General features: G+C 43.8%; 1 protein-coding gene and 1 pseudogene across 1 annotated transcript; both read left to right on the top strand.

The window, feature by feature from the left end:
* Nucleotides 1–4430: 4430 nt before the first annotated feature.
* LOC126071390 (acyl-CoA-binding protein-like) lies at nt 4431–8931 on the top strand (annotated as a pseudogene).
* Nucleotides 8932–13475: 4544 nt separating this feature from the next.
* TENT5C (terminal nucleotidyltransferase 5C) lies at nt 13476–41719 on the top strand. The gene is made up of 2 exons (XM_049879975.1): nt 13476–13587; nt 36407–41719. Exon 2 carries the CDS (start codon nt 36433–36435, stop codon nt 37606–37608), a length of 1176 nt encoding a protein of 391 aa, XP_049735932.1. The 5' UTR covers nt 13476–13587; nt 36407–36432; the 3' UTR covers nt 37609–41719.
* Nucleotides 41720–71345: the final 29626 nt, after the last annotated feature.

Below are 71345 nucleotides of genomic sequence, written 5' to 3'. Positions count from 1 at the left end.
GCTCTGCAGCCACACGGCCTGGGTTCACATCCTGGCTCCTGGGCTCACTAGCCGTGTAGCTTTAACAAGTGATTAAGTCTTTCTTGACTCAGTTTTTTTTTGTTGTTGTTGTTTCCATATGAAATGATAGCGACTACCTGCAGGAAATAGCCCTTTGGTACAGCTCCCAGCACATAGTGAGCACTCAATAATTGTCATTTGCTGTTATTAATAATGGAAACCCTGGTGTGCTAAGGCTGCTAACCAAAAGGTCAGCAGTTCAAATCCATCAGGTACTCACTGGAAACTCTATGGGGCAGTTCTACTCTGTCCTATTGGAATTCACTCGATGGCAATGGGTTTTTACTTTTTGCTTTTTTTTAGGTTTGGTTATTAGTAGTGGTTCAGATAACTAATGTGCTCGGCTACTAACTCAAAGGTTGGAGATTCGAGTCCACCCAGAGGTGCCTTGGAGGAAAGGCCTGGTGATCTATTTCCAAAGAACCAGCCATTGAAAACTCTACGGAGCACAGTTCTACCATGACACACATGGGTTCCCCATGAGTTGGAGTTGACTTAGTAGGAACCGGTGGTTTATTATTACTGTCGCTACCATCAACTCTGGCGACCTTTCCTTGTTTTCAATCACTATTTCTCAATAGCTTATGGCCAGCAAGAAACCGGCACAAGAAAGAGTGTGGAGAGGAGGCAAACCCAACAGAAGAGTCAGGCCAGTTTTGATCGAAAAGTCCTATACACACTCCCTCAGAGGCTCTTGTCACATCAGGGGGAGGCCAAAGACTCCAGGACGACAAAGCTAGCATGCCAAAGAACTGTTTGTTCTAGAAGCCCACAGCTTCTCATACATGTTTTAGCCAATTCAACTGTATTTTCTGATACTTAGCAACCAAGGGCATCTGATATAGTTAAACATCTGATATAGTTATTTTTTCCAATTCAAATAATGTCACAGAGAAAAGTAGGACTGTCAGGTTGACCAAACAAAGTGTCAAATCTGATGGTTTAAGGACAAGCCTGGTTTCACATCATCTTCCCTCAAGTCAACTGTCCAAATGATTGGCCCAAAGTCATCCTATCGCACTTCCCACACAGGCATTTCCTATAATGGTTTTGTTTTTTCTTTCCAAATAAAACTCACCCTCTTTGTGTTACTGCACAGTGACCAAGCAATGGAAATTTCAGCCTCAACAATTGAAGTTTCTCAAATGGCAAGGAAAACTGAGCCTGGAAGGGAAGCATGATTGTGGAGATGGCACAGGACCAAGCACCATTTTGATCTGGTGTACATGGGGTCACCATGAGCCGGAGCTGACTTAACAGCAGCAAACAACAGCGACAACAAGGGAAGCACCACACACATCACAATGATCACTGAAGCTCCAGTTCCCTGGAGCAGGTTGAAGGGCAGGGCCTACCTATTACCATGCTTTGATTCTGCATAGTGGTTGGGAGGATGGACTCTGAGATCACACTAAAAAAAAAAGATCACACTAGCTGGGTTTAAATTCCAACTCCAAAGAGCTTTTGTTTATGCGAGGCATATCTACTGATATTTATTACATTAGAAATGCAAACTGAGAAGGTAATAATACATGAGAATACACAGCACACATTGTCCATTAGTCTTGGAGTGATGTCATCATTATACATCATGTAACCTCTGGAACACTCCATCGTACGCTCACGAGAGAATGAGAATTAAAAATGCTAATAACGACTTAGTATTATTAAGGATGTAGTTTTGGTCCTGGACTCACTGTAGTAGAACAGACTCTGAAAACATAGGCTTTGGAATCCAACTGCCTGGATTCAAATTCTGGCTTCATTGCTTAGTAGTGTGTGTCCCAGAGTAAGTTACTTAAACTTCCTGTGCCTCAGTTTCTTCAGCTACAAAAAGGAGATAATCATAATGATCTACCTCACAGGGTTGTTGGGAGATTCAGTAATATAAATACCTATTAAGCACATAGAACAGAGCTGGTATATATAGTAAACATTACCTATTATTAATAAATATCAATTATTACAAGCCTACAATCCTACCTATTATTAATAAATCACTATTATTAGAATTCTGTGCCTTCCTCATGCACCTGCCCATGGAGGCTGGCATTGTCCTAGTTTCCTAGGGCTGCTGTAACAGAAATCCCACAAGTGGATGGCTTTAAGACAGAAATTTATTTTCTCACAGTTCTGGAGGATGAAAGTCCAAATCAGGGTTTAGCCAGGTGGATTCCTTCCTTGTTGGTAGCCCTAGGCTTTCCTTGGTTCCTTCTCAATCTTCACACAGCATTTGTCTTCTCCCCAGCGTGTGCGTGCGTGTGTGTGCGTGTCCATGTGTGTATGTGTATGTGTCTAATCTGTTCTTTTTTGAATAACCCAGAAGTAATTAGATTTAGAACCCATCATAATTGGGTACGTTATTAATTAATATAACAAAAAAACCCTATTTCCAAACAGAATTACATACACAGGCATAGAGGTTAAGATTCTAACACATTTTTTGGGGGGGAGATTAATCCATAACAGGTGTTGTACCCCTAAGCCCTCTATGAGGCTGTAATCCCTGGAGGTCAAGGGCTATGCCAATCTTCTTTGATTCCTCCTTGGTGTCCAGCACTGTGTCTTACATCATAAGAGGGGCCCAAGTTAGTTTACTGATTAACCTATTCTGCTTCAACTTAGCAGATAATAGAAGTCAGAGCTAGCAGCTAGGGGTCTTACCTCACTGTGTTGAGTGTAACATCATGTAGAAACAGTTCACTACCCTCATTTGTGTGGTCAAGGAGAGAGTTAACTTAAGACAGAACATTGCATATCCTAAAATTGGAACAATTTAAAACCAATTGTTGCATCCCTAAAATGCACATAGGAAGTATGCTGGACAGTCACCATTTGCCCTTCCGGCCCTCTCTCCCATCTCCCTGCTCTGCATCCCAGGAGGTTGGCTTCTATAGATTGCATCCACCTGACCTGTGGTTCGGCTCAGCCAAGGGGAGGCTCAGGCAGGAGATCAGAGGGCAAGAAGAGTAGAAGTCAGGTCTTTTCCTCTGGCTCCCTCCCTGCTGGCAGTTGATCGATGATGTCTGCCTCAACTTCTGTCCCGCAGCCCCCTCCTAGCTACAGAGAATTTCTCCAGCTTCTGGTAAGCTGCCTCTTCTGCTCCCTTCAGGCAGAGGATAGCAATGGAGGTTCCCCATGCCCTGCTAGGTTTCCTGTAACCTTGCCTACAACTCGGTAAATACTCCGTTCATTAAACTCTTCTCAATAACCCTGTTGGAGTATGCCATCTGTTTCCTTTAACTGATAGAATAGACTGTGTGTGAGTGCACACACACACATGCACACGTACACAAGACTGGAAGGATAACCACAGAAGTTTCAACAGAATCATTGCTGTGGGATTGCTTGTGTACATTTTAATTTTTTTTTTTAACAATACAACATGTAGGATTTATATAAGAAAATTGTTTAAGAAAGTTTCTCAGATTTTAAAATCCAATTGATTCTATCTACGAGGATCAGGCTCAGGGGAGACTAGAAGTCCTCAGATCCAGATCTTTTGGTGGCAGATCTGGGCCCAGACCCAGGTTGGTGGAAAGGGAACTAAAGACACTGGCCACTATCCCCTGGCTCGGATGTCATGGGGATTAATGAGATAAGCACCTCTGTAGCTTGGAATTTTTCACTTGATTGAAAAGAAAATAAGAACCCATTATCATTCCTTGGCTTTGGAAGGGCCCCTTTAACTTTCGGCTGCCCGGAATCTTGCTGCCAGCCCGACTCTGCTAGAACTACACCAGATGCAGAGTAGAAGCCAGAGAGCAAGTCCACGGGAGAGAGGAGAATAGCTCAGCCTAGTAGCCTTCACTCTCCAGTCTGCGGAGAACCATCTGGGGGTGTGGTAAAGTGCAGATTCTGATTCGGTAGGGCTGAGGTGGAGCCCAGGAACCTGCATTTTAAAGAACCCCCGCCCCCCACACACACCCACACATTGCAAGGAACAGAGGCACCTGGGCCATTGGGCTTTGGGTGCGAGTGTTGCCTCCTTTGGACTCCCATCCCTAACACCCAGCGAGCAGGGTCAGGGCTGAAGAAGGGGAGGAGGAGAGAAGGATGCGAACTGGGAGGCTGAGAGGGGAGGCCTGAACCTACCCGGGCATCACCCAGGAGGAAACCCACAACGGGACGTTGAAGCCTGCCCGGGTGATTAGTGTTCCGGAAACCGCGAGGACCCACTGGAGGCTTTGACCGATGCCGTGTTCTTTTCCATTTCTTCTCTGATTACATTGATCCTGTACTTTTGCTGATGTTGTGACAGTCTAATTATATACTTCTCTGCTGCTGAGCAAACAGTCGTCCCTCTCGGTAAATCCGCCTGTTACACAAGCGCCGGCTCTGGGACACTGTCATTATCTGCAGCCAATCCCATGACGCACCGAGGGCGGGCACAGCCGCACACCCTCCGCTCCTGGACTCTCACTGCTGGAGCTGAGGCGCTGGACATGAGCCACGCCGGAGGCCCCAGCAGTGAAGTGACTGATGCCACACAGATAGTAGGGGTTAGAGCTAGGATGGAACCTGGAACTGGGGGTGGGGTGGGGTAGGGGTGCTACTATCCAAGGCCTCTTTCTTTCTTATTTTCTTTCTTCCATCAAACATCCATTGAGTGCCTATTTCAAGAATTTTGAAGAGGAAAAGTCCCACCTGGCCACTTGCAGAGAGTAATGGTAGGGTGGTGCCAGCTGGACCGCCTCTGAGAAGCCTCTGTGGGGTCCATTTTCCTGGCCCTCAGAAACTTTCTGCATCTGTGTGCCAGAGCTTGCTGAGCTAGAAGGTGCTGACTCATGCAGACAAAGCTCACAAGAGACTGATGTCTAAGACTGGAAGGGAGTCTCCTGTTTTGGCCATCCTGCATCTGAACCTCCTTCCTCTGTTTGGAAAATCTGCTGCCTAAAGAGGTAGAGCCCACTTCCCAGTGCTGAAGCTGAAACTATTAGCCAATCTGCTTCCCAGCCTTCTTTGTGACCAGCGCTTGGGCACGTGGTCTAGGTTCTGTGGATCAGATGCTCCCATTTCAGATTTTGAATCAGAAACCAGTAATGGGAAGAAGCAGTGACACCAAGACTCTGATTATCAACAGGGGGCAACAGTGTGTGTGTGGTGGGGGGAACAGTTTACAGCCAGGTGAGGTAGCTGCGATAAGATCCACTCTCTATGTCTATGGTGACTTCACTGGGTCTTCCCTGGACCAGCTCTGCAGTGTGATTTTTAGGCCTTATTCCTGGTAGCAGAGCAAATTAGCAAGTTCTCAGCTATCCTGCTGATTCTGTGGGATCCCCAATACCTTTTTAATAAATTCCTCTTTGCTTAAATTAGCCATCTTTTTTTTTTTTTTTTTTTAAATTGCTTGAAACTGCAAAGATTGGAAGACCCTGGTGTGGATGAACACTGAGAATGACACCTGTCAGGTGAGTTAGTTGGTCCTGGCAGTTGGGGTATCGCATCCTCTTCCTTTGGGAAGCTATGAGAGAATGGCAGGAGTCTCTTCCCAAGCAGCAACGGAGCAGGCACTGTGGCAGGCTGATGAGAGAGGCATTCGGGCCTGAATGTAAGGAAGGTTCAGAGTGGGCCTAGCAGTTGGTCAAGAGGTATGAAGTGATCAATCAATGATTTGCACTTCATGGAATCCCTTTTCCCTGAAGGGAAATTTGAAAAGCTTTTATCCTTGGATAAGAAATCTGGGTCCCCAAAAGTGAAGGCAGCCACAGAAAATGCTGAAAATGTATCCTCCTCTGCTCTCATATAACTTGCTTGCTAAGCTGTCCTGATAAGTGGAGAAGAGGGTACAAGTTTGGTGAAAAGAAAAATCCTAAGGGGGCAACTACTTTCACAATCCTTTATTAGCTCATTTAATTGGCGCAGAACTCCATGAAGTAGGAAGGTTAGTTACTATAAATCATTCCCAATTTTGGATTAGGAAACTGAAGCTCAGAGAAGGTAAGCCATTTGTCCGACATTGCACTTTGTCCTGGGACAGGGAAATGAGCCCTCTGACAACTCTGCCTCCTTCCTTCAATGGTGAAGTGTTAGAAAGATGGGTAGGAAAAGAGTCTAGAGACATCTAGATCAGAGGAATGAAGTCAGCACTGCTTATCTCTGGCCTCTTCCTTTCTATGGCAGTGGCACCCTGACTCCTGCCCCTCTGGGCCCCTATTACCCCTTCAAGCTGCCCAGGTGGCCCAGCACCTCCACTGCCACGTTACACTTGACACTGCCTGCCATATCAGTCCCAACAATGCAGCCCACACCCTCCTCTTGAGCTTGCCTGCCATATCAGTCCCAACAATGCAGCCCACACCCTCCTCCCTCCCCATCAAATTTGACTAGTTCTAGGTTCCATTTGGGGAAACCCTGGTGGCGTAGTGGTTAAGCGCTATGGTGGCTAACCAAAGGGTTGGCAGTTCGAATCTGCCAGGCGCTCCTTGGAAACTCTATGGGGCAGTTCTACTCTGTCCTATAGGGTCGCTATGAGTCGGAATCGACTCAACAGCACTGGGGTGGGTGAGGTTCCATTCCCTCTGGGCCTTGCTGTAAATAAAACTTACACCTTCTTAGGGTTTTCAATGGCTGATTTTTCAGAAGTAGATTGCCAGGCCTTTCTTCCAAGTGGGTGGACTCTAAATGCCAGCTGAGCTTAACTGTATGCATCACCCAAGGACTCCTATACCTTCTTACTCCAAACCTAGCTCTCCTGCCACCAAAGGAAAGTATTCGCCTGAAGAAGACTGAGAGGAGACAGGGATTTACTGGCAAGAGTTCTAGGTGGGAATTGGAAAGCCAAGACATGACTTGGCTCCATCAGAGATTCATTAGGATGCAGACAATGCCACTATGGTGGTTTTTAAAATATATCCATGAATGATTAGATGTTCCTTTCTTTATGAGGTAGAGCTTCATTTCCTATCCTTTGAGTGTGGTCTGGACTTAGTGGCTCATTTCTAGTAAAAAGAGTAAGGTGGAAGTGATGATATGTTACTTCTGGGACTTGGCCATAAGAAGACACCAAGGCTTCCTCCTTGCCCTATCTTGGATCACTTACTCTGAGGGAAGCCAGCTGCCATATGGTAAGGTTATCAAGCATCCTTGTGGAGAGGCCCACGTGGGGAGGAACTGATGCCCCTAGCCAACAACAATGTGAGTAGCCATTTTGGAAGTAGGTCTTCAGATGACTGTAGCCATGGCTGACATCTTTACCATAACTTCATGAGACCCTGAACAAGAAGAACCCAGCTAAGCTATTCCCAGATTCTTGACCCTCAGAAACTGTGTGAATAATAATTTTTTGTTGCTTTAAGCTGCTAAGTTTTGGCAGTAATTTGTTACATAGCAATAGAGAAATTATACAATCTCATATTATTTTGGAAACCCTGGTGGTGTAGTGGTTAATAGCTATGGCTCCTAGCCAAGAGGTCAGGAGCTCAAATCCACCAGGCACCCCATGGAAACCCTATGGGGCAGTTCTACTCTGTCCTATAGGGTCGCTGTGAGTTGGAATTGACTTGACCACAGTGGGTTTTTGGTATATTTCTATTTGCCTCTCTCCTAATTATAAGATGTAGACAATAATATTAGCTTTGCAATATTAAAAGCTAAAACAAAACAAAAAAATACAACCATAAAAATACTTGAAGACCTTTGGAAAAACATTATTATAAGCCATTTTAAGACCCACCAGGATGGCCAAAATAGTTTGGACAAAAATAAAGACAGATAATAACGAATGTTACTGAGACAACTGAAACTCTCAAACACTGCTCGTGGGAATGTAAATTAGTAAAATCACTTTAGAAAAGTGTTTGGCAATATTTACTAAAGCTATGCATACTTATACCCTGTTGTCATTAGGTGCCATGGAGTTGATTTCGACTTTTAGCGACCCTATGGGACGGAGTAGAACTGCCCCGTAGGGTTTCCAAGGAGCAGCTGGTAGATTTGAACTGCCGACCTTTTGTTTAGCAGCCGAGCTCTTAACCATTTAGCTACCAGGGCTCCTCTCATACCCTAGGAAGCAGCAATTCCATTCCTGGGGAGATACTCAAAAGATATGTTCAAGAATGTTCATAGCAACAGTATTCATAATAGCCTCCAACTGGAACCAATCCACATGTCCCTTCATAATTGAATGGATAAATTGTTTTACTGATTCATTGAAATACTATTCAGTGATGAGAATGAACGATATCTTCATGCTTATGTTCATAGGCATAATGTTGAGCAGAAGAAATCCAGCACAAAATAGTTCACACCGTAGGACTCCTTTATATACATTACAAAAGGAGGCAAAACTTATCTGTGGTGCTAGCAGTCAGGATAGTAGTTACTTCTGACGGGGTAGTGACTGGAATGGGGAAGAGGGAGGCTTCTTGTGGGGGGTGGGAGGAGGACTGCCAGGTTCTCTTTTTTGATCTGTGTGGGATGACACAGGTTTGTTCAGTCTGTGAAGTCACTGAGCTTGGTGCTTGTGGTTTGTGCAGTTCTCTTTATTTATGTCACTTTTCAATAAAAACTTGAATCATTTTAAGAGATAAGATGGTCCTATCTTAAGCTGTATCTTCCTTCTCGTTGCTTCTGTGGGCTCTGTGGAATCCTTGCCACCCTGACGGCACATCTCAGGCTGAGTCTGACAGAGCCGCCAAAGATGTTGAACACCTTAAGACCAAACCAGCCGATGGTGAGATGTTGTTCATCTACAGCCGCTACAAATAAGCCACTGTGGGCGTCATACACACAGAGCAGTCTGGGATGTTGGATTTCAAAGGCAAGGCCTGGTGGGATGCCTGGAATGAGCTGAAAGGGACCACCAAGGAAGATGCTGCAAAAGATTATATAGACAAAGTAGAAGAGCTAAAGAAAAAATACAGAATATAAGAGACTGGATGTAGATTTCAGCCAAATGTTTGACCCAAACAGACGCAGCACCTTGTTTTTTCTAATACTTCAGGTGAAGTTCACTCACCAGTTAACCCAGTTCCTTGGACTGTCTGAAATATGGCTTTCACAGGTTATGAGCAGAAATGGTTACTGACTTGCGCTGTGTAGTTTTTATTTGTAGATCAATTAAAAGTGCATTTGTTACTTTGGGGAAAAAGAAAAATAAGACATTTAGAGGAAGGCATTATATAATTGTGATCTACCTTGATATAAAACAAAACAAAAACTCAAGGCTTAAACTGATAAATCAGGGGATAGTCAGACACTATACAAAAGGTTTTTCTTGCCTTCCAAAAGGATTAATGGTACATTTTCTTTGTTTTCCTGGTGTATCTAAAGTATGATTCTATTGAGACATAGAACTTTTTTAGGGTCATTGCTGAAGTGGGGCATGCCTGCACTTTTAAAAATATTTCCTACTTCTGGTCTCCCCTTCCTCAGCTCTCCTAGGTCTAAATCAGTGACTCACTCAGAATGCAAAGAAGGTCTTAAAATTTTTTGATTGGATGTGTTCCAACAGAGGCTGGAATTTGGCAAGAAAGAGGCATAATCTTGGAACGGACAGTTTTAATATCTGGCTCCATGTCCAACGGGCAGGATCTGATGACTTCCTGAGACTACTTCCAGCTCCAAGATGCAACAGTTTTATGGAGGTAGAAAGAACCAGGGCTTTGAACCAGTTTGTTCCAGTTCATTTGGGTTCAAACCCCTGCTGAGAATTTGCATTTCGAATAAGCTCCCAGGCGATGCTAATGCTTGCTGGTTAGGAACCAATTCTGAGAACTCTAGTAGAGCAGCGGTTCTCAAATTTTATTATACATAAGAATCACCTGGGGAGCTTGTTAAACTGTAGATTCTGATTCAGTATATCTGGGGTGGAAATGCAAATTCTCAGGAGGGGTCCAAACAGATTAGTAGGGGCTCGTTCTGGTTCAAACCCCTGGGAAGAATACTGTGTTTTTTATTAAAAAAATGACTGAAACAAAACTCTAAAAAAGTAATGCCCCAATAATAAAAAAACAGGCCTAAGGAAAAAATATACAAATATATGAGTAAATAATTTTTGTGATTCTTGCCCACACCTCTCCTCCCTACCAGAGAATTACCTAACAGGAAATGGAACAAAATTTCACCTAAGTGAAGGTGGAACCACACCATGCTAGATCAAAGGTAATTCTAGGTACGAATCTCTATCCTGTGTTCTCCCCTGAGGCCACAGGGCTAATGGCATCCGTGCATGAGGTACTGAAAAAGTAGACGTGGTCAGAGGGCCAAAGTAAGGTGACAATGTAATGCATTTATTTTATTATCATCATATGCCTGGGATTTTTCTGGACCATCTGGATTTTAAGTAACCAGTCACTTTGTTCTCTTAACTAAACTTTTCATTCAACAAATATTTATTCACTCCTTTAACAAAAGTACTTGCCAATAATGCTGAATTAATTGGATGTCCAGATGGGAAAAAATAAACCTTGACTCCAAACTGTACAAAAATTAATTTGAGATGAACCATAGACCTAAATGTGAAAGTTAAAACAATCAAGCTCCTAGGAGGCAGTGTAGGAGAACGTATGTATGGCCTTAAAACCCCAACCAAACCCAGTGCCCTCAAGTCAATTCCGACTCATAGTGACCCTATAGGACAGAGTAGAACTGTCCCATAGTGTTTCCAAGGAGCGCCTGGCGGATTCAAACTGCCGACCCTTTAGTTAGCAGCCGTAGCACTTCACCACTAAGCCACCAGGGTTTCCATGTATGGCCTTAGGATAGGCAAAATTTTCTTAAATGGACACAAAAAGCACTAATTATAAAAGATTAATAAATTGAACTTGTTTAAAATTAAGGATTTCTGTTCAGCATAAAGGCGGCATGAGCTGAATGAAAAGTAAACCATAGATTAGGGGAAGAAGGTATTTGTAATTGTAATACATATATTTGACAAAGGACTCATATCCAGAATATAAAAGGATCTCCCACAGATTAAGACAGATAACCCTCCAAAATGGGCAAATGACTTGAGCAAGCACCTCTCAAAAAAGGAATACCAAAATGGCCAATAACCATATGAAAAGGTGCTCAACATCATTAGTCTTCAGAGAAATGCAAATTTAAATCACAATGACACACACACTTTTCACTTTTTAAAATTAGAAGGCTGACCATACCGATACTGGCATAAATGCAGATCAACCAGAAATCGCGTATCACTGGTTGGAAGATAAATTGGTATACTATCTTGGAAACTGTTCGGCAGTATACTTAAACCTAAACGTGAATATACTCTAAACCAAAAACCAAACCCATTGCTGTCGAGTTGATTCCGGCTCACAGCGACCCTATAGAACACAGTAGAAATGCCCCACAGGGTTTCCAAGGATGATAGATCTAAACTGCTGACCTTTTGATTGGCAGCCGAGCTCTTAACCACAACACCACCAGGGGTCATAGAGAGTGTATACCCTATGATCCAGCAATTGTAATCCTGGGTATATATCCAACATAAATGAATGCTATGTCCACCAAAAGACACGTATAAGAATGTTTGTATCTTCATTCACGATAGGCAAAAACTTGAAAAAGCCCAAATATCTACCAACAGTAGAATCACTACATAAATTGTCAAATATTTATATTAGGAAATAATACATGGCAGTGAAAAAGAATAAACCACTGTTACACACAACAACATAGATGAATTTCATAGACATATGGCTGAGAGAAAGAAGACAGACACAAAAGGACACACACTGTGCTATTTCATCTATAACAAGTCCAAACACTGGTAAAATTAATCTATGACAATAGAGGTCAGATCAGTGGTTGCCCTTGTGGGATACCGAATGGGAGGGGGTATGAGGGAACTGGGAATATTCTATATCTTTATCTGGGTGCGAATTATATTTAAAAATTCTTCGTTCTGTAAACTTAAGATTTATGCACTTTCCTAAATGCTATACTTTGAAAACAAAAAGTAAAAAGTAATTAGCAGACTATATATCCTGATTTCAGGACAAACAATAGGGTCACTGTGGCTTTCCATTAATGTTCCGGGAGAACCTCCTGGGGCAGGCATATATTTGAGAATTGTTTATAGCCTGACAGACACTGAGAACCACACTTAATTCAGGCAGGGAAGGAAAGAGGGAGGGGTAAGCAAATACTTCATTTGGGAAGTAACTTTTTCCCCAGCACCCAGTAGAGGCTGGCACAAAGTAGAAGCTCAGTAATGTTTATTGATAAATAACAATAGCTATTATTTGATATAACATTTGACACACACTTTACTTCAAGCACTGCACTAATGAATAGCTTTCCATGCATTTCCTTATTTAATCCTTATATAGCCCTACATCAGTATTCCATTTTAGTCCCATTCTACAGAGAGGAGATGAAGGTTTCTGGAGGGCTAAATTATTTGCCTTATGGATAGCTGGTGCCCTGATGGCGCAGTGGTTAAGAGCTTGGCTGCTAACCAAAAGGTTGGCGATTTGAATCCACGAGACGCTCCTTGGAAACCCTTTGGGGCACTGCTACTCTGTCGTATATATATATATATATATAAAAAAGTCGTATAGGGTCACTATAAATCGGAATCCAGTCGACGGCAACTTTTTTTTTTTGGTTTTACAGATAGTTAAGAGGTGAATGGAGATCGGGATCCAGGTTAGTCTGAATTCAGAATCTGGGCTATGAAATGAATGGATGGTGTCCAATTCCCGCCTGCTTGTTACATAACTTACACGACTGAGCCTTTTGACACATCCGGAGTAGGACTGAAGCAGTCGTGGTTGCGGAGATGGGCAATGAACTCCCCGAGGCACTTAGCGTCACTAACTGCATACAGGTGGTATTTGCGGAGAGAACAAAGTGCACCAGCCTTTTCCCCAGTGAGCACCCCTTTACCTCCAGCCAATTTGCTTGAGGAACCAGAAAAGTTTCCCAAGCCCAGAAACCAGAGGTCTTTTCCGACTGCAAAGGCACACGCTGGAGGTAGGCGTGGGGGTTTCACTCCCCGTTCCTGGAGGTAGGGAGGACCAGCGTGAAAAGCCCCGGAGAAAGAGAAGAAAAACAGGCGTGCAAGGGTGCGGGAAAGATGAAGAAAAGTTTAGGGGAAAAGTTGTACGATAGGAAAGACAGAAAAGAGCGTAGTGAAAAGATTAAAAAAAGCGCGCCCTGGCAACCCCAGGTTAGGGGAAGGGCTACACAGCCCCCTCTATTGCGCCTGCGCAGTGCTACCTCGTTATACACCCCGCCCCCTGGCCCTTTTAGCCGCTGAAGATTTACTCGTCTCTCGGCAACCATTCACCAGAGGAGCCAATCAGAGGGCACCGTTCGCCCTGCCTTCGCCCGTCTGCGCCCTGCGGAAGGAGCCGGTCGGGGTTGGCCCCGCCTCGCTCCCCCGGCTGTCCCGGGAGGGCAGGCTTAGGGGCGGGGGCAGGGGCGTGGTCAGGCCGTATAAGAACGGAGGGGGCGGTGGCAGGACCGCTCACTCAGTGCCGCTGCCCCGGGGCTGTAGTGACCGCGCCGCTCCTGCCGGGGGGCTGCCCACGCCAACGTCCTGCCTCTGTCGCCTCCTCTTCCGCCGCCCAGGTGAGTCCACGGCTCCCTCCTCTACAGGTGCCAGGATGCGGCGCCCCCAGAGAGCCACGCACTCTGCCCTCGGGGGTCTGTACCCGCCGAGCTGCGCTCTAGTATTTGCCAACACTTTTGGGGGCGCTGGGGCCGGAGGAGAGGTGCAGACAGGTGCCCGGACCCGGTGCTCGGTTCCCCTCCGTCTCTCGCGGCGACTCCCTCCCTATACGCACCCCGCCCGGGTGGGCCAGGCGAGACGCTCCGAGACAGAGCTACAACTTTCCAGAGACTTCTGCTGGCGCTTGGCAAACTTCAGCGAGTTCCTGCTGCGTGCGTTTCTCGGGCTGCGCGCTGGCCGGGCTCAGGGGGGGGCGGCCGAAGAGTGCATGATGGGGCCCTTGATCTCCTTACCGGGGCCAGACGGCGCCCCCACCACGTTGTCCTTGGCTTGCCGTCCCTCGGGCCTGCCCCTGCGCTCCCGCGGGCGCGCACGCCCCCTCCCGCCCGCGGAGAGAGCGCGGATTCGAGTCCGGCGGTTTCAGGAGGCGCAGTTGGAAACGCAGCAGTCAGGGGGTTCCCACAGGACCGCTACTTGTATCAGACCCGGGAAGGGGGAGGTGCTCTTCTTAGGCTCGGTGCCAAGGCCTGGGTTTTGAAGGGGTTGGTGGAAAGCCCTAACTTTTCTTGGACTCACAGTCGACTGTGGACGCCGTAAACAGCAAAGTGACCCAAGCGGGTGGCCGTGCACTGTGCGTCTCTCGGAAACTTCTCGGGAATACGGTGTCTGTGAAACCTCGTTCCTCCCCTTTTAGGGATGAAACTTGCTTACCTTTTAGGCTAAAAGCCATGACGAGTAAGTTGACTCGGATAGCGGTGCCCGCTGGTGGCTTAGGCGCGGCGGCCCGGGAGGTGTCGCAGTCTGCAGGCAGAGGAAGGAGTGGGGTGGGAGGGGAGTCAGAGGAGGGCGAGGAACCTGTCGCGTGCAGGTTGGTACCCTGTACACCTAAACACAGAACCCTGGCAAGTGAGAAAACGAAACTGTGCTACCGCTGAGTAACGGAGGACTTCTGGATAAATGCCTGGAGAGTTTCTTTTGACAACCCGTGTAGACACATCCTCAGTGGAACTGACTGTTAGGGTTGGACCCCGCAGGAGGGGTGACCTCAGCTCCCCCCGCCCCTCCCCCCCCCGGCTTCTGTGTAGAGCCTTCCTTGTTTTAAATTGGAATCTACTTCCTTTTTAACTTTGTGTGTGTTTCATAGAGGTGTAACATGCAACTACGAAGTGCATATAATAAGTACTCTGATAAACAGAAGCCCTGGTGGTGTAGTGGTTAAATGCTACAGCTGCTAACCAAAAGATCAGCAGTTCGAAGCCACCAGGCACTCCTTGGAAACTGTGGGGCAGTTCTACTCTGTCCTATAGGGTCGCTGTGAATTGGAATCGACTCAACCACAATGGGTTTGTTTGTTTGTTTGTTTTTTGGTTTTTCCTTATGATAAAGTTTTAATGAAGGCTAGTTCTGTATGCAGTCATTTGTATTGTGACATCTTGGTTATTCGGTATTTGGTAGTAGATTAGGAGTCTGAAGCACCCACGAAATAAAGTTATGATTATTATATCCTTATAAAGTAGCCTCCTGGCTTAGCCCAGGTGCCTTCTGGGGAGGGTGGCTGTTGTTGCCTATGCTAACCTTTTAACGTGAGTAACTTGGCAAGGAAGCAAGCCAGGCAGCCCTGAAGGTGGTGTAAGTGCTTACTAAGAATTGTGCTGTCGTAAATCCCCAGCGGTATTACTGACAGAGTGAGACCAGAGACATTAGACTCTTCAATTGTGAGGGTAAGAGGTAGTCAGAGAACGCTAACTTTTCTGAAGCCTGCTGAGCTGGGTGGCAGTGGTTCTCTCCTTTGATACTCTTGTTCCTGGTTTGGAGTCAAGCTTATTTTACTTTTGTATCTAAACTTAAGTTTTAGAGTATGTATTAAATCCTGGTGGCGTAGTGGTTAAAGACCTGTAGCTGTTAACCCAAAGGTCTGCAGTTCGAATCCATCAGGCGTTCCTTGGAAACCCTATGGGGCAGTCCTGCTCTGTCCTTTAGGGTCGCTATGAATTGGAATCAACTCAACAGCAACTGATTTGTTTGTTTTTTTAATATTCTCCGTAAGGAGTTTTAGAAAGTAGACTTGTATATAATTGTTCTGGTGGTTGTGGGGGAGTCCCATAATATCAAAGTTATTTGTTTTTTTTACTGCCTCAGGGCCTCTAAATTGTTGCCAAAACCTATTGGCGTTGAGTCAATTCTGACTCATAGCGACCCTATAGGACAGAGTAGAACTGCCCCCATAGGGTCCCCAAGGCTGTAATCTTTATGAAAGCAGACTGCCACATCTTTCTCCTACAGAGTGGCTGGAAGGTTTGAAAGCCAACCTTTAGGTTGGCAGCCGAGTGCATAACCACTGCACCGCTAGGGCTTCTTTTACCAAAAACAAAGGTCCCTAATTTTATAAGTAACTTTAGTGTGTGTACATAGAGCAAACAGCGACACTCTATGTTGAGTTTCTTCCACAATGCCTGCCTTGTATCCACAGGTTAAGTTGGTGTGTAACTCTGAGGGAAAGGATTTGGCTCTTGGGCTGTTGTCAAAATGAATGTGACTTAATTGACTGAAGAAACCAGTGACTCTCCCTACTTGGTTTCTTCAGCCCTATTGTGAGTACAAGAAGCTCACAGAATCTCACCCTGTTTCAGGAGCCCTCCCCCACCCACCCCTATCTCCCTGTAGTGCCCACTGTTAGCCTGTATCCCCCAGTGTTCAAGGCCAAGCCAGATATGCACATTTTGCACTACCCATCAGAGAACAGGATTCCGGGTGCTTCTGAAAGTCCACGTAACAGCCCAGCAGTAAAGATAACTTGAAAATGGAGTACAGTGCCCTTGTTCTCACAATGTGATTAACTGGCCACATTTAACACATACTTAGAAAACTGCAATTTTTTTTTTTTTTTGACTGGTATTAGTAGTAACTTGACTTCACCTTCCATGTTTGACATGCTGAGTGCCTGGAGGCCATCACTGAAGAATGGCAACCCAGGAGCTCTGAAATAGTGAAGGGATATGTTAAACCTCTTTATGGTAAGTAGGAAACTGGAGGAGATCTGGTGTCACAAGGGCTAAGCGCTTGGCTGCTAAGCAAAAGGTTGGCAGTTTGAACCTACCAGCCTTACTGTGGGAGAAAAGGCCTGGCCATCTGCACCCGTAAAGGTTACAGCCTCGGAAACCCTATGGGACAGTTCTTCTCTGTGCTGTAGGGTCACTATGAGTCAGAATTGACTCGACTGCACAACAACAACAGAAATTGGGGAAGCCCCAAGACTAGCTTCAAGAGTTGTTGAAATTGTGTCTTTGTGTTTGGATTTCTTGGTCTCCCACCTGTCTCTGGGCTGTTTTATTATTGTATGTAGTGTGTGTGTGTGCATTTGGGGGTTGAAGTGGTACAATGCAGTCTGAAGTGTTAAGTGGAATAAAATATTACTCTGGTTAGATAAGATCCATGGCTTTTTTTGTGTATGTGTTTTTGTGAGTTAACAAGGCAATATAGAAAAAAACCCTTTCTGCCAGCTCGCTGCCTTGACTGTAGTACATTAAATTGGCATAAGCTGTTTTGTAATGAAGCAGACACTTCTGTGTTTAAAAAAAAAAAAAATCCATATGTTTGTTTAAAGCTGCTTGGGTACAGCAGTAAGTGCATATCTCTTGTGATCTTTCTGGCACATATGGCCTCTCAAGTTTTTCCCCCTTTCACTATGTGCATTATAAGGAAACTTGGATTTGAAATTTAAATGGCCTTGAAGCATTTTTTTATAGCCCAGCTCTGTAAGAAAGCCTTATAAATTGTTAAGAATTAATAGATTTTATACAGCTGGCCCCAGCAGCCTCTTCCGGAACTGCAGAACTTCTTGAAACAACAGGAAAAAACTAATATGGAGACAAAGAATTGGGTTTCACGGATGTTAAGCAGCTCTCCAGGTAGGATGTTTTTTAGCCTGAGCATTCTGGAGTCTTGGTCACTAAACTACGTAGAGTGTTTATTTCTCGGATAACAGTGATTGAGTCAGTAAGTAGTTAAGTGCTTCCTAGGCAGTAGTTGGTGCCAGGTGCAGAGGAGGCCAAGGCAGTGGTATGTGAAAAGGCCTGTGGAAGTACTCTGGATGGGGAAGAGGTGCTGGGTCAGCTTCATCATGTACTCTGCCCGTTACCTTTGATTTTGACTCATGGTGACCCTATAGGACAGAGTAGAACTGTCCCATAGGGTTTCCAAGGCTATCATCTTTATGAAAGCAGACTGGCTGGTGGGTTCAAACTGCCAACCTTTCAGTTGGCAGCTGAGCACTTAACCACTGTGGCACCAGGGCTTGTTTCATAGTATACCCTAGGCACCCCCTTTTCTCTTGTTTCTCTCAGCCACTAGCATGTGAGCCCTAGGAAGGCAGGGACCTGTGTTCATTGTTGAAACTCCAGCACCTGGAGCAGGGCCTGGCACATGGAGGTGCTCCTGTTATTTGGTTACAATGCTCTGCTGGCATCTAACTGCATTTCCTCTCAAAGAGGATTGTTGTTATTAGTTGCTGTTGAGTTGATTCTGACTTATGGCCACCCCATGTGTGCAGAGCAGAACTGCTCCATAGGGTTTTCAAGGCCTGTCTTTTGAGGCGTCTCTGGGTGGTTCGAACCACCGACCTTTTTGGCTGGTAGTCAAGTGCTTAATGATTTGTGCTACTCCAAGTGGGTGTCCTCCTGGTGGGCCAGGGCATTGGAGCTTGTTGGATCAAAAGCTCCCAGCATAAAATGCAGGGCAGTTTCTGGGCCTTACTTTTAAAGGGAGGCCTCAGGGGTAAAGGTTTGGCGCTGAGGGGCAGCTGACTGCTAATTGACCAACAGCTGAAACTCCCCAGAGGGAGCTGCAGACCTGCTCCCTTCAACTTCCCACCCTTCCGATCCTTCCATCCACTCTGACATCACCCTCTCCTGGCTCAGCCTTTCTCTATGTTCACTCAGTTGCTAATCCTGCTGATTCTTTTTTTTTTTTTAATTGTTTCCCACTGTCATCACTAACCTGCTTTAGGGCCCTATAGACAGCAACTTGATTATAGCAATAGCTGAGCAGGTCTTCCTGCTTTTGGCCAGTTCTATCTACTGTCCTGTGCATCTCAAACAGAGTACTTGGATGGTACAAATAGTTAACATGCTCAGCTGCTAACAGAAAGATCGAAGGTTCGAGTCCACCCAGAAGCTCCTTGGAAGAAAGGCCTGGTGCTCTGTGCAATTCCAAAAAATCAGCCATCGAAAACCCTGTAGGGCACAGTTCTACTCTGACACACATGGGGTTGCCAGGAGTCAGAATCAACTTGATGGAACAGCATTTCACAGGAGCTCCCTATTCCTCTACAAGCTGAGCTCCTTTTTAAGACCTGAGTCTTTTGACCTTCTCTGTATGCTCACTCGTGGCCAGTCTTCCTGACTGCCCCACCTTGCCTCACAGAATGCATACTCAAATATTTGAGCAAATGAATGCTAGTCCTTCTCATCAAACTTTAGTTTAATCCTTTTTAAGGCCTTTCCCTGAGGCTCCTGACTGATCTTACCCCGTCTGAGGACTCCCTCACCCCACAACTCTCGCCTTCAGTACTGCTTTACATTTCCGCCTTGTACCTTATTTTCTAGGTTTTTTTTAAATCTTCATTGGATGAACACAAAAAAGCCCCGTATCTGTCAGTGTATTTAACCCTCTGTAAAAACATTTTGAGAAGAACCTATCCTTGAATCTTGAACTGCCCCCACCCCCTTGTGTTAACCCTGTGCTTCTCTCAGCTTGCTCAGCGCTTGCTAGGATGAGAGAAGAGGTGTTACCCAACATCCGCCTCACCTGGCTGCCTGCCCTTTTATCCCTGAGTGCTGTTTGTCATAGCTAGAGATGGGGATTAGAACCATGCAGCTGGCCGATGGCCTTTTCTCTGGAAGTCCTGTCCTTCACATGGAGTCGCTCTGTGTGGTGGCTCCAGTAGGAAGAGCACTGATCAGACATAGAGATGAAATGGACACTAACTGAGCACCTGCCCTGTGCCTGCCCAGGGTCTTGCCCAGGGTCGCTCAGCTAGGAACTAGCACTGCCTTTTTCTCCAGTGCTCAGACCCTTTCTGGTCTTCATATGTACCTCCCCCTGCCTCTTATGCTGCCTTTAGTTATTGGGAGACTTGGGTTCTAGTCCTGGCAGAGGCTGTACCTTTTCAAGGCTTCGGATGCTGTCCAGTAGAAGTATAATGTGAGCCACCTATGTAATTTTAAGTTTTGCGTAGTCATATTGGAGCCCTGGAGGCGCAGTGGTTAAGAACTCAGCTGCTAACCAAAAGTTCGGCAGCTTGAATCCCCCGGCTGCTCCTCGGGGCAGTTCTACTCTGCCCTATAGGGTTCTGTGAGTTAGAATCAACTCAGTGGCAATAGGTTTGGGTTTTGGGTAGTAGTCATGTTAATAAGAACATAAACAGGTGAACTCATTTTAATAGTAGTTTTTCTTTAACCCACCATATAAATATTACCACCTCAACATGTAGTCAGTGTAAAAAATGTTAATGAGATCTTGCACGTCTTTTCTTTGTACTGAGTCTTTGAAATCCAGTGTACGTGTTACACTTAGCAGCACATCTCAATCTGGACTAACAGCATTTCGAGTACTCAGCGGCTACATGGCTACCATATTGGTCAACACAGGTCTAGACCATTGGAGAAAATGTTTCACTCTCAAATTCTGATTCTACACATGTGGTAGGCAAGAGTTGTTGTTGTTAGGTGCCATCCAGTCAGTTCTGACTCATAGCGACCCTATAGGACAGAGTAGAACTGCCTCATAGGATTTTCAAGAGTGGCTGGTGGATTTGAACTGCCGACAAAAAATTAGCAATCCTAAATTATGGAAGAGGGGTGTGAGCTAGAATATAAGTTCTGCAAGGGCAGGGATCTTCGTCTGTTGCTTTCTGATGTGTCACCGGCTTCTAGAACAGTGCTTGGAACATAGTAGGCACTTATTTTAATGAATGAAAGGAAATGCCGTCATGGTGGATGACTTACTGATAATCATTAACCCTGTGAGTGAGATCTGGCACCAAAACACAGGATGTTTGGTCCCTAGTCCCATGCTTATTCTTTTTGTTTTTCATCATCTCTTAGAGAATAATCATAAGGTAGTAGAATTTCAGAGAATTGTGGATGCAGACATCAGAGGCTGACAGGGGACCAGGATTCCAGCTTGCGTTTTCTCTTATCAGTGGTTTGAATGAAAATACAGAGGCCAACAGGGGACCAGGATTCCAGCTTGCATTTTCACTTATCAGTGGTTTGAATGAAAATACAAGAGGAAATAATTTCAGTAAAAGGTGCTTATGAGGTACCAAATGATGATAACACATTAATTACTTAATATGTGTTAATGATAATCATCCCAGTGGGCTGTATCCCCGGGCTCCACAGATGAAGGAATGCCAAAGAGAAGGTGGTTTGATCACCTCAGGCACAGTTCCTGCAGAAATAGATACCATCCATTCCATGGTCTTGCTCCTTCCCTTCAATCCCACCCACTTTTCTGCATGCCCCCCACCCCATTTCTATTACTGAGCATTTATAAAGTGTCAGAGAGGGACCATTGAGCTGGTGATGTTTCACTTAGGCTGCTGCCATGCTCAGTACCTGGGGGTCAAGTACCCGCTGTGTGAATGTTAACTCTGTGTGAAGGACCCAGGCAAACCTAGAACCTTGATAGAACTGGTCACATCCTTTGCGTTATTCATTAGAATCTGCACTGAGATGCAAGTGAGCCCAACCTTAGATATATTTGAATGAGAGTGTGTATGTGTATACAGTGTGATAAGTGCTGTATTTGAGCAAAAAAGTGTTGCTTGTCCCTTTCCTGATAAGGCCCAGGGATGCTGCTGGCGACTAGGCAGGAGTTTAGCTGACTGAGGTGTTCATTTTGTACAACTGACAACCGTTCACAGCTCTAAGCAGGAGAGTTAGATCCTAAAGTGGCCTGTGGAAGAAACCTTTGAGAAAAACTGGAAGCTAAAGCTCTTAAACCCTGTGGGAGGTATGAAAACTTGATCATTCTCAAACAGTACACAGTCTCCTCCTAGGAATCAATTGTATTTTTCTCAGTGTAGTCAGTCTCTAAAACAAAGATCAGCTCTGTTTGGGGATCTCTTTAAATTAGTTCAGACCAGTAACATCTCTGATTTAGAAAGAAGCATGTTCCGGGTGGGAGGGTGGGGGCAACCAGATAGCAAAAAGGATTACAGGTAGTCTTCACCTAATGATGGGGTTCTGTTCTGACAACTTCGTCGTGAAGTTGGTTCTGATGTGAATTGAATACCCTCCCCTTTTTTTCCCTTATCATTGCCTTTTAATATCAGTATATTTATAAATCTGATATTTATTTGCCTTTGGGGGTTGGAAACATTACATACAAATTTACAGATATGTTTTAATACATACATACTACGTAAAAAAATACACAAATCATAAAAATTTACTCCAACGATGAAGAAGAGTTGGATGACGTTGGGATTTTGTCAGTTGTGGTAATAGCTCCACTTGTGGAAGGTTCTGGATTATCCCTGGGATGGGGAATGGTGTTTCTAGTTAGAAAATTAGTGAGTTGTCTGTATGGTCATTTTCTTTTTTCTTCATATGTTTTGTGGCAGCATCGTAACTGCGTGCCGAATCTGCCTGTCGACTTTAGCAAGGCGATCAGCATTTGTGTCCATGTTTTCAAGCAACTGAAGCCCCTGCTTTAGTTTACAAAAAATTCCAGCTAATCCTTTCACTGTCAAAAAAAATTTTTTTTGACAACTTCTCTCCTTCTTTCTCATTATTTTTTTTTTCAGCATTTCTTTCCTCTTCAAAATCCATTAAGTCCAAATCCATTCAGTCCTGATCTGTCAGTTCCCCTTCTTCATGATCTATGAACTGTTCACATCAGCAATATCAAGTTCCAAATTCAGCATTCTTGCCATATGGATGATTTTTCCGCCAGTGTCTTCCATCATATTGATCAGATGCTTGGAGCATGTTCACATAACTCAGCCATTTTTTCCATATCCCCTGCATGCATTTCCCTGTAACTTCCTCCCAGGAAGGTGCAACGTTGCAGCTACACTGGTGGTCATTAGTGCAGTTTGTGGTAACTCGAATACGTTGTAAGTCGGAGACTGCCTGTATTTCCAGTTCAAGTTGTGTATGTAGCATTTAATAATGCTAATACCTTGGAAGTATCAAGGTTTCTATGCCTAGCTTCCATCTAAAGGTGTATATAGTCTGACCTTGTTAATTACCTTTGCCACAATTTCAGGGTGTTCCTTTAAGCACTTGAACTTCTGTGGTGTCGCTGTTGTAATGTCTGGGCTGGTATTTTGATTCTGTTCCATACTGTTTTGCAGCCACAGCATTAGTTCTTCCAGCGTTATCTCCCCAACCACACTTGCTTGAGCATCGCATTTTGAAAGATGGAAGGAACGTTCTGGTTGGAGGCTTCTTAGGGAGGGGTCTGTGGACAGAGCCCAGCCGTTGATAAGGATTAAGACTGTACATTGGCATTAGTGGGAAGTGAGAACTTGTGAAGGCCCCTCAAATTCTAAAAGCCTTACATAAAGCAAGGCAGCACTGTGTCCGTGGCTGCTTCTATTTCCACTGTCTGATGCAGTTGTCCTTTAGCCCAGGTGCAGGCAAGCATCCCAGCTGCGGTGGGAATCTCACCAAATTTTTTGGCTCCAGTAAATATAAGTGTCAAATTGCTGGAAGGATGCCAATAACCCTGAGAAAATAGAGACTTCCGCCTGAATGTGATCGAGCCAAGGGTGAGAAAAGACCATCTGTATGGTTTGCTGTGCCACCGACTTAGGACTGTTGCGCTGGGCACAGCTTCGTGGCATGGGGCAGTTATTTCTCCAAACTGAGGTACAACATGGGTATTTGAGTGGGCAACTGTATAAAATCACTTCTTAGAAAAGTTAACATGGAATATATTTTACCATCCTTCTAAAAAGATAAAGTATTATCTGGTCTGTTGCCTCAGAATGGTCTGCCAATCTTATTTGATGTGCATTAAACACACTTGTGTGCCTCAGTTACCTAACTTTGTAATGTGTTTGGGGGTGGGGAGGAGTCTCCAGAATGTGCCCTCCTGGTGAAGGGCTGACAGTCAGCAGTCAGAAGGCTTCCTCAGGCTGTCCCCTGGTCCTAGATAACTCCTGGTCTTCACTCCCCAAGGAATTCAAGGAATAAGGGAAGATGTGTCCCCGGAAGGCTGAATCTGCTTTGACCCTGGCTTTTCCCTTTTCTGTGCATTTATCTGCTGCTGTGTATATTGGGGCAGTTCTACTCTGTCCTATAGGGTCGTTATGAGTTGGAATTGACTCGAGGGCACTGGGTTTGGTTTTGTGTATATCAAGTCCGTGGAGCATTTAAAGCGCCTGGCTCTTTCCATGTGGGTGAAGGCATCTCAAGGTTCAAACCCTGTGCAGGTGGGGGAAGTGACAGGTGTCCAGTCTTCAAGTGCAGCACTTGTGCATTCATCAGTCACCCGAGGCTGTTTGTGTTTTCAGCTGTTTCCCTTCCAGCTCACCTTCCAGCCCTAGCCCTGGGGGTGGTGTCACGTCTTGCATACTTCCTGACTTCTCTCTGGAGCTCCAATTGGGCTATCTGTTTCTCCAATCTGAGAAAATTGTGCTTTTGCCTGCAGGGAGTGTCCTGTTCTGTTGCTTTATCAGCAGATACGGCCTCCTGATCTCCTGGCCACCTGAGTGGATCCTCTTCCCCCCACGAAAAGAAGAACCCCCAAAATTCATTGCTGTAAAGTCAATTCGGACTCAGAGTAACCCTATAGGACAGGGCAGAACTGCCCCATAGGGTTTCCAAGGAGTTGCGGGTTGATTTGAACTATTGACCTTTTGGTTGGCAGCTGAGGTGTTAATCAGTACGTCACCAGGGCCCTGAGCGAATCCCAGAAGTTCTTTACTGTATGAGCAGAGCAGTGTGCCTTGGTTTCCCTAGGCTGGTCTCCATCAGTCCATTCCTAAAATCTCCCTCCTCTGTGTCGTTATTTTTTCTGCTTATGCTGGTCCAGCAAGTTACTGCCTAACATCTTCTATTCTTGGGTTCTTTCTCCTTTCTGAACCTGCTTTCTCTAAAATCACCAGTGGCTTGCAACCTAGTCAGCATATTGAGCTCCCTCTGAGGAAGCTGGGATCATAGACCTTCATCTCCCACCCATTGTTCCTTTAAAGCAAACATTATCATAACTATTAGTCATTTCTATATATGATTTCATTCAATTCTGGTTTCTCCAGCCATCCTGGATACACCTCCAGATCCATAATGATTTGGGCGGGGGTGGAGGGGAGGGGAGGGCTTCTGTACTAACAGTTTTTTAAAATTATTTTTATTTATTTTTTTATTATACTTTAGATGAAGGTTTACAGAACAGGCTAGTTTCCCATTAAACAGTACATATATTGTTTTATGACATTGGTTAACAACCCCACAACATGTCAACACTCTCCCTTCCCTAACCTCAGGTCCCCTATTACCAGCTTTCCTGTCCCCTTCTGCCTTCTAGTCCTTGCCCCAGGGCTGGTGTGACCCTTTGGTCTTGTTTTGTTTTATGGGCTTGTCCAATCTTTGGGTGAAGGGTGAACCTCAGGAGTGACTTCATTACTGAGCTGAAAGGGTGTCCGGGGGCCATGCTCTCAGGGTTTCTCCAGTCTGTCAGGCCAGCAAGTCTGGTCTTTATTTTTAAATAGAGTTAGAATTTTGTTCTGCATTTTTCTCCATCTCTGTCCAGGACCCTCATTGTGATCCCTGTGTACTGACAGTTTATAAATACTTTAGTTCTAAATGCTTCTGCCTTGCTTTCAGCAGTTGCCATCTGGCCTTAGCCCATTCAGGCGGCCTTATCCTATCTAGCCAAACTTCTTTACCACAATTTTAAAAAACATTCATGCCTTCCTTCCCTTTCTTACTTCCCTTCCAGTGCCTGAGCTTCTACCTCCTCTTCAACCTCCCAACCCCACCCACATTACTCACCTTCGAGGTGGTGGTGGTGCTTGTTGCCCTTGAGTTGATCCCGACTCACTGCGGCCCCATGCATGCAGAGCAGAACTCTACTTCCAGAAGCAGATCCCCAAGCCTGTTTTCTGAGGCATCTCTGAATGGGTTTGAACTGCCAACCTTTTAGCTAGTAGTCACATGCTTAACTGTTTGTGCCACCCAGAGACTTCCTCTTAAATCCCATTTCTGCCACCAGCGGTACATCCTTGGGCAATTTACTTGTCTTCTTTGTTCCCTAGTTTCCTCGCTGTGCGGGGGCAATAATGGTATCTGCCTTACTGAGTTGCTGGAAGGATCACACAGGTTAATTCAGATAAAGCTCTTATAGCACCAACTCACAGCTCAAATGTTAACAGCCTGGCTTGGGACATTCCCAAATAGACTTTGGTGACTCAGTTAGGACACCTGGCTAATATCTAGTCATATTTGGTGTCCCCGGGCCATGGCTGAGGCTACTACTATAGACATTGCCCATGGAGGAATTGGGTACCAGAGCTTCTGAGGAAGTAAAATTAACCCTGCAGGGCAAGGATATAGGGAGGAGTAGAGAGTTGTTTACTTTAACAGCTGTTGTGTGTCCTCAGTGAGAAGTGAGATTTCCCACACCGTGGCCAATGAATCACCCTTCCTGGTTTCTCTGTGAGGGACCCCTGTAAGCCACCTTCATGTCCTTGAAGATGCAAGGTGACTAGACTCATGTCTTTAGCTTAGTTGGAATCTGTACTTAGGCAGACAGCAAAGCGTGGTTAACTCAAGCTTTGCTATCTTTGGCATGTGTGGTGGGACGGGCGATGGGAAAGATAAGCTGTCACAGTTATATAGTTAACAGAAGGTTGCTTTCTCTCTCTCTTTTTTTTTTTATAAGAGCCAATAAAATCTTTGTTTTAGAGCTATTGACTTTAGTAGCAGCAAGGGCTAGCCATCCTAGTGCACGTGTGGGTTTGTAGCCTGTGCTTATACCGCGCACCCCACCAGACTGGCAGAACTTGAGCTTGGTAGAGGGACTTGCCCATTCCCTGAGTTAGAATACTAGCTCTGGAGTTGAGGACCTGGGGTCAGTTTTTTCTGAACCTTATTTCTTAATCTGTGAAAGAGGGACAGAAGTAATTTCCTCAGAGAGTTTGTGGAGAATCAAATGGGAATTGATGTAAAGTGGCTCACAAGTACTCACTAAGTACTCTTGCTTCTAGACACACCTCTACACTTTCATTTTACTTGCAAGAGAGAAACAGGCCCGGAAGTTGTGGCTCTCATTCACTTAGCTTGCTAAGAGAAGAGGTGGGATAGGATATTATGAAGCGTGTTGTCATCCACTTTAATCCGATTTAATTTTGTAGGCATTTATATGCAGTGAAATAGTCTCTTTTGGCCTAGTTTCCTCTATTGTACATGGAGGAGAAGAGTCAGTGTGGAAGATGCCAGCCACAGCCGCATGGACCCCCCTCTTCCAGGAGCCAGGGATAGTGGGTGGCTTTGTTCTGTATATACACTTCTCTTAGAGTCTGTCACCAGGCTTGGACTATTGCCCATGGATGGGATCTCTTACCCTTAGCTGGAAAGTTTTACTAGGAATGATACAAGCTTTTGAGCTAAAACATCCAGTAGCAGTGAAAGGGCATTTTGTAATCAAAGGAATGTTGAAAAGTGTTTGAATTTCTTTTGTATTCTAAAACCAACATAGGGACAGAGGAAGAAGGTACTCTCCTAGTTGGCTCTGTTCTGGATGGAGGGCTTCAGCAGCTAAGAGTCCTGGCTCTAGCTGAGTAATCGTCAACTTCAAGGCTCAGTGTTTCCATGAAACCTCACATGAACCTTAGGAATTCTCAGTCTAAAACAGATTCTAACTTTAATTCTACCCCAAGTTGACAGATTTTAAAATTTGTGGATTCATATGCACATGTACCTTTATAGCTTTCATATAAAATATCAACAGATCTAGATTTAAGTACACACTGTGTTTAGCTTCATGGATGTAAATCTCCACATCGAGGTCTTTGGACAGTTTCTGTGTTTAATAACCAGCTGCCATTGAGTTGACTTCAACTCATGGTGACCTCATGAGTGTCAGAGTAGAACTGTGTTCCACAGGGTTTTCAATGGCTGAGTTTTCGGAAGTAGATCACCTCTGGGTGGCGTCAAACCTCCCACCTTTCAGTTAGCAGTCTAGCACAGTAACCGTTTGCGTCACCCGGGGACTCACTGTGTCTCATAAACCAAAACCAAACCCATTGCCATCGAGTCAATTCTGACTCATAGCAGCCCTATAGGACAGTAGAGCTGCCCTACGGGGAGGGTTTCCAAGGAGCGGCTGGTGGATTCAAAGTGCCAACCTTCTGGTTAGCAGCCAAGCTCTTAACCACTGCGTCACCAGGGCTCCCACTATGTCCCATAAAAAACCAAAACCCACTGCTGTTGAGTCGATTCTGACTCATAGCAACCCTATAGGACAGAGTAGATCTGCCCCCATAGATTTTCCAAGGAGCGCCTGGTAGACTCGAACTGCCAACCTTTTGGTTAGCAACCAGTAACACTTAATCAGTACACCACCAGGGTTTCCACTGTGTCTCATACCAGGGACAAAATAGGAATCAATTCTGATTTGACCTAAACCCTTGCCCATAAGACCTACGTGCAGTTGTTAGGAATACTCTTGGTACCCTCATCTCTAACTCGTTCACCTGCCTCTTCTGCTTGCCCACCTTGAAACTCTTTGCTCTTTCATAGACTGTCACCTTTGTTTCTAGAGTTAATTGAATAATCTGAGGATATAGATATACTGGGAAGCAGAATTAGAAATAGCTGTATTTTCAATCAGGGCTCAAGTGAAAGTTTTCAAACCAACCTGCCTTGACTGGCTGTGTTCCAGGCAGTGGGGAAAGCAGAGGTAAGTTAGACAGGACCTTGTCCTCAGGAAGCTTGGTTTAATCTCCTGGCCTAGTTTGCCCCCTTCCACCCCTTTTGCTGCCATCTCTGTTCCCCAAGCATATTCCTTCAGTATGTGTTCCACCCCTCTACTGTAGCCAGGTGACAAGAAAAAGGGAATTCTGGACACCTAAGGTAGACTCATCATTTTTTTTTTTTTTTTTAAGGTAGACTCATAGACTCATCAGGAGTTGGACTCCTTTAGAAGGCAGAGTAGCTTGAACTGAGTGAGCATTTGGTCACCCAATTTGTAAAAAGATGCCTTAATTTTCACTCCAGTTGAGAAATCATGGTTCCCACTTTTTCCGGTTTCCAATGTGCAAAATGCAATGAATGCATCTGTTTCTTAAACAGTAAAAGGAAGTCGAACACTTCAGTTTAATTTTACTAGACTTCAAATTTATTTTTTTACTAGTTACCATTTTATCAATCCTGCTAACTAAAATTTGCCTTTGACCAGGGCCGCTTTTGAGCTGGGAATTTGTGTTTCACCTGGGGATTATATCAGTGTTCATTTAAAGTGGTCAAGTAAAACTAAAAATGATTACAGTAAGCTCTGTTTGTTATCTAAGCCCCAAGGCCCTAGAACTTGGGTGATACCAATGTATAGGCTTACCTCGTTAGAAAGGCCCCAAATAAGTCATTGGTCCCTATTAGAAAGGAATTCTTCATTCCCCTTCCCTCACTTATTCAGACAATTTCAAATACGAAATGCACATTTCAGGTTACTTAATGCTTGTCTAAGTAACTTGAAATGTGCGTTTTATATTTGGAAGTATTTGAATTGGTAAGGGAAAAATGAGAAGTTCCTTTCTAATAGGAACCAGTGATTTAATTTTGGGCCTTTCTAATGAGCTAAGCCTGTATTTGAGCTTTCAGTTGCTTGAGCTCCTCTGTATCTAAATCACAGTAAATGGGGAGAACTAAATACTCTACGGTAGACCTGATACTTGTCATGTCTTGCACCAAACCCATTGCTGTCGAGTCGATTCCAACTCATAGCAACCCTATAGGACAGAGTAGAACTGCCCCATAGGGTTTCCAAAGAGTGGCTGGTGGATTCAAACTGCTGACCTTTTGGTTCGCAGCTGAGCTCCTAACCACTGTGCCACCAAGCCCCCTGTGCCTTGCACAGTGTTTTTATATAGACTTTTTTCCCCCAAAAGTTAACTTTGTCATTCATACATATGTGGGAAGAGTTGTTATGGAAGATGCCAGCTACAAAAAACAGGCATCTTGAATTCCTGAAAAAGGGTTTAGCTTGTTGTGTTTATTAAGGCTCTTACAACTGTACCCAATAATCAGCATACCAGTCTCAAGTGGGTAGCTATAAGAGATCTGAAATGAGAAATAGCAGTTCTGTAAAAGTGCAAGAAGTGTTTGTTTTTTTTAAATTTTATTTATTTTGTTGTTGAGAATATACACAGCAAAACATACACCAATTCAGTTTCCACACGGAAAATTCAGTGACACTGATTTCATTCTTGAAGTTATGCAGCCATTCGCACCTTCCTTTTCTGAGTTGTTCCTCCCCACTTAAGGTAAACTCACTAAGGTTCCTATCTAATCTTCAGAGTTGGCGATTGTCAGTTTTATTCCATTTAAATAGTTCTTAGAAGAGCATAATGCTGAAGGTAGACCTTTTTTACTAGTTAAGCCAAACTATTGTTTGGTTTTAAGATGACTTCAGGGGATACTTTTGGTTTAAGGTTTAAATATTATCTCAGGGTAATAGTTTCAGGGGTTCATCCAGCCTGCATGGCTCTAGAATGTCTGGAATCCATGAGAATTTGAAATTCCATTCTGTATTTTCCTCCTTTTGATCAGGATTCTTCTATAGAATCTTTGATCTAAATGTTCAGTAACGGTAGCTAAGCACCATCCAGTTCTTCTGGTCTCATGGCAAAGGAGGCAGTTGTTTATGTAGGCAATTAGCCACACATTCCATTTCCTCCTCCTGTTCCTGACTCTCCTTCTGTTGCTCTAGGAGATAGAGACCAGTTGTGCCTTGAATGGCCACTTGCAAGCTTTTAAGACCCCTGGCGCTGTGCAGCAAACTAGGAGGTAGAAAAGAAGCACTGAACAAGTTATTAGGCCAGTTAACTGGGATGTCCCATGAAACCGTGAACCTAAACCTCCATACCAGCAACCAAATTCCATGAGGTGTTTGGTTGTACATATGCAATCTGAGCTGCTACTTTTTTTTTCTTTTTTGTCTATTACATGACTTGTTTTGATAACAAACAGAATGGGATAGATGGAGGTACCTTTTCCATTATTTGGAGAATTTTTTGGGGGGAGGGTGGAGAGTTAAACCCTGGACATCTTCTCTAAAGCTGTACATGAGTAGAAGCTTGACTAATAACCCTTCTAGAGGAAAAGCAGCTCTTCCTCCTGCACCCATCCACACAGATACCAACCTTCAAGGCTTGGAGAGGAAGCTTCCCAGTGTGGGTGATTTTTGGCACATGGCTATGGAGGTGGTTGGGAGGGAAGGAAAGGGATTGATGCAGTTAAACAAGGTTGCAGATGCATGGAAGGCTTATAGGGAGGAAGATTTTAGAATATGGATCATGAGATTTTAAGTTTTTTCAGTTAATGCATGCATAGCTTGCAAATTCAAAAAGGCACAAATTAAGCAAGCGTTCTTCCTCCCGTCGCCCAACCTGGACATGGTATTTGGTGTAGACTGAATTCTTTCTTCTGTGTCCTGCCAGAGATTTTTATATGTTTGTGTAGGAATAGATTTTTGGTTTCACGTAGTTTTGCATTTGCTTTTCTATGAATGAATCTTGAAGAGAATTTCGCATTCATACAGAGAGAGCTGCCACTGTTATTTTAGATAACTGCATAATAGTCTGTTCTACAGATGTATCAATTCATTTAACTGTCTTCTACAAATGAATACTTGCAAGTATATCCATGGGATAAAATTCAAACTGGCACAAATGGTTAAGCATTCAGCTACTCTAGCCAAAAGGTTAGCGGTTTGAACCCACCCAGAGGTGCCTTGGAAGACAGTCCTGGCAGTCTGTTTCCAAAAGGTCACAGCCTTGAAAACCCTATGGAGCAGTTCTAGTCTGCACAATGGGGCCACCGTGAGTTGGAACTGACTCGACGGCGACTAAGAACAACAAACAGACTTCCTTGAAGTAGAATTGCTACATCAAAGGGTATGGTCACTTAACACTGAGAATCCCACTTGTTCTCCAGAGAGAGCCTTCCAGCAGAGTACCAGAGATGTCTCCGTCCTCACACCTTTGTCAGCAGCAATGCCCAGTGGACCTTTTGATATTGTCCAATCTGATAGCAGAAAATAATACTTTGAGGTTTAATTTGCCTATCTCTTGAGTGAGGTTGAATATAGTATGTGTGAATTCATGTCCTTTGCCCATTCTTCTGTTGGGATTCTAGTTTCTCAGATTTGTAGTAGCTCTTTATTTATTCAGGAAATGAGTCTGCCTGATATGAACAAATATTTTCCTAGTTTTGTCTTCTGACTTTGGACTTCATTGTAATATTTTTACCATGTAGATGTTTTTTATTTTTATTTAGTCAAATATGTACATTTTTTGTGGCTTTTAGGTTTTATATAATCTAGAAAGGACTGCCTACTCTGTGTGTGTGTATATGTACAATTTTTTTTTTTTTTTAGTACTCTCATGGTTTCATCTTTTTATACCTAAACCTTTAATCTCTTCATCTAGATCTTAGTTAGGTGTGAAATAGGGAGCCAACTTGATTTTTCCCTCTAGATGACTATCTACTTGTCTCAGTTTTTTTCCCTTTGTTGTTTTGAAATGCTTCCTTTAATATATATGAAAACCCCTTATATATTTGGTTTTATTTCTAGATTTTAAAAATTCTGTTCATCTGATTTTCTCTCTTTTGTGCCAGTAACACACTGTTTCAATTATCGTGGCTTCATAATCTCTTATGGGGCTGGTATACCTCACTTCTATTTTTTTTTTATAACATTTCTGTCCCTTCCCCCATATAAACGAAACCTGAAGAATTCTCAGTCTCAGATTGTGACATTGGATTTATCATAAGTTCACAGTTAAAAATATCTATATAAATTCTTAGACATATGTACGCCCCCCTCCCGCCACCACATAGGAAGAAGTCATAGCTTTTATCAGATTCTTAATGAGCTTAGATGCCCCTCCTCTAGAATTACTGTTGTGGAAGTAGGAGTCCTGGCTCTTAACTTTAGATGACTTTCTTAACAATAACAACCACCACAACAGAAGAGTTAAAAGTCATCCCTACAGTTACTGCTCTGTTGAGGTGCCTAGCAGAGATTTTCTTAAAATCGTTACTTCTATCCAAAGTACTGATTGTGCTGGGACTTCTCCGTGGCTCTGTGACTTCTTCTACCTGTATTGTAAACATGTACTGTGAGAGTACAACAGGTGATTCATAGGCTAAAGCAAATTGTTTTTCATAGGGTGGATCAACATATCTGACACAAATCTTATGTCACCAAATCATAGATAACCTAGTGGTGTTTCAGAACAAAGCTAGAACTCAAAATTTCTGTAATCACTGGAATTTAATTGTGTAGAGCCTTATACAGTCAGCACAGCAGCACCCTAGGCTCATCATAAAAGAGGCCACAAAGAAGTACTGAAGAGTATACAGAGCACAGGAAAAAGGAAATTCTGTCCCAAACCTGACTGGAACCAAATGCCAGCCACAATATACATGAATTATTTCCTCACAGATTTTGTTTGGTTTGCTTAAGTTAGGAAAGTTTTTGTGCGGTGATCTATATAGCCTAGGGCTCTTTAACCCTGTCCAAAGAGATTTGAAGGGAAACTTTTCTCCCTAGTAACAAGTATTTATCTCTAGCAAGTAAGGGCGCACTCATCCCAGGCTAGCCTTCCTTGAATTGGCTTGGATCATGTGATCATACTTCCTGTTGCTAGCTAAGCAAATTTACAGTCCCTTAGTGGTACAAATGGTTTGTGCTTGACTTCTAACCTAAAGGTTGCCAGTTCGAACCCACCAGCAGTGTAGCAGCAGAAAGCCCTAGCAAGCTACTTGCGTAAAGATTACAACCAAGAAAGCCCTATGGGACAGTTCTACTCTGTAACACGTGGGGTCACCGTGGGCCAGATTCAACTCAACGGCACCGGGTTTAACCTAGATATTGGGGTCCCTTGCGATACAAATGATTAATGTACTTGGCTGCTAACAAAAAGGTTGGTGGTTTGAGTCCATCAGAGGTGCCTTGGAAGAAAGACCTAGTGATCTCCTTCCGAAAAATATCCATGAAAACCCTATGGAGTACAGTTTTACTGACACATGGGGTTTCAATGAGTTGGAGTCAACTCGATGGCAGCGGGTTTTAACGTAGATACTAAAGGGTCTTCATGATCTGCTTGAGGAGAGTATCATGGTGGCTGGACTGGACGTCTTGCCAGGTCCCAGCTGCCTGCTGCTTCTGCCCCTCAGCCCCACTGACAGCTAAAAATACCTTTCTGTTGGCTTATGGCCATCTTAAGTGAAAATTTAAGCGAGTTCTTCTGTGTCCTTTCTGTTTACCCCAATCAAGGGACACCCCTTTTTTCGCCTTTATGTTTTCTTTATACCACTCAGACTGAATACACCACACACTGCCTTGTATTCTTGACATCTTGTGTTTTCACCCACCTCCTTTTTGGGGAGCTCCTGGGAAGCTGTCTCTGTGTGCCCAGCAGCACCCCGTCACTAACAACCATCCCACAGATATGAGAGATGTGGATAAAGCAAGGATCCCTGGCACCACTGCAGGGCCAGAAATCTAAGTTGGAGACCCAGGAGAGTGCGTGCCAGCACGCATTCAAAAGCAGCAGCTTTCAAACAATGAAAGTGCAGAAGTCATTAGGATTGGTTTTGTGTGTGTGTGTAGCAAGTCAGAAAGGCAGAGCGGGATGGGAAAACTGCTCACTTAAATGTTCACTGAAGTTGGCCACAAGCCAACAGAAAGATATTTAGCTGTCTGTGAGGTTGAGGGGGCAAAGCAGCAGTCAGCTAGGACCTGGCAAGGATGGTGCCTTGACCTTTTCCTTCAGCTCTTTGTATCCATCTAGCTAATAATCAACCCATGTGGATCTATAGCACCTTGGCTTTTAAATATATCAGTATTTGTTTTTACATATGGATTTAGGGATCCATTGCGTTCCACCCTTTGACAAGCATAACTTGTTTGAAAATTAACTTGGAGACTTTGTGGTTGAAGCAGGTGAAGTGTGAGAAGTGACGCTTTTTTCCCCAGGCCTTGGTCTTAATCTTTTTCTCCATAGGTAGCTCGGAGGTACTATTTTCTCAAAATACAGTTGAAAGATCACCCTGCCCTGAGGAAGTTTCCTACATTCCTGCATGCTTGCTGAGAAGAACAGTTCAACTACCTAACCTGGGAATTTTGTTATATAATTCTACCCTGGATAGCGGAAGTACTGGTCATATAAGCGAAGGGAACGTGATTTTTTTTTGTCTCCTCTTCTGGAAAATTCTGCTTCTTCAGCTCTCACAGCCTCTTTCCCTGGCCACCAGCATGGACCCAGAGATGGTACCTGACCAAGGTTGGCCAATGAGAACCTTACCCCTAGTTGTTTACCCCAAGTCCAGGGAGAGCAAGTTTGCATCCTTCTCTGAGGCAGAGCTGGAGGTTTGAATCAAGAAGCTTTCTGGTACATTTCCTTTTTCCACTTAGTTTGAGTTGACGTTCTGTCACTTGCAGCAAAAAGTCACACCCCTACTTACACCCTTCAGTTGGCTTTCTGTTCCCCAAGAATGTAAGCTCCATGAGAGCAGGACTGTGAGGGACATGAATTCTTGCTAAAAGTGTGCTCTACTGCAGCAGGAGTGGTCTGACTCACTTCTCGGTGTGGCTATAGCCCAGAGGTGAGAATTTCTTAATCACGGAGTGAAGAAAGTCTTTTTTTGTGGGTCTTGTGTTCTGTGTGTGGATGTGGTAGCTTAGTTAATGTCAACTAGTTCAAAATATGGTTGGGAGCAAAAATCAGGAGAAATAATTTTTGTAGAAAACAGGGAAAATTAGCAAGACATAAATCAAAAAACACCCTATTGGATGGAGTAGAAGTGCCTCATAGGGTTTCCAAGGATGTAATCTTTGTGGGAGCTGACTGCCACATCTTTCTCCCGCAGAGCAAGTGGTGGGTTCAAATCGCCAGTCTTTTGGTTAGCAGCCAAGCACTTTACCATTGCGCCAAGACATATGGGTCTGTGGCTAATGTTGTGTTTAGGTTACTTGGGTTAAATTTGTCTGTTTTTCTTACATAACAGAAACCATACCCACTTGACTTCCCCCGCCACTACATAAGCAAAACACGCAAAAAACCGAAACACCAACCCCCCCCACCCGTAAAGGTATAAAGTTATCAAAATTGATGTAGAGTAAAAGTTTTTATATTTATTTTGTACAATTCTTTAGGTATTTAACTCATTTAATCCTCACAGTGGGAGTTCTTGGGTTGTGCAAATGGTTACCACGCTTGGCTACTAACCAAAAGGTTAGAGGTTTGCATCCACCCAGAGGTACTTTGGAAGAAAGGCCTGGGAATCTACATCCCAAAAATCAACCATTGAAAACTCTATGGAGCACAGTTCTTCTCTGACACACATGGAGTTTTCATGAGTCAGAGTTGACTCGATAAGAAAATTGTTCTGAGATAAATCAACAGCTTCTCTAAGTCACATGAGCTGTTTTGCTTGTAAAAATGAATCCTAACTCTGTTTCTCACCCCTCAACTTTCAGTTTCCCTGGCAAGAACAACCCCCAAGATGGCAGACGAGAGCAGCAGTACCAGGGAGTGTGTGCCCTTCAGTGTGCTGAACTGGGATCAGGTTAGCCGGCTGCATGAGGTCCTGACTGAGGTTGTCCCAATCCATGGACGAGGCAACTTTCCAACCTTGGAGATAACCCTGAAGGACATTGTTCAGACTGTCCGCAGCCGGCTGGAGGAGGCGGGCATCAAAGTGCAGGATGTGCGGCTGAATGGCTCTGCAGCTGGCCACGTCTTGGTCAAAGACAATGGCTTGGGTTACAAAGACCTGGACCTCATCTTTCATGTGGCCCTTCCAACAGAGGCAGAATTTCAACTGGTTAGAGACGTGGTTCTGTGTTCCCTTCTGAACTTCCTGCCGGAGGGGGTGAGCAAGCTCAAAATCAGTCCAGTCACTCTTAAGGAGGCTTATGTCCAGAAGCTGGTGAAGGTCTGCACGGACACTGACCGCTGGAGCCTGATCTCCCTCTCCAACAACAACGGGAGGAACGTGGAGTTGAAATTCGTCGACTCCATCCGGCGCCAGTTTGAGTTTAGTGTGGACTCTTTTCAAATCATTCTGGATTCTTTGCTTTTTTTCTATGACGACTCCAATAACTCCATTTCTGAGCACTTCCACCCCACAGTGATTGGAGAGAGCATGTATGGGGACTTTGAGGAAGCCTTTGACCACCTGCAGAACAGACTGATTGCCACCAAGAACCCTGAAGAAATTAGGGGCGGGGGACTTCTCAAGTACAGCAACCTCCTTGTGCGGGACTTCAGGCCCACAGACCAGGAAGAAATCAAAACTCTAGAGCGTTACATGTGCTCCAGGTTTTTCATCGACTTCCCGGACATCCTTGAACAGCAAAGGAAGCTGGAGACCTACCTTCAAAACCACTTTGCGGAAGAAGAGAGAAGCAAGTACGACTACCTCATGATCCTTCGCAGGGTGGTGAATGAGAGCACCGTGTGCCTTATGGGGCACGAACGAAGGCAGACCCTGAACCTCATCTCCCTCCTAGCCTTGCGTGTGCTGGCAGAACAAAACATCATCCCCAACGCCACCAACGTCACCTGTTACTACCAGCCAGCTCCTTATGTCAGTGATGGCAACTTCAACAACTATTATGTTGCCCATCCTCCAGTTACCTACAGCCAGCCTTATCCTACCTGGCTGCCCTGTAACTAAACTTGAGACCTGAAGGTTCCCACAGTGGGAACCCCAACAGGGCAAGGGCTCTCAGGTAGGGGAGCCTCCTTCTAGATGTAGGTGTTTGGCTTTTAAAGGGGAACTCAGCTCTGATTCTGCTTTTTTTTTTTCTTTGTGTACCCATGGGAATGGGTCTACAGTATATCATGAGCCAACCCTAAAGGGGCCCATATTCCAGTGCCACTTTGGAAAATGCTATAGGAAGAATGGCCTATCCACATCTTTCCAAAATAGACAGTAACATGTCACGTCCCAACATTAGCACGTGGGGATTGGGCTCTGTGCAATAATCGAGATTGGGGAAAAGCTTGGGCAATACATGAGAAGTGTTAGGCTGATTGTCTTCCTTCTCACTTGAGCCTGGAGTCGGCTGTGTTGGGGTTCTCAGCAGTTAAATGAAAGTTGCGCTGATAGTCTATTATATCAATTTCAGTCAGGCAGAAAATGGTAAGCATGAGGGTGCACAGGTGATTAATTTTTTTGTTCAAGGGACTTATGTTTAGCCCATCAGCAGAGCTGAGGGTTTCCTTCATCCATAAACCGAAGCCAGTAGCTGGAGAATTGAGATCTGGCAAGAAGTGGTTTGTGGCTTAGATGCTGTGCTGTCACAAGGGATTGTGTGAAATTGCTGAGAAAAAAAAAAAAAAAAAATGACCTAAGTTTCCTGAAATGTAACTTGAAAACAAAATAAAATGTGGAACCTAATGTTAAAGTAGAATTTTGGTGGTGGTGGGGTGATTGTAAATAGGAAATGTGAATGTTCACTTTTTTTTTTCCTTTAGAGCGAGGAATTCTTATCGGATGACTTTTCTTTTCCCCCTTCATCAGCTCTTTTCATGGCTGACTTTTGTGTTTGCTCAAGGATTGTGCTGAGTCTAGAATCACTATGGTAACTGACATGAGGGTCTTCCCATGTTTTGAATGGAAACACATTTTGGTCACATTCCAAGTATGACTTGCCTTTTTATTTTTTAATGAAAAGTATGATTCCCCTCTCCCTCCCCCTCCTCCTCCCCCCCTGATATTTTCTGACAGCAAATGAATTCTGGGATTTCTGCAGACCCGGATGACCTGTGGAATTATCTGTTCTGTGGGCAGAGTTCTTTGGCTTAAAATCACTAACCTGTTGCCTCTGGGCTTGTGTGAAGGTGGAGGTGTAGCATTAAGTCTGGCCTTGTGTCCATCAGAGCAACCAAGGCACTTTGGAATGATGAATTCCAGCATATATGGGAAGAATTGAGTGACTGACTGATCTTCCTACTTCTGGTAGATTTGATCATGCTTGCTTGTTCTTTTTGAAGGAAAACATTGTTCTTCTCTAGCCTAAAGCAAGCTTAGTTAAGTGGGAGAGATCTAAGCTACTATTTTTCCCAGTAGACATAGATAAGGGATTTTGTGTGTTGAAACATTTTGTGGGATCTCTTAGAAAGCTTAGAAAGCATCACTTTAGGGTGTCAAGGGCAAAGACACTTCATATTGCCAGCTTGGTTTTTAAAGTTATTATAATCAAATCCGTGCTTCTGATTTTGACTTTCTTCTTTGGCCGTAAAAATCCCAAACCCTGACTGGTTGCTTTCTCCTTGCTTTAAGCAATGAAGTTATCTGAATGCAGAAATGCTTAGTAGAAAATGAGTGGTTACTCTTTTTTCTAAAGGTGTATGTTTAGGTTTCTTCTGGAATGCGATGTCTTGGTCCTCTTTAATGAAGGCTGATCAGAAGTGACTGAAATCCAAGACTTGGCTGGTATCCATGTTGTGTGACTTGAGGTGAATAAAAGCCACTTGTTAGTACAGCAGCTCCTGTGTCCCTGTGAACCTTAGTTATGTTTGAATTCACTGGCTTTGAGGCAAGGCCAGCTCTACATTGTGAGGGGGCTGGGAGCATTTCAGTGTTCAGTGGGGGAGTAAATCCCAATGAAGAGTGAATGCCAAACTCAAAACTACCTGGTCATCCATGACCTTAAAAAAAGCTGCCATTGTGGCCAAATGGCAACATGTTTGCACAAAAAATGACAGATCTTGGCAGATTTGTTTAACCAAAGCTTTGAAATGTGATGAAGCTGTCGACATAAGCACTTGCTAGCTTCTTACAGACATCAGTATTGTTTCTACTTAGGAGGCTTGGGGGATCAGGGTAAAGAGGCACTGGATGAAGATAAGATCAGAACTGCATCAAGTAATTAAATTTCCAGTTTGTCCTTGAAGTTGTTTCTGTTTTATGTATTTCTCCTATCTAGTCATTTTTTTTTTTTAGTCATAGTCCTTGTCAAAGGAGACACAGAAATTGCAAGAAATTTCCAGCCCCCCACTTCTTTACCACTATTACAGGGTGGCCACCCTACCATAATGGGACTTGGTAAGAGTCTTGGTAGAATGTCTTTACCATCTTGTTAAAGATGGTGAAGTCTCTTCTCCTGAGCTTTTATTCAGCTCAACTATTTTTGTAGTTTCAGAGTAGACGTGTGTTCTGGAACCATCGGGTAAAAGGCTGCCTGCAGCTCAGACACGATTGCAGTAGCCAAAGCTGCACCTTTTCAAAACACAACTCCTGCTCTAGTGATCTCCACCTACTCTACCTGCCTTTTGCCAGTCTCGGAATAGACCAGGTAACTTGAAGTTCAGATGTCCGAGAATTCCAGCTAAAACTTGCCTTTTATGCTTCTCACAGAAGCACCAGGGCACTCTGAACTTGTACTGAGTCCAGTGGTTCCCCTTTTGTGTGTTTTGAGTAACATGAAACTCGGCAGTACCAGAGGGCACTAAAGTTCAAGTGCAAGTTCTTGTCTAAATTTAAGTAGCCTCTCCTTTACTTCAGGATTCTGCATGGTTTTCTGATTGTTTTTACAAGTATGCGGCCTGTTATTCCAGCCTGCTTCCTGGAATCAGGTTGAAGAGTAGTGAGATTAAAATGGTACCATTTCCCCTTGTTTTGGCAGAAGGGCACTCACTAAATTCCTGGACTTGAACTTCGGTCCCACCCTTAAATCTTACACTGGCAGTAAGACTCTGTTCCTCACTCACAACTTCAACTTTTGAAACTAGCTCAGTGTCACTGACACCTTCATATTAGAGTTCTTGGTCACCGACTGCACGTGGGATGTGACATGGCCCAACCAGGGAGGACTTGGTGGATGGGGAGAGTTGGATAGATGCTGGTTCATGTAGACGGAACAGATGTCGTTTGGCATTCAAACCGCCTCCTTTCCCCAGTTTGATCTTTCCCTGGGGTTTGAGTCACAGCAAGCTGTATATGAACCTGAGTTTGATGGTGGTACATTAATAATCAGATTGCTAAAGTTTTGACTCTGTCCTTGAACTTCCCCTCTAGCACTAACCCCTTACCTTCATGGTAGGTTAGAATTTTAACTAGTACTGCTTTGTTAAAGTTGGGGAAATGGTGCCACTCGAAAGCAACTTCTTGGCTTTAGGAATAACTCCTTTCTAGTTAACTTTCTAGTTCTGGTGCCTTGTTTTAGGATGCAACTAGATTCTTAGCTCGACCGTCCTCTTCTAGAGAGTGAATTATAGTTATCTAATTGTTGAAAAAGAAACTCTTTCACTCACTGGGATCATTTCTTCCTGGGTATCTGTGTAGGGCTCTGCACTAGGGGCAGTCCTCTGGGTGGATTCTGTTAAGTTGAGAGAACTTCAAGTTTCCAAGATGAGATTCATATCTGTAACCTGGCAGAGACCAAAATGTCATAGCTGGTGTTATATCTCAATTCAGCCAATTAAGTTCAGAGGACCAAGGGAGGTGTGTAGGGGAGGTACTAAAAACAAAAAGCCTGTCAACTTTTCAGAATTATTTATGAAGACTTGTAAGATGAGGATCAGGAAGGAAAAGGGCTATTTCGTGAGTTCAAGTGCCTAAATCTCATTTACCTATCACTTTAAGAAAAATAGTTTAAGTGTAAGCTGAAGAAAACACTTGGAGTTTTGCCTGGGCTAGCGAGAGTTGGTGCAAATCCTCATGTGTGTTTGCAGAGGAAGGTGAGAAGATCATCCACTAAAGAGGAAGTAGTTAAAAATCGGGACCTGTGGGCTTTGTAAATTCTGTAAAAATTCAAGTGTTGTTTTTTTTTTTTTTTTTTAAATGGATAAAACTCTACTTAATTTTCTAAAGCAGCCATTGGTTTCCAGATTAGTATAGATGAAAAGTAAGACATGATTAGACTAAATTGGAAGCATTTTCATCATTCTGTACTCGTGTATATTCTTTTCTTAGCAGTGCCTAGGATGTAGGGGGGTTCCTCTTTGTCAGCTATCACTAACCTTCTTACTTGATGCCAATGAAATCACTTGTCAATGCAAGATGTGTTAGAACTTGATGAAATAAAAGCTTTGAGTTTGAGAAATAAAAATGTATTAAAAAAAAAAACTTGTCAGTTATGTTCATTTCCTTTTTCTCCTCAATGGTGAGTTTATTCTAGGTTACGAGGAACATGTCTAATGGTGGTGGACAGTTGTTAACATTATCAACATCACATGCTTCCCTGAAATACTGAGCTTTCTCTGGACTGGGGATAAGAATGTGTGTGTAGTTACATTGGGGGCCATCATTCTCTTACTATTTGGAATCTTCTCCGAAGCTCTTGTCTAATTTAAACTGAGCTGTTCTTAATCACAACTTTCCGGCTTATACTTATGGTAGGTGTTGTACTTTTTACCTGATCTGTCTTAACTGGCGCCTTTTCTGATTCAGAAGCCCTGGTGGTACAGTAGTTAAGAGCTCGGCTGCTAACCAAAAGGTTGGTAGTTCGAATCCACCAGCTGCTCCTTGGAAACCCTATGGGCCAGTTCTACTCTGTCCTATAGGGTCACCATGAGTTGGACTCGATTGGACAGCAAAGGGTTGTCTGATTCAGTACTAAAGGCCAGGCTCTCTTGAACTTGACCTTGGCCTCAAACTCTTTTTCAATAAGGGAACCAAAATAACTCCAACCATACTATATACAGCTACTGTCATGGTGTCTTTACGTTTTTAAAGAATTATTAGTGAGCTAGTGATATTTGAATAGTTGATGTTTCGAGGGTATAAAGAGATACTATAGACCTTGCATGGTGACCAACTCTCTTCTGATTCCTTTGATCTAGTTCACAATATCCCTGCCCAGCACTAGGCTATTGGTTTTATTCCCCCATCACCTACTTTATTCTTGTATGAAAAATGCCACAGGTGCACCATTACTACTACTCAACATACACACCTTTCTAAGCCCTCATCTCTTGGCCCTCATGCTGACTCAGCCCCACCACTTCCATGACCTCTCTCTGTGCTGAATTTCTTTAACTCTTATTGTACCCTCTGTAACTATTGTCAAGAAAATTGTCTTTCACTGTGTAGAATCTTTATTCCCCTTGACTTCAACGTCTCTGCTCCTTAAACCTTTCAATCTGAGGATGAGTGTTCTCTGGAGTCCAGTAGGTGTGTGGAGTCCAAGATTCCTTTCTTGTAGCATGTATTCAGTCAGCATTTCTTCTGAAGCCCCGACCACCAGCTCACACCATCTATGCTGCATCTTTCCTCCTTCCTTCATCCTGGCATTGTCAACGTCCATGTAAGTAGTCTCTTTAGCCTGATAGTTAACTACCTCTGGTCTAACCTCCTACTCACATTTGCAGACTTTGTCTGGATCTAGAGCTGCTGATGAATGTTGGAATGACTTCTCCCTCCCATTACAAGAATTGGGATCAATCGAAGAGCAATTTTATGGTATCATCATTTCTGTGAGCCATCTCCAAGATCCTTTTCCTCCTTGTTTGTACCACATAGACCTTTTGAAGTGTTCCTTGACTCTAGCTTCTTGGTTTAGCCTTCAGCTCTTGCTCAAGCTATATCCTCAATCTTGTCACTTGTCTCTATCTTTCTTGACTCGTCTAAGGGCTCTTTCTAAAACAGATGTATCTATACCCCTTGGATACATTAAAACCTGCTTAAGACCTCCTTGTGCAGGGGTAGATGTCAGACTGAACACAACAGTGTTTGGAGTTGTTCACAGCTTGCTCCAGTCTACCTTTCTAGCCTCTTACCAATTTCTGCCAAGCTGGCCTATTTCTAATTCTAGAGCACATGATTCCTTCCATACACCCCCACCATGCAGTCAGCTTTTAAATACCCAGCTATAATGTCACCCCTTCTCTCATTTTCTCTGGCTTCCCAGGCCCCTGCACCTGCCACCTCCCTCTTCCCGTTATTTCTGTTAGTGTACTTTCTGGGTTGCATTAGCCTTCACCTGCCTTTTTCTGCTACATTGTGAGCACCTGTATGTTTTCTTTGCCTCTGCCTGCCTCCCACGTAACTGGCATAGAGTTGGTGCTTCAAGTACTAAACTTGGTGTTTTCTTTTATCAGTGAAGGACATGGACTCAGTTCATTAACAACTAGTGGCTGAATTCTGGATGTTTACCTAGATGTGTTGTAATGCCTCACTCTGGTGCCAGGAAACAGTTTCAGGCATTGTCCAGATCAATATTTACATGCAGAACAAATGGTGTGGAAAGTGGAGCTCAGTTCCCTGGAATGAGAAGTCATAACCTGCACACTGAAATGCTATTAAACAAGGTTGAGACAAAGACTGCAAACGTCTTCCTAACTCCCCACCCACTCAAATCCTCCAACAGCTTTACCCTTCTGGTGTTTTAGTAGAACTTCACTTGTGTTGTCTCCCAGTGCTAATTCCTCAACATGGAAGTGACACTCTGGTTGCCACCCAGTATGTCTGGGATTCCAGAAGTCCATTTTTACACTACTGGGAAATGTACACAGTACATCCTTGGTTGTAATTTGGGATTGATATCTGCTGGAAGATGCTGAGAGCGTTTACAGAACCTGAGAGAGTTTATCAGATAACCTCTGGGAAGAAACAAAGGATGAAGCTTCAGTATGATGGTACCACTCTACTACCTTACGTTGGTGTGTTACTTCTTCCTCTTGTGGTGCTTTCAGCTTCTTACGTACCTTATGGCAGATGGAATGGAAAGCAAGTTAAGGGTAGATCCCAGACTGGGATGTGGTAAGCGGGATAGCATAGTGGAGAGTGTCTGGTCCACTGCCCCCTTTAAGCTGAGGGGCATTGGTAAGGTCAAATGACTCCCCTCTGCCCCAGGTGACAGCAGCAGAGCTGGGACAAGATTGCCTCCTGGCCCTGTGCTTTCTCCTGCACCACAGGGCCATGTCCCTCCTCTGGGGGTGAATGTTATCTAGGATAATGTGCTGCCCTGGCAGCAGATGGACCATATACACTTTAGCATCTTGGCTGGCTGCCCTGTCTTAATCAGATTTCTGTGAGTGCTGCCAAAAATCCAGGTGTTTGGAGATAAGCTGGGCCATGTCTGGAGGCTGGGTCTCATACCTTTCCTTACTGGCTCAGAGCGATGTAGCCTTCCTGTTCTGGCCATGACTGGATTGCAAGACTCTTCGTAGGTCTCTCAACCTCAGGGCTTTTATCAAAACAGGTCATCACCCAGGTGCTGTTTACTGTAGGAAGTTTCTTAAAAAAAAGATTCTAGGGGAAGGAAGATACGAGATTCAAGAGTCACCTGCCTTTCAGATACCTGGGAAGGAGGTGTCAGGCTGGAGTGTGTGTGTGTGTGTGTGTGTGTGTGTGAAGAAAGAGATATGGAGACAGGCAGCCTGACAGTGACTTTGACTAGACTCAAACAATTTTTGTCCATTCCTTCACTAGGGGTAGTGTATAAGCCTTTGCTCAAGGAGTCTGTTGGAAATTAAAGCCATGAGAAAATGGGATGACAACTCCCAAGTTCACATTCCATTGACTGTTAGCTTGGGGTAGGCGGTTAGGAGAGTTCCCATTGTACAGACCAGGAGCCAGAGGCTTAGCACTTCTGAGTTGCCCAAGGTTGCAAGCCTTGGGGTGAGACTAGGAGGCAGAGCCTGTGCACAAAGATCTCCTGATTCCAAGGCCCCGTTCTTTCCACTGTTATAACCCTGAAGGCACTCTGTAAACCATAAATCACCAGGCAAATGTTAATTGCTATGCCAGCCCCCTTAGAGAGGGCCTAAGAGGTGTTGAGTTGCCTGGTAATAGATCCGCTTCCATTTCTACAGGAAAGGAATTTGTGGCACAGGCCAGCAGCTTTTCTCAGACAACACTCCCTTTGTGAATCAGGTGTGGGGGGAACCTCCTGTGAGCTCGCTAACAGGCTTGGGGACTACTCACGGAGTGCTAGGCCCTGTGCTTTGTGGTCAGTTGCCATCAAGCAATTCTGAGCAAAGCTAAAGCCAAACCCACTGCCGTTGAGTTGATTCTGACTCATAGGGACCCTATAGGACAGAGTAGAACTGCCCCATAGAGTTTCCAAGGAGTGCCTGGCAGATTCGAGCTGCTGACCTCTTGGTTAGTAGCCATAGCACTTAACCACTACGCCACCAGGGTTTCCCTATTCTAAGCATCAGCATTTAATCTCCCAACAACTCTGAGAATGTTTATGTTTACAGGTGAGGAAACCAAAATGTCACACAGCTGGTAATTGGCAGAGCCAGGACCTAGCCATGGGGTGTCTGACTTGGAGGCTCAGGCTTTTAACCACTTCGTTGTATCCCATTTTGCCTTCATCCTGTATTTTACAGGGTGGTACATGAAAGAAGTACCCATATTCATTGCTGTCGAGTCGATTCCGACTCAAAGTGACCTTGTAGGACAGAGTAGAGCTGCCCCATAGGGTTTCCAAGGCTGTAATCTTTACGGAATCAGACTGCCACATCTTTCTCCTGCAGAGCGGCTTGAACCACTGACCTTTTGGTTAGCAGCTGAGCGCTTTACCACTGTGCCACCAGGGCTCCTTGGAAGAGGCACAGGAGAGCTGATATCCTGCCTTTATTCTGACAGGAGCCTTGAAGAGGAATGAGCGCTCCTCCCTGGCCTGCGTAAACAGTGTTAAACAGACCAAAGCAACTGATTAAAAACAAAAATCAAGCCAACTGATTAAGTAAAAAAAAAAAAAAACTGATTAAGTAGGGTGCCTATAATCGACTGTGGTTGGCATAAATGTTTCAACTGCAATGGACGTTGAAACAGCATCTTTAGTTTTCTTAAACAAGAAGCCATATGCTTAAACTCCCTGCAGGCTGGAGAGAAGGGTGGGGTGTGGGAAGGACTTTTGCAGAAGTCAGGAAGCCAGCTCACCCGTAGCTATGGAACAATGAAACCGAGAAGGGAGGGGACTCAGAAAACTAATAGCAAAACCTGAAGCAGTTCTTGGAGTCAAACACCTGCAGATTTTCATGCACTAAATATAGTGGAAGTTGGGTCATCTTATCCTTAAGTAAACACTACAGCTAGGCAGCCTTTTATGAAAAGGATCTTTACATTGGCTCACGAAACCCTGGGCTGGGAGGAGCAGCATTTGAGCAGCTCTGAATGGCCTGCTAGCAGCCTCCTGCTCCTCCACCACCCTTTGCTATCTCAGGGTCCCATTCAGAATGTCGTTCTGTGGTTTGTGCGTTATTGTCCTTGTCCCCCCCCCCCCCACCTCAGTGTGAAGGGTCAGTTTCCTTGGCCTTCATATGATTTAAATGTGGTTGGGAGGGGAGCCTTCTTGCTCTCTCAAGCTCTGGCAGCAGAGCCAGCTTTACAGCAGGCTTATTTTCCATCCTCCTTTAGATATTACTGAAAGGAAAACGATTCTTTCTTTGACTTTGCCTTTTGCATGTTGACTGCTGCTGAATTGAGCACAGCCCCTATTTCAGGAAATGTTAAACCAGAGGCTTGTGGCTGCAGTGCTCTGCTCTGAGGCCCCAAGGGCGATGCTTACAGCCTCTTGTCTGAGTGCCAGTTCTGTACCCAGCCCTGTGCGAGGGATCCGAGAGGAGAGCTGGCTTCAGAGAGGCAGGAGTGCAGGAGACAAGAGCAAAGAGTTTGGAGCCAGAAGTTCAGACACAGCGTGTTCCTCTGACTCTCCCTGCGATCCAGAAACCACCCCAAGCCCAGCTTTTCTCAGTGGTGTAATGTGCTTGATGACGATACAGGCTGTGAGGGCTGGCTGAGAGCTAGTCAAACAAGTATTTTAAAGCCCAAGCTCGTACCAAGTGCTCATAAACGGTATTACTTGCTATCCTTTGCCCTCCAGAAGTTTACAATCTGCTTGGGAAGTTAAGAGAAACTCTTAAAGTGGTATTTAAAACACTAACATGTGCAGAAGTCCCTGGGTGGTGCAAACAGTTAATGCACTGGGCTGCTCACTGAAAGGCTGGAGGTTCAAATCCACCTAGAGGTACCTCAGAAGAAAGGCCTGGTAAACTGCATCTGAAAAATCAGTCATTGAAAACCATAGGGACCACAGTTCAACTCTGACACACATGGGGTCCCAAAACTAAAAAAACCAAACCCATTGTCATTCAGTCGATTCCAACTCATAGCGACACATGGGGTCATCCAGCATCAAAATTGCCTCCACGCCAATAGGTTTACTAGTTTAACATATGTGTGCCATGGATTTTTCACCCTGTTGGGCATAAGGAAATAAATAACAGCACTAACTACAACTTATTGAGACCTACTATGGCTATGCTAATACTCACAACAAGCCTGAAAGTTAAATAATAGTAGTCTCTCCCCCTACTTCATCCTCCATGTAATAGATGAGAAACCCAGGCTCACAGAGGTTAAGGAACTTGCTGTAGTCCACACAACTGCTGGGTGGTGGATTGGCCTGGGCTCAACAGTTGAACCCTGGAGCCAAGATGGTGTGGACTATGCCCAGATGCTATGGAACATGCCCAGGTGACATGGTCCATCCGCAGCTGCTGGGCTAGGAGCCAGGGGCACCATCCATTGCTCTGCCCTAGCAGACAGCAACATTGCCCATTGACCTCTGGGTTGCAATATCATCATAATTCCCACTAGACAACCAGTTAGCCTCACTCCTGAGGAAAGTGTTGCCAACTCATGCAGTTCCCCAGAACTCTGGACCTACTTCCCCCACCCCTGTGCCAAAGGTAAGCAGAGAATGAAAGACACTGTTCTGGATGACTGTAGTGAACCCACTAGACAATAAAGTCATTTTGTTCTCTCACTGAACAATTTTCCTGTAGCAGGAATTAGAATCTACACGTTGTGAAAGCCCAGAACCCTCTTGCTCTGGCGTGGCAGGCTCTTTTGTAAAAGTGTGACCGGCTGGTTTTGCTGGGATGTGCACATTTTTAATAATGGTGATGATCAACAAAAGAGGACTTTGCAATGAAGGGGGTGTTTCCTCTCTCCAAAGCTGCTGTTTCAGATGTTCCCCCACAGCCTGAGCCCCAGGGCCAGTCCCCACAGTCCCCCACTGGGGCCTGCCCCTCCGGACCCAGGACCAGGCAACTGCGGGAAAAATGAGGCTGGAAGGAGCTCAGGCTTTCCCTGGCTGGGATTTCACGGACACACATTCCTTAGCATGATTGTGTCTCCTGTGTGAGGCAGTGGCCTCCTGCACCCTGAGAGCATTTGGGGACTTCCAGCAGGGTCAGCAGTTCAGGATCTGTGGGAACAGGCAGGTAGAGAGACACAGCACAGCCGTGTGGGATCAACGTGGGCGTGTTCCTGACCCAACCACCAGGGAAACCATTAGATAAATAACTTACTGGGGACATTGTGAGGGTTTTTTCTAGATCAGGAGTCAGCAACCTTTTCCTGTAAAGGGCCAAATAGTAAATATTTTGGTCTCTACAGACATGCAGTCTCTGTCGTAATTCTTCAACTGTTTCATTGCAGTGTGAAAGCAGCCATAGAGAATACATAAATGAATGGGCAGAACTGTGTTCCAATAAAACTTTATTTATGAACAGTGACATTTGAATCTCATATAATTTTCATGTGCTGTGAGTATTGTTATAATTGTGATTTTTTCCAACCATTTAACATGTAAAATCTGTTCTTAGTTTGTGGTCTGCACACAAACAGGCAGCAGGATAAATTTGGCCTGCTGGCTGTAGTTGGAGCCCTGGTGGTGCAGTGGTTAAGAACACAGGCTGCTAACCAAAAGGTTGGTAGTTTGAATCCACCAGCCACTCCTTGGAAACTCTATGGGGCAGTTCTACTGTGTTCTTAGAGTCACTATGAGTCAGGATCAACTCAACTGCGATGGGTTTGGTTTCTTTGGTTTCTGGCCATAGTTTGCCAACCCCTGTTCTAGGTGATGGGCTGCTTCAGAGCAGAGCACTCCTCCCTCTTTTCTGCCCCTCCCCCCATAGAGTAGAGTATCCCTCAACAAGGTGGAATTGCTGAATGCCAGTCCTGTTACCTGTATATTACCTGCCTCCTTGCTATTCCCTACTGTAGCTTCTCAGGGTCTTGCTGTGGTTGTCTGTTACACCTGTTAGCTTGAGCTGCTTCCTCCGTGACTCTGAAGTTGAGCTTAAGGTCCCAGCCATGTGGGCATCACTGCTCTCTGGCCCCAGATGGCCCTTCTGGCCCACCTTCCACTATCCCTCTCACCTAGCTGGAGAAACCCTTCTCCCCATCAGGGTCACGATTTCTCCTTCTTTGTTTCCAGAAGGGGTGGATTCCCTGCCTTGGTTCTTCATGTTGTTAGCTGCCATCGAGTTGGCCCCCGACTCATGGTGACCCCATGCACAGTGAGATTGGACAGTTGTGATCCACAGGATTTTAATTGGATAATTTTCAGAAGTGGATCACTAGGCCTTTCTTCCTAGTCTGTCTTAATCTAGGAGCTCCACTGAAACCTGTTCAGCATCATAGCAACATGCAAGTCTCCAGATGACAGATGAATGGTGGCTGTATGTGAGGTGCACTGGCCGGGAATTGAACCCTGGTCTCCCACAAAAGGTGAGAATTCAACCAATGAACCACTACTGCCCCGTTGGTTCCTCATAGAGCCCCCCCAATATTACAACTCCTGCTGGGCAGACTCTTCCTGTTCCTTACAACTCCTCTCAAAGAACTTGGCACAATTTGCTTGGGACTTTCAAATCGTACCCCTCAGTGTTGAGTCAAAATGTATCCCTCCTGCCCATAATTCCCCAGAATCCTTAAGCAAGGCTTAGTGCATTGAATCTGACCTACCTCAGATGAGTTCTCTTTTCACCCAGTGCACTCCCCTAGGGGTAAGGCTAGCCCTCTATTCTGGCATGCTGGTAGCTGACTCTAAGACTCCAGATGCCTTTGCCATTTCTGCCAGGGGCACCTGGGGCTGTGTGAAAGTGACATAGCTGACTGAATCCCTGAGCTGGGGCATTCATCACAGCCTGGCCCACCTTGCTAAGGCCTCGCTGCTCCAGGAGCTCAGTGTGTGCTTCTGCAGCAGGCTTGCAGGCTGTCAGACGTTCAGAGAAATGATGGCCACACATAAGGAATGCTCAAGAAGGATAGAGGTTCCAAGCATGAAGACTTATTTATGTTCTCCCTATGAGTCTAAGAAGGGATGAGGCGGGTTCTAAAGAAATCAGGGTTCCTGTGCAGACATTTCAGGTGTTCAAGGGATAAGATGAAGGAGAGGGCCTGTCTTAGGCTTCGTCCTTTAGAGAAGCAAAACAGTAAAGTGTATAAATATATACATCCCATTACCCATTGTCATCTGAGTCAATTCTGACTCATAGTGACCCTATAGGACAGAGTAGAAAAAATATATATAGAGAGAGATTTATATCAAGGAAATGGCTCACAAGATTGTAGAGACTGGAACGTCCCAAGTCTGTGGGTCAAGATAGAGGCTTCTGATTCACGTAGCCACAGGGACTGGTGAACCCAAGATTGGTAGGTTGAAGAGCAGAGCTCTTGCTCACACACTGTGAAGATCGATAATCCCAAGATCCACAGGCAAGACTGCAAGTAAGCTGCTAGTTCAAGTTCCAAGAACTGGAGGTCAGATGAACAGGAACCAGCTGCAGGATCTAGAACGAGCAAAAGCTCACAAGTCTTCCCAGAATATCCATTTATATTCAGTGTAGGTCACTCGCCAAAGAAAACTCCCTTTCAACTAATTGGCTACTCACAGCAGATCCCATCATGGAGGTGATGACATAATATCAAATCTCATCATGGAAGTGAACACAACATCATATGACTATCAAATCACTGAGAATTCATGGCCTGGCCAAGTTGACACACAACCTTAACCATCACAGGGCCCTAATGAGGGAGGCTTAACCCTGCCAAGAATAAAGTCAAGAAGGCTCAAGCCATGAAGGTGTCTGAAAAATATTAAGCTTCAATAAGAAGAGGAAAGGATAACCCTGCTGTGAGGGTGGGGGAGGGGGAGAGGGAAGAGAACCAGGCTATGCAGCGAGCCCAAATATTTGTTTGTCCTTGGCATATATCTTTTCTATTCAAGCAGGAAGGGGCAGTGAGAGTGGGATGTGAGTGAGGGCTATGGAGGTAGGCAGAATATGCATAGCCATTTCCCAACTCTGTGACCTTTGGCAAATTACTTAACTTCCATTTTTCCTTGGCTATAAAAACAGGGATGCTTACCTACTATGGTTAGCATGAGAATTAAAGGAGATAAAGTTAGTAAAGACCCTAGCACTATGTAGATGATTAATAAATAATAGTATATCTGTATGTGTGTGTATCTATGTGTATCTCTCTCTCACTGTGTGTGTGTCTGTGATAAAAGAGAGTGATTCTTCAGTAAAGTTGTGGTCTTCATTTTGGGCTTCAGATCATCTGATTAAAATCACCTGAGGTGCTAGTTAAAAAATCAGATTCCCAGGATCCCACCCAATAAATATTCTGATTCAATAGGTCTGGGATATTACCATCCCTGGGTGGCACCAATAACCAAATATGCTGGACTAATAACCAAAAGGTTGACGGTTTGAACCCATCAAGAGGCACCTCGGAAGAAAGTCCAGATGATCTGCTTTCAAAAGGCCACAGCCATGAATACCCTATGGGAGAGTTTTATTCTGCAACACATGAGATCACTTAGTCGAAACTGAATGGATGGCAACTGGTTTTTTTTTTTGTTTTTGTTTAGTTTTGTGTGGGACCGGGGAATCATCCCCAGATGATTCTCTTATGGCTGAGAGCTTCAGAACCATAGTCATAAGGGTTAAGAAGAGACATCTGACAGGAGCAGAGACAACCATAGATAGCTCTTAACCCGTTGCCAAACGCTTTGCCATCGAGTTGACTCTGATTTGTAGCAACCCTATAGGACAGAGTAGAGGTTTCCTAGGCTGTAATCTTCACAGTAGCAGATCATCAGTTCTGTCCTTCCATTAAGCCACTGGATGGGTTCGAACTGCCTACTTTTCAGATAGCAGCTGTTACAGATTAAATAGTGTCCCCCCAAAATATATGTCAACTTGGCTAGGCCATGATTCCCAGTACTGTGTGGTTGTCCTCCATTTTGTAATCTGACGTAGTTGTTCTACGTGTTGTAAATCCTAATCTCTGCTTGTGGTTAATGAGGCAAAATTAGGTTATGTTGAACACAATTAGGGTGGGATGCAACACCCTTATGTAGGTCACAGTCCTGATCCAATATAAGGGGAGTTTCCTGTATCACCTTTTATCTTACAAGAGATGAAAAGAGAGAGAAGCAAGCAGAGACATAGGGACCTCCTTACCACCCAGCAAGAAGAACCAGGAGCAGAGTGCATCTTTTGAACCTGGGGTCCCTGTGCTGAGAAGCTCCTAGACCAGAAGAAGATTGATGATAAGAATCTTCCCCCAAACCTGACGGAGAGAAAGCCTTGCCCTGGAGTTGGTGCCCTGAATTCAGACATCTAGCCTCCTAAACTGTGAGAGGATAAACTTCTGTTTGTTAAAGCCATTCTTTTGTGATATTTCTGTTATAGCAGCCCTAGACATCTAAAAGAGCAACCAAGTGCTTAACCACTGCACCACCTTTAGGAGCTAGAAAACAGGTCCCAAGTCTCAGAAGATGACATCCCAGGGGACAGAAAACACTTGTAACAATTCTCAAAAGGGAGGGAAGGTGACCAGCAACTATAGATCAGTAAGCTTGAGGTCTACACTTAGAAATAGTTTGGATTTTTAGAGGAATGTCTGGGTGGGCTCGTGTCTTAGTCATTGTCTTAGTCACCTAGTGCTGCCGTAATAGAAATACTACAAGTGGATGGCTTTAACAAAGAGAAATTTGTTTCCTCACAGTAAAGTGGGCTAAAAGTCCAGATTCAAGGTGTCAGCTCCAGGGGAAGGCTTTCCCTTTCTGTCTGCCCTGAAAGAAGGTCCTTGTCCCCAAGCTTCCCATGGTCGAGGAGCTTCTCAGGTGCAGGGACCCTGGGCCCAAAGGACGCGCTCTGCTCCTGGTGCTGCTTTCTTGGTGGTGTGAGGTCCCAAACTCTCTGCTAGCTTCCTTTTATCTCTTGAGACATAAAAGGTGGTGCAGGCCATAAAAAATACCCCAGGGAAAATCCCTTTACATTGGATCAGGGATGTAACCTGGTAAGGGTATTACAATCCCATCCTATTCCTCTTTAACATAAAATTACAATCACAAAATGGAGGAAAACCACAAAATACTGGGAATCACGGCCTAACCAAGTTAATACACACATTTTGGCGGGGGGCGGGGGGCATCATTCAATCTGTGACAGCTCATTAACAGACCAGTTTTCCTGTCTTTTCCTTACATCAGGATGTGAGAAGACCATTTTTTATTGTTGTTTTCAGATGACTATTGTTAATACATTGCATTTTTACTTCAGATTTTGAATAGACCATTGTACCTGGGGAGGAACTGTGTACTGAATGATAACAAATCAAGGGGATTTGTGGTTTGTAGAAGAAAACTCATCCTAAAACTGAGCTCAAGAATTGATGTCCACCTAGAAGGTAGTGGCGAGAGATTTTCACTTCCCATAATAAAACCCCTAGTCTGAAAGACTTAACTCTGAAAGGAGAATTTTCTAGCTGAAAAGGTAAGTGACCAAGCAGCTTGTCCCTGCCCCTCTGGATTCTTCATTTCCGTTGCTTTGTCACTTTCACTGCCACCCCCCCAAAAATAAAAAAAAAAAACCCAGTTGCTGTCAAGTCAGCTCTGACTCATAGCAATCTCGTAGGTGTCACAATAGAACTGCGCTCCACAGGGTTTTCAATGGCTGATTTTTCAGAAGTAGATTCCCAGGTCTTTCTTCTGAGACACCTCTGAGTGGACTCAAACCTCCTGCCTTCTGGTTAGTAGCCATGCTTGGGACCCACACTTACTAACATCCACTGCCCAGCACGAGCTCCTTGACCTCTTGACTCTTCCTGGATTCAGACCACAGAATCCAGGGACAGATTCCCTGTCGCTCTTTCTCCAGGAATTTTCCTTTCAATTTTTATATCGGTTGAGATACTTCCCAAGAAAGACTTTGTTGTTCAGGTGAGCCACACCCTGTCTGTTTTTCCTGCGCACTACTCAGCCACATTGTCTTTGTTGTTAGGTGCCTTCGAGTCAGTTCTGACTCATAGCAAGCCTACGTACCACAGAACGAAACACTACCTGGTCCTACGCTGTTCTTACACTCCTTGCTATGCTTGAGCCCATTGTTGCAGCCACTGTGTCAAATCATCTCGTTGAGGGTCTTCCTCTTTTCTGCTGACCCTGTACTTTACCAAGCACGATGTCCTTCTCCAGGGACTGATCCCTCCTGACAATGTGTCCAAAGTATGTAAGATGCAGTCTCTCCATCCTTGCTTCTAAGAAGCATTCTGGCTGCACTTCTTCCAAGACAGATTTGTTCGTCCTTTTGGCAGTCCATGGTATACTCAGTATTCTTCGTCAACACCACATCAAAGGCATCAATTCTCCTTCAGTCTTCCTTATTCATTGTCCGGCTTTCACATGCATATGATGCAATTGAAAATACTGTGGCTTGGGTAAGGGGCACCTTAGTCTTCAAGGTGACATAGCATTTATAAATCAAGGTTAGGTCATGCTAGTGACAGGAATATCACTCCCAGGCCCCTGTTTTGGGTGCTGTCATAGTGAGCTTACGTGACAGAGTACACCTGTCCCATAGGGTTTCTTAGGATGTAATCTTTATGGAAGAAGATCACCAAGTCTTTCTCCCACGGAACCACTGAGTAACTTCTAGTCACCAACCTTTTGGTGAGTGCTTAACTGTTGCACCACCAGGACTCCTTTTAATTTTCCACCTCTACTCTGGAGCCCTGCTCCAATCAAGTCACTTGTTCCCCCAAACCTTCAATAGCTCCTTGTTGTCTCTAGAACAAGGTTCATGATCCTCCACCATTGGCCTTAAATCAACTCCCAGGTCCACCTCCTGTTCCTTCCATGCCTACACCCTCCACTACAGCTTCCAGGGTGGTCAGAAGGGAAGATCGGGTGGTGAAGCACTCACTTTATCTGGGAAAACAGTTGCCAGTTTTCCATTGGCCTCATTTCACTCAAGGTGATGGCTGGCTTGGCAGGACATTGACAGTTCTGCTTCCTGTGTTTCTTGTCTCTTCAGCTTCTGCTTCCTGGTTCCTTGGCCTCTTGCCCCCTTGGGCCTCACTACCCAAGTCTTCCCTGCTGGAACAAGTGTTCCAAAGCTCTTCAGCTCCACCAATGATTTCCTGGAAGCACCCCACTCCACCAGTAAACTGCAGCCGGAAGGCACTCGGCTCTCTCACTCTGTGGGTTGGCTCCAGAACTGTCTTACACTGGTCTTCTGCTGCTGCTGCCGTTTTTCTGTCTGTGCTGTCTCTAGTGTAATAGCTCTCCTCACTTCCTTCTGAGTCATCACCAGAATTTTCTTTGATGTCCATAATTCCACCAACAGTTTCTTCAAGGCAATTTAGGCTTTTACTATTACTATTTTTTTTTTTTTTTATTACTATTAGGCACTTTAAAACTCTTCCAGCCTCTATCCAATCACAGTTTCAAAACTACTTCCACATTTTAGGTATCTGTTAAGCAATACCCCACTCTTAGTACCAAATTCTATCTTAGTTATCTAGTGCTGCTGTAACAGAAATACCACAAGTGGATGGTTTTAACAAAGATAAATTTATTTTATCATAGTCTAGGAGGCCAGAAGTCCAAATTCAGGGTGCCAGCTCCAGGGGAAGCTTTTCCCTTTCTGTTGGCTCTAGAGGAAGGTCCTTGTCATCAATTTTCCCCTAGTCTGAGAGCTTCTCAGTGCAGGAACCTCGGGTCCAAAGGATGCTCTGCTCCCAGGTCTGCTTTCTTGGTGGTAGGAGGTCCTCATGTCTCTCTGCTTGGTTCTCTCTTTTATACCTCAAAAAAGATTGGCTTAAGACACAACCTAATCTTGTAGCTTGAGTCCTGCCTCATTAACAAAACTGCCAATGATCCCACCTCATTAACATCATAGATGTAGGATTTACAACACATAGGAAATCATACCAGATGACAAAATGGTGGACGGTCATAAAATACTGGGAAGTTGACACATTTTTTGGGGGCACAATTCAATCCATGATCGTGGCCATTTGAATGCCCTCTTTGGTGAAATGTTTATTCAAGCCTTTTGCTCATTTTATGATTAGGTTATTTTTCTTTTTGTAGTTAAATGTTTGAAGTTTTATATATATTTTGATTATTAGATTATTGTCAGAGGTAAGGTTTCTGAAGATATTATCCTCTCTTGGCTTTTCACTTTTTTGGTAAAGTCTTTTGATGGCCAAATTTTTTAATTTTTATGAGGTTCCACTTATTTATTTTGTCTTTTGCTCTTTGTGTCTTTTTTATTATATTAGATAATCCAGGTTTAGGGTCATGGGTTCATGGGACATCCCAGTTATTGGCCTAATAATGTGTTTAGTGCTCCTGTTCTACCTCCTAGTTTGTTGTGTAGTGACTGGGGTCTTAAAAGTTTGCAAGCAACCACCCAAGGCCTGACACTTGGTCTCTATTTGCCTGGAGCACTAGAGGGTCAGAAGTCTTCTTAAAACCAAACAATAGCTTAGCTTAACTAGTAGAGAATGCCTGCCTTAAGCCTTATGCTAAGATACTAAGAGTAGGGTATGCTCTTTTAAGATCTATCTATATGAGATCAAATTGACAACAGCAACTCAAAAGATTAGATAGGACCCTTAGGGGCAGTGAGCGTATATTAATAGGGAAGTAACAACTCAGAAAAGGAGGGTGAGAATGGTTGCACAACTTGAAGAATGTAATCAGTGTCACTGAGTTGTATAGAAACTTGAATTGGTGTATGTTTTGCTGTGTATAGACTCAACAACAACAAAATAAAATAAAATAATAATTTTAGGGTAGAATTTGTTCTGTAGACCCATGGGCATGTAACTTACCTGTTTGTTTCAATTAGTCATTGTATTTTGTTTCCTGGAATATTTTCACTCTCTGCATTTCCCCCAATTCAGCTATCTTTCCACCCCTACAAACCCACCTCTCAAAGTACTCCAACCCCACCTCAAGCATAATCAGCCTCATTGTGAAAGCCCAAGAAAGTGTCTAACTCAGTATTGTTCAAGTATGCACTTTGAGATTATGGGAAGGGCAATTTTTTTGTTGAGGGCCATGCATTTAGCATTTAGCATCCCTCGCCCTTGGGGAGCTGATGGGTATAGCATCCTCCAGTCTTTTTGATAACTGAAAGTGGCCCCTATGGTTCCAAAGTCCCCCTGGGGGGGCCAGTGTTTCATTGATTACTCTTTACGCCCCTATACATGGGTCATATCTCCAAGGCAGTAGCTGGATGCAAGTTCCTCTCTTGTCTGTATCCCTAGGAAGACCAGATCCCAGTGACATGTCATTTACTATCTTACCCCTCTCTCCCCACTCAAGTCAGGATGGATTAAAAGGATAGAGATAGTGTGCCCACCCTGTCATGCATGTTTGAAATATCTTACCCACATATTGTTTTTTTTGGTAAATCCTTTTTATTTATTTATTTTTATTATATTCTAGGTGAAGGCATACAGAATGAACTAATTTCTCAAAAGACAATTAATACACATATTGTTTTGTGACATTGGTTGCTAACCCCATGATATGTCAACACTCTCCCCTTCTTGACCTTGAGTTCCCCATTATCAGCTTTCCTGTCTCCTCCTGCCTTCTCGTCCTTGCCCCTGGGCTGGTGTGTCCATTTAGCCTTGTTTTATGAGCCTATCTAATCTTTGGCTGAAGAGTGAACCTCAGGAGTGACTTCATTATTGGGCTGTAAGGGTGTCTGGGGTCATACTCTTGGGGTTTCTTCAGTCTCTGTCAGACCATTAAGTCTGGTCTTTTTAATTTTTTTGTGTTACAATTTTGTTCTATATTTTTCTCCAGCTCTGTCTGGGAGCCTCTATTGTGATCCTTGTCAGAGCAGTTGGTGGTGATAGCCAGGCACCATCTAGTTATGCTGGACTCAGTCTGGTTCTTACCCTTGTATTTGATTGCAATTTAGCTAGGCATAAAATCTAGGCTGGAAGTCATTTTCCTTTAGAATTTGAGGCATTTCTTCACTGTTTTTTATGGCTTCTAGTATGGCTATTGAGAAGTATGATGTCTTTCTGACTCCTGATCCTTTGTGTGTGACCTGTCCCCTGTAGTGAGCTCTTTTAGGGTTTTCTTTTTTACTTCTGGTGTTCCATGATACAGTGCCTTGGGGTGTATGAGTGTGTGTGCGTGTGTGTGTGCACGTTCACTTGTGTGCTTATAGTCATTGTGATGGGCACTCCATGGGTCATTTTAATCTGAAATCATGCCCCTCAGTTATTGTAAAATTTTCCTTCATTAATTTTAAAAAAATGTTTCCATCCTTTTCTTGGTTTTCTTTTTCTGAAATTTTGATGATTAAAATGTTGGACCTTCTGGGCTAATCCTCTAATGTTGTTGTTTCTCTTCTGTTTCAATCTCAATCAATATCTCTGTCTCACCTTCCAGGTGACTTCCTGAACATACTTTCTAAACTTTCAATTGGATTTTTAATTTCTGTCAAGTTTTTAGCTTTCAAGAGTTCTTTCTTTCTTTCTTTTTTGAATGCCTCTTTCAAAAACAAACAAAAACTTCCTATTCCTATTTCATAGATGCAATATCTTCTCCCATCACTCTAAAGATATTACTTATATGTTTTGTTGGCATATTTTATACCCTTTGGATTGTCTCTCTTTTCTCTAAGCACTTTTTTCATGTTTACGTGTTCTCCCCTCTCTTTAATTTTAGAGGCTTTCTTCAGGAAGTAGGTGATCTTTGATTATCCATTCATATTTTGGAATGAGTCACTTAAATATTAATTGGAAGTTCTAGTCATTGCTCAAGCATTATAGTCTTCCAGCCTTCTCTGTAGAATGATTAGGCAGGCACTCAGCCATGTTTTGTTGGGAGACCTCCAGATGTGTGTATCTGTAGGTATTTTATCTTGGGTTGGTCAGTTTCCCTAAGAGGAATCTTTCAGTCCTGTGGTTGGAGGTAAAGCCTGGCTCATAGTTCAGTGTGTGTACTTTCCTTTATTCTCTCCTTTTAGAATAGTATCTCAACATCCCCTTAGCTGTTGTTGGACTTGGTATCACCAAATCCAGAGCCTTTCTAATTTGCCTTCTACAGAGGGTAACCTCCCAGAGGGTTATGGAATATAACAGTTTTTTATGAATACATTTTATAGGTCCCCTGGTTTGTATCCATCCCACTCATTCAGAGATACCTGGTGTTTTCAATTTCTAAGACTTTCTGAGATTTTGAGGCTCACATGGGTTTGCTTCTTGTTTGATTTCCCCCCTTCCTACCTTTGATTTTAGCTCTCTCAAGTCTGTTAAGTCAGTTTCTACTCGTCTAATTGCTTCTTAACCTCCAAAATTGTGTAGCTAGCTCTCACCAGCTGTCATTTCTTCGCCTATTCTCATTGTACATGTGGGTTTTTGTCTTTTCTTTTTTTCTGTCATTTCTGTTGCAATTAAGGTGAAGGCAGAGAGACAACTGTTCCTGTTATCCTCCTTTTAGTGGGGTCCCCAAATATTTCTTTTGAAGAGATTTAAATAAGGAAAAGTATTAATTTAGTTATCATTTCCAGTGCTCTTCATTCCTTTGTGTAGACACAGATTTCCATCTGGTATCATTTTTCTCCTGCCTGAAGAGCTTCCTTTTAGCACTTCTTAAGGTGAAGATTTTCTAGTTACAAGTCCTTTCAACATTTGTGTGTACTAAAGGTCTTTATTTTGCTTTCATTTGTGAGAGAGATTTTCACTGGGTATAGAATTACAGGTTGGCAGGTTTTTTTTTTTTTTTTTTTTTCCTTTCCTTACTTTATGGAAGTTGTTCCACTGTTTTCTAGCTTTCATCGTTTCCAGTGAGAAACATGATGTTGTCCTTATCTTTATTCTTCTGTACCTAAATCTTTTTATTCTGGGGACTTTGAAGATTTTCTCTTTGTCATTGATTTTGAGCAGTTTGATCATGGTGCCTTGGTGTACTTTTCTTCATGTTTCTTGTGCTTGAGGTTCTTTGAGCTTCTTGGACCTGGGTGTTTATAGTTTTTATCAAATTTGGAAAACTTGGCCGTTATTTCTTCAAATATTTTTTCAACCCCCTTCCTCCTCCTTCAGAAGCTCTGATTACATGTATATTTGGTCATTTAGATTTGTCTCAGGATTCATTGATGCTCTGTTCATTTTTTTCAATGTTTTTTCTGTGTTTAATTTTGGATAGCTTTTTTTTCTTATCGCTATATCAGGGCCATGGTGATGCCCTGATATAGAGCTCAGCTGCTAACCGAAAGGTCAGCATTTTGAATCCACAGCCTCTCCTTGGAAACCCTATGGGGCAGTTTTACTCTGTGAGTTGGAACCGACTCACTATAGGATCATTATGAGTTAGAATCAACTCAATGGCAATGGGGTTTTTTGTTTGGTGGTTTATTGCTGTATCTTCTAGTTCACTAATAATCTTTTCCATAACATCTAATATGCTGTTAATCCCATCCAGGATATTTTCATCTCATACATTGTACTTTTTATTTCTAGAAGTTCAATTTGGATCTTTTTATATTTTCCATTTCTCTACTTAACCTGTTCAATTTTTCTTATTACTTTTAAAATATGTAGAATGTAGTTATAATAATTTTTAAAATGATCCTTGTCTACTAATTCTATCATCTGTGTCAGTTCCAGGTCTGTACTATTGGATCTTTTTTTTTTTTTCCTTCTCATTATTGGTTTTGTCTTCTTGCCTTTTCGGGTGACTGAATCATTTTTTTTTTTAATTGGATACCAAACATTGTGAATTTTACCTTGTTTGGGTGCTGGATATTTTTGTATTTCTATAAATATGCTTGAGTTTTTTTTTCTGGTATGTAGTTAAGCTACTTGGAAACATTTGGTCTTTCTGGATCTTTAAAGCTTTGTTGAGTAGACCAGAGAAGCATTTCATCTAGATCTATTTTCTCCCACTATTGAGGCAAGGCCCTTTTAAGAACTCTTCCCAAAACCCCATGAATTATAAGGTTTTACACTCTGGCCAGCAGGAATAGGAAAAATTCCCAGCCCCAGGGAGTACTGTGACTTATTTCCTCTAATCCTTTACATGGTTCTTTCCCAGCCTTGAGTAGTTACCTCACATCCATACAATGATCAGTACTCAGCTGAAGACTTGAGGGGGACCTGCTACAAATCTCCGTGTACTCTTTCCTCTCTACCTGCCTTAGCATCCCTGGACTCCCAGGTCCATCTTCTCAGCTCAGCTCCTTTTGGATTCCCCCTCCCTGTCCTGCAGCCTGGACATTCTCTCCAGGCAGTAAGCTGAGGCAATCATAGGGCTAACTTTGTTTGCTTCCCATCTCTCAGGAATCACTGCCTTTCATTGCCTGGTGCACAATCTCTTTCATATTTTTTGTATGCTTTTTAGTAGTTTCAGGCAAGAGGATAAAAAATGGTCCCTATTACTTTATCTTGGCTGGAAGTGGAAGTCCAAAGATTTCTTTTGAACTGAAATAATTCATTAATAAAAATAAAATTTTTATTCCTGAAGTGTTCAGATTTGGTAGAATCCAAAAAGTTGTGGTCATGCTAGAAGTAAAATCTACCAAGCACAACTCTTTAGTTAGTGGTCAGGGTCAGCTTTGATAGAGCCTCCAAGGAGGCCCGCATTCCCCCTAACCCCTAAGATTAGAACCTGCAACTATGCAAGCTGGTGAATAAGCAGCAGAGGCTGGAGCTGTTTCACCATAAGCCAGTCTCTGTTTTTGGAACAAGAATCAAGAGAAGTTAACAAAACTATCTAGAAAGTGATCATAGTGTCAATACTATTTTCTTATTAAAAACCTTTGACTTAACTATTACTTTGTTTTCAATTTCTTTAAAACCCTGGAAGGAGGGTTATTGCTGATCAGGATCTGTTTTGGCAATTTGAGAAAGACCAAGCTAACTGGCTGACTCCTGGTCTTTTATCTCTTATCTCCAGTGGCCTTATGGTGCTGTACTGCTGAGTTATCCTCTAGGCTCAGGGATGTGGGGCTGTGGCCAGCATGTTTCCCACATACCCAAAGATTAGCCTTTGAACATCAGCCCTTTAAAAATTTTACCTTGTTTTTATTTTACCTTGTTCTAGGTTTAAAAAAAAAAAAATTGCATACTTTCCAGCCTCCATAAGAGTAATAAAATAACAATATCAATAATAGTGATAACTAAGGTTTATTGAGTTCAGCATTATTGTAATTCAGTCCTCACAACAACCCTGTGAGGTATGTGCAAGTATTACCACTATTTTGTAGATGAGGAAACATACACAGAGAGATTAAGAATTTGTCCAAGGTATATAGATCACTGAACATAATTCTGCCTTTTCTTGGTAACTCTTTTATCACTGTTGTTGTTTTTAGGTGCTGTCCAGTCGATGCCAACTCATAGCTGCCCTATAGGACAGAGCAGAACTGCCCCATAGGGTTTCCAAAGAATGGCTGGTGGATTAGAACTGCCAACCTTTTGGTTAGCAGCTGAGCTCTTAACGACTATACCACCAGGGCTCCAGTTATCACTAGGATCATCAAATATTGGACTGTAGCCACAGATGCAGACATGCATATGGAAGGTCCTAGAAGTCGGAGAAGTGAACTGGGCCCCCCCAAACTTAGGTTTCCTGTGAGCTCATTGAGGACCTTGCATTGACAACATTTCTTCTATGTGAAAGCTCACAAAGAAACAAGTCCTGGAGTTCCCCTAGAAAATGAAGGTCAGGGACGATTGATGAGGACAGGAAAGAGCTGGAACCTGGAAATACAGTTGAGAGGGAAACTGTGGCAGGATGGTGGTAGAATTTGAGATGTAGGGGTGGTGGCCATGATGGGCTTGCCCTCAACATGAAATGGTGTGATTGCTGTTGACACTTCAGCAGAAAAGATGGGATCATTTAGACTTGGTTTCCCTTGTATTGACTGGGTGATCCTGACAAGTTCCCTGTCCTCCCCAGGTATATGTTTCCTCATTAATCACATGGGATAATAATAATTTTTAAAATGAGGTATCAATTATTAATTGTTGATTAATAGAATAAGCCAGATATGTACATACATTGTTTAGCTGAGTGTCTAGAATGTAATAACTCAGTAAATGGTTTTAGCTGTTTTGAATAATGAAGTTCTGGAATAAGGCCAAGAGGAACGGTTGCCTTTGAGAGATAGGTCAGTCATATAATCCATTCTGTACATAACTTTGAATTTAGCCTCAGAGCTACATGGGCAAGTTTCTCTGGAGGGAGCTTGTTCTGTGAGAGGTAAACAGCTGGGCTGGTGCTGACCATCTGGCAAGCTTCCAACCCACGGTCAGACCCCACCAGCAGCCCTTATCACAAGCCCTTCCATTCTGGCCCCGCACAGAGTCGTATGACTGGCTCTCACTGTACCCAGCTCTCTCTAGCAGGGATCAGACAGCCCACACATTGAAGGGCTCCTATGTCAGCAGCTCTGGAAGTCAGCAGGTCAGAGGGAAGGCCAGAAAACCTGAGCTGGATACACCCAGAGGCCCAGCAGGAGCAAAATCTAAAACAGGGGTATTAGACCTGAAGGCAAGGGCTCAGTGTAGATTAGCCCCTGGAATCCAGATTGTACTGGCTACAACTGGTCCCTGGCTCCTTGCTTTTCTGGCCCCAGCTGTGAGCCTTGCCCAATACCGGCTGACTAGAGGACTCTGTTTCCTAGAAGCTCCACCTCCCCTAAAGAAGATCTCTCGGTGAGCTAGCATACCTGGAGCTGGCCCAGAGGCCCCAAGGAAGCAGGCCTCTTCCTCAGAACAGAAGTGGGCAGGGCATAGTTGGAGGTGGTGAGGTGTGGGGAGCAGAATTCAGGACCTTAAGGCCTGGGACCCAGAGAGAGGCTTGAAGGAAGTAATTTTAGTGAAAAGTTTGGAACAGAGTATTTTTTTTTTTAATGTAATTTTAGTATTTTCAAATACTATGTTGATTACTTAAAGGAAAGTTGATGCTCCAGGGATTTTCTACATTTTCCTTTTAACATCAAAACCCATTCTTCAGATGAAATCTCATGTGATGACCAAAATGTAAAGCAGATAGAAGCAGAGAGGCTGTGCTGTACATCAGGGGAGGCAGGGAGGCTGGAGTCCTACTTTGCCTATTGCTTCCTCAGAAAGCCCTTTACCCACATCCAAAGAAACCCAACAACCATATAAGGAGCTATAAAGGGAAATAAAAAATGAAAAACCTACTGCCATTGGCTTGATTCTGACCCATAGTGACACTATAGAATAGAGTAGAACTGCTCCATAGGGTTTCCAAGGCTGTAATCTTTATGAAAGTAGACTGCCACGTCCTTCTCCCATGGAGTGGCTGATGGTTTGAACCACCAGTCCTTTTGGTTAGTGGCCTAGCACTTACCCATTGTGCCATAAGGGCTTCTTGCTATAAAGGAAATTCCTATAAAACAAGTGAAAGATATGCCGAGGCACTCCAACTCATGAGAACCCCACATGTGTCAGAGTAGAACTGTGCTGCATAGAATTTTCAAGGACTGATTTTTCAGAAGTAGATTGCCAGATCTTTCTTCCAAGTTGTCTCTGGGTGGACTCAAACTTCTAACCTTCAAGTTATCAGCTGAGTGTGTTAATCACTTGCCCACCCAGGGACTCCACTAGAAGACATAGTGCCTTGGGGACAGAAGCATCTCCCATCCCATGGCTTAAAAGTTCAATTCTCAGAAAATCCACATGCTACACCCATGAATTCCCACCAGTTATGAAGTAGTGGAGCCAAATGGATGAGTTTTTAAAAAAGTAATCTTGAATCAATGAGATAAGACGATTTCTACTCCATTTTTTTCTAAATTGATGTAACTACCACCCAGTTTAAGACATGAAACATTGGCAATACCTTAGAAGTCTCTCAAGAGCCCCCATCAATCATTCTCCCTCCTCCTCATGTTGTTGTTGTTGCTAGGTGCCATTGAGTGGATTCTGACTCACAGCAGCCCTACATATCACAGAATGAAACACCGCTGGGTCCTGCACCATCCTTACAATCGTTCTTATGCTTGAGCCCATTGTTGGAGCCACCCTGTCAATCCATCTCCTTGAGAATCTTCCTCTTTCCTGCTGACCCTGTACTTTACCAAGCATGATGTCCTTCTCCAGGGACTGATCCCTCCCGACATCATGTCCAAAGTATGTAAGATGCAGTCTTGCCATCTTTGCCTCTAAGGAGCATGCTGGTCCTACTTCTTCCATGACAGATTTGTTCATTCTTTTGGCAGTCCATGGTCTATTCAATATTCTTCACCAACGCCACAATTTAAAGGCATCAATTCTTCTTTGGTCTTCCTTATTCATTGTCTAGCTTTCACATGCGTATGATGCAATTCAAATACCATGGCTTGGGTCAGGCATACCTTAGTCTTCAAGGTGACATCTTTGCTTTTCAAAACTTTAAAGAGGTCCTTTGCAGCAGATTTGCCAAATGCAATGCATCTTTTGATTTCCTGACTGCTGCTTCCATGGGCGTTGATTGCAGATCCAAGTAAAATGAAATCCTTGACAACTTCAATCTTTTCCTGATTTATTATGATGTGGCTTATTGGTCCAGTTATGAGGATTTTTGTTTTCTTTATGTTGGGGTGTAATCCATACTGAAGCCCGTGGTCTTTGATTTTCATCATTAAGTGCCTCATGTCCTCTTCACTTTCAGCAAGCAAGGTTGTGTCATCTGCATAATGCAGGTTGTTAACGAGTCTTCCTCCAATCCTGATGCCGTGTTCTTCTTCATATAGCCCAGCTTCTCGTATTATTTGCTCAGCATACAGGTTGAATAGGTATGGTGAAAGGATACAACCCTGATGCACACCTTTCCTGACTTTAAACCACTCGGTATTCCCTTGTTCTGTTGGAACAACTGCCTCTTGATCTATGTACAGGTTCCTCATGAGCACAATTAAGTGTTCTGGAAATCCCATTCTTCTCAATGTTATCCATAATTTTTTCTGATCCATACAGTTGAATGCCTTTGCATAGCCAATAAAACACAGGTAAACATCCTTCTGGTATTCTCTGCTTTCAGCCAGGATCCATCTGACATCAGCAATGATAGCCCTGGTTCCAAGTCCTCTTCTGAATCCGGCCTAAATTTCTGGAAGTTCCCTGTCGATATACTGCTACCGCCGCTTTTGAATAATCGTCAACAAAATTTTGCTTGCGTGTGATATTAATGATATTGTTTGATAGTTTCCACATTTGGTTGTATCACCTTTCTTGGGAATAGGCATAAGTATGAATCTCATCCAGTCAGTTGGCCAGGAAGTTGTCTTCCAAATTTTTTGGCATAGACAAGTGAGCACTTCCAGTGCTGCATTCGTTTGTTGAAACATCTCAATTGATACTCTGTCAATTCCTGGAGCCTTGTTTTATGCCAATGCCTTCAGTGCAGCTTGGACTTCTTCCTTCAGTACCGTAGGTTCCTGGTCATATGCTACCTCTTGAAATAGTTGAATGTCAACTAATTTTTTTTGGTATAATGACTCTGTGTATTTCTTCCATCTTCTTTTGATGCTTCCCGCATCATTTAATATTTTGCCTATAGAATCCTTCACTATTACAACTCAAGACTTGAATTTTTTCTTCAGTTCTTTCAGCTTGAGAAACGCTGAGCATATTATTCCCTTTTGGTTTTCTATCTCCAGCTCTTTGGACATGTCATTATAATACTTTACTTTGTCTTCTCGAGTTGCCCTTGGAAATCTTCTGTACGGTTCTATTACTTCATTAATTCTTCCTTTTGCTTTAGCTGCTTGAAGTTCAAGAGCAAATTTCAGAGTCTTCTCTGACATCCAGCTTGGTCTTTTCTTTCTTTCCTGCCTTTTCAATGACCTCTTGCTTTCTTCTTGTATGATTTCATTCCACAGCTCCTCTGATCTTCGGACATTAGTGTTCAAGGTGTCAAATCTATTCTTGAGATGGTCTCTAAATTCAGGTGGGATATACTCAAGGTTGTACTTTGGCTCTCATGGACTTGCTCTGATTTTATTCAGTTCCAACTTGAACTTGCATGTGAGCAATTGATGGCCTGTTCCACAGCTGGCCCCTGGCCTTGTTCTGACTGATGAGATTGAGCTTTTCCATCATCTCTTTCCACAGGTGTAGTCAATTTGATTCCTGTGTAAGAAGAAGGACCCGGCAGCCTACTTCTGAGAAGAATTAGCCACTGAAAACCTTATGAATAGCAGCAGAACATTGTCTGATATACTGCTGGAAGATGAGCCCCCCCAGGTTGGAAGGCACTCAAAAGACAACTGGGGAAGAGCTGCCTCCTCAAAGTAGAGTCAACCTTAGTGATGTGGATGGAGTAAAGCTTTTGGGATGTTCATTTGCTGATGTAGCACGACTCAAAATGAGAAGAAACAGCTGCAAACATCCATTAATAATCGGAACCTGGAATGTACAAAGTATGAATCTAGGGAAATTAGAAATGGTTAGGAATAAAATGGAACACATAAACATCAATATCCTAGGCATTAGTGAGCTGAAATGGGCTAGTATTGGCCATTTGGAGTAGGATATTCATATAGTCTACTATGCCAGGAATGACTAGCTGAAGTAGAATGGTGTTGCATTCATCGTCAAAAAGTACATTTCAAGATCTTTCCTGAAGTACAGTGCTGTCAGTGATAGGGTTATATTCATACGCTTACAAAGAAGACCAGTTAATACAACTATTATTCAAATTTACGCACCAACCACTAAGGCCAAAGATGAAGAAATTGAAGATTTTTATCAGCTTCTGCAGTGTGAAATTGATCAAACATGCAATCAGGATGCATTGATAGTTATGGGTGATTGGAATGTGAAAGTTGGAAACAATTTTTTTGTGAGTAATAGCTCCCTTTTCATTGAACTCAGACCAGAGAAATGACATTTCTCTGGGAGCAAAGGAAGGGTGGGCACTGAGCTATGCAGCCTCTCTCTGCAATAATTGATTGAATTAACTAAGTAAAAAAATATGAACTGAGCGTTACCATGTGCCAGGCATTATGCTGGGTATTAATGATATAATGATGAAGAAGGCATAATCCCTCAAGAAGCTCTTATTCCAATGGGGGAGAGAGATAGTAAGCAAATGGTTGTAATTCAATGCAGTAAAGGCCGTAATGGAGGTTTATACACACTGCTTTAGAAACCCAGGAGGAAGATTAGCACGGTAGAAGTTGATACAGAGGGAGTGCATTTGCTTTGTGTTTTTAAGGGTAAGGAAACATTTCCCAGGTAGGGACAAGTAGCTGTTTAAGTCAAGGAAAAGAACATGTATGTACTAGCTATCTGTTGCTGGGTAACAAATTACCCCTACACTTAGCATAATACAATAAACATTTATTATTTCACAGTGTCTTCAGATCAGAAAGTTAGGAATGGCTTAGGTGGGTAAATCTAGCCCAGGGTCTCTCCTGAGGTTGCTGTCAAGATGTTGTTTGGGTCTGCGGTCATCCAAAGGGTTGATTGAAACTGGAGAATCTGCTTCCAAACATTCTCACTTGGCTGTTGGCTGGAGGCCACAGTTCCTCAGCATATGGGCCTCTCCAAGGGCTCCTTAAGTGTCTTCATGACATGTCAGGGGTTTCTTCATGACATGTCAGCTGGTTTCTTGCAGAATGAGTGATCTGAAATCAGGAAAGAGAACTACCAGGAAGCTGCGGTGCCTTCTATGACATTCTCTTTGAAGTTGCACATGGCTATTTCTACATTATTGTGTTTATTATTCTGTTTATTAGAAGAGAGTTCCAAAGTCCAGCTCACACTTGAGGGGAGGGGGATTAGGCTCCATCTCTTAAAGGGAGGGGTATCAAAGGATTTGTGGGCATGTCTTAAAACCATCACAATGTGCAAGGCACAGGTATGAATATGGCTGATGTGTTTAGAGAAAAGTGAGTTGTCCACTGTGGGTAGAGTAGAGTAGCATGGAATAGCGTGGAGTAAGGGAGTGACTGGAAATGAAGCTTGAACTCAGTGCTGGGCCCTCTGGGCAGGGCCCCACACTCTAGGCTGCAGAGTTTGGGCTGCAGCTTGTCTCTCCTCAGTGACTCAACTTTGAAGGGCCCTGGGCCTGGGGGTGCTGAGCCTCTCAACATACTAATCACAGGGCAGTAATAGATCCATACGTGCTGGTTCCCAAGGGGACTCACCCCAGAGGAGTAATGAGGCCTCAAAGCTGGCAGTACTGGGGTACGGAGGGGACTGCTCTGTGGGCTGACAATCTCTGCTCAAATGGGCGGCCAGGCAGGCCCAGAGGTACCCTGTTCAGATAGCATGACCAGGGCTCTGGCGATGTAACTGCCTACCCAGAGCCACTTCCTGCTGCGAGAGGGCTGCTGAGTACCTTTCCCCTCATTTGTTTATGTGCATTTAGGGCCAATCTGGGCCCAATTTTCAACCCCTCTGAAGTCTTCCAAGACCCTTTTCCCCCTACAGCACCTCTGCACCTCCCTGAGCCTCAGGCTAAGAACCTCTCTTCTGCTGCTTTGTCATGGATCCCGAATCCAGAATTCTCCTAGGAGAGGTGGGGGGTGATGGGAGGAAAGCGGGGTTCCAATACAGTGCCTTTGAATTTCTTCAGAGCTTTACAGGTGTTCTGAATATAATCCAGGTGAGGTGTCAGCTGGGTTCTCCTTCCCGTGAATTCTAGGTAAGATTGCCCAGATAAGATTGTTCCAAGCCCTCCCTCTGCCTTTACGAAGTTCTTAGCCCTTCCCAAGATTTTCTCATTTGTTGGACCTCTGGCTCTTGCTTTCTGCTTCCACTGAATTAGTTCAAGCTATGGGTTTTTTTTTATGGGTTACTCTACATCCCTTGTGTTGTACCTGTTCTGTGCTCTTACGGTCCCAGACTCCAAACTCAGCCTCTTATATGATTTCCACTAAACATCCTTAATCATATAAGACACAGCATTAGACTTTATTGAAAATGTAGAGGAGGAGGGGTTTATATCACAGTAATTAGGGCTACCAGATACAACCCAAGATGCCCGGTAAAATTTGAATTTCAAACAGATGATAGATAATTTTTAACGTAAGGATGGTATAAAACCACCATGCAATGTTGGAGACATACTAAAAAAAATGTTAATTATTTATCTAAAATTCAAATTTAACAGGGCATCCTGGGTTTTTTTTTTAAAAAAAATTTTATCGTGTCTTAAGTGAAAGTTTACAGTGCAAATTAGATTGTCATTTAAAAATTTGGACACAAAATATTTTGTGACATTGGTTGCGTGTTGTGGGTTTATGTTCGCTTTTTTGTGTGTGCATATGTGTGTTTTTCTTTTAAATCTGGCAACCCTAAGAGCAATGCCAACAACTTAAAATTAAACGTTAGACATTCTTGGTGCTTGACCTCCGCTCCACTAGGGGCTT

The sequence above is a fragment of the Elephas maximus genome, chromosome 3, assembly GCF_024166365.1.
Source record: "Elephas maximus indicus isolate mEleMax1 chromosome 3, mEleMax1 primary haplotype, whole genome shotgun sequence".
Lineage (NCBI taxonomy): Eukaryota > Metazoa > Chordata > Mammalia > Proboscidea > Elephantidae > Elephas > Elephas maximus.
Note: the sequence above shows the minus strand (reverse complement) of the source record. Positions and strands in the feature narration are given on the sequence as shown.

What these genes read in the sequence shown, in the direction of transcription:
- TENT5C (XM_049879975.1), top strand. Translation starts at nt 36,433, where the DNA reads ATGGCAGACGAGAGCAGCAGTACCAGGGAGTGTGTGCCCTTCAGTGTG.